The sequence below is a fragment of the Sebastes fasciatus genome, chromosome 12 (assembly GCF_043250625.1).
Source record: "Sebastes fasciatus isolate fSebFas1 chromosome 12, fSebFas1.pri, whole genome shotgun sequence".
Classification (NCBI taxonomy): domain Eukaryota; kingdom Metazoa; phylum Chordata; class Actinopteri; order Perciformes; family Sebastidae; genus Sebastes; species Sebastes fasciatus.
Window position 1 is genome coordinate 15238454 of NC_133806.1, and position 71219 is coordinate 15309672.

At 42.8% G+C, this 71219-nt stretch overlaps 5 protein-coding genes across 15 annotated transcripts in view; all 5 read right to left on the minus strand.

Moving 5' to 3' along the window:
- Positions 1-6278: 6278 nt before the first annotated feature.
- On the minus strand, positions 6279-22301 carry LOC141778900 (uncharacterized). 3 transcript variants are annotated; one of them, XM_074653441.1, is made up of 16 exons: positions 22165-22301; positions 18994-19141; positions 16211-16264; positions 15078-15133; positions 13939-14005; positions 13098-13223; positions 12778-12974; positions 11954-12094; positions 11174-11339; positions 10915-11083; positions 10661-10805; positions 9970-10554; positions 9762-9860; positions 9485-9622; positions 9343-9397; positions 6279-9263 (listed from the first exon to the last, which is right to left on the minus strand). In XM_074653441.1, the coding sequence occupies exons 1-16, from the start codon at positions 22210-22212 to the stop codon at positions 8836-8838; spliced, it is 2622 nt and encodes an 873-aa protein (XP_074509542.1). In that variant the 5' UTR covers positions 22213-22301; the 3' UTR covers positions 6279-8835. The 3 variants fall into 3 exon arrangements, with proteins under 3 accessions (XP_074509542.1, XP_074509543.1, XP_074509544.1); XM_074653442.1 differs by lacking the exon at positions 22165-22301 and adding an exon at positions 19976-20308; XM_074653443.1 differs by lacking the exon at positions 11954-12094.
- Positions 22302-26678: 4377 nt separating this feature from the next.
- Positions 26679-33382, minus strand: LOC141778902 (uncharacterized). 3 transcript variants are annotated; one of them, XM_074653447.1, is made up of 3 exons: positions 32839-33382; positions 29312-31708; positions 26679-27782 (listed from the first exon to the last, which is right to left on the minus strand). In XM_074653447.1, the coding sequence occupies exons 2-3, from the start codon at positions 31682-31684 to the stop codon at positions 27438-27440; spliced, it is 2718 nt and encodes a 905-aa protein (XP_074509548.1). In that variant the 5' UTR covers positions 31685-31708; positions 32839-33382; the 3' UTR covers positions 26679-27437. The 3 variants fall into 3 exon arrangements, with proteins under 3 accessions (XP_074509548.1, XP_074509546.1, XP_074509547.1); XM_074653445.1 differs by lacking the exon at positions 32839-33382 and adding an exon at positions 32451-32829; XM_074653446.1 differs by lacking the exon at positions 32839-33382 and adding an exon at positions 32121-32829.
- A 407-nt stretch (positions 33383-33789) lies between these two features.
- Positions 33790-45330, minus strand: ntd5 (ntl-dependent gene 5). Its single transcript, XM_074653448.1, has 8 exons — positions 45172-45330; positions 44050-44187; positions 43476-43667; positions 38403-38529; positions 36179-36255; positions 35482-35664; positions 34459-34656; positions 33790-34375 (listed from the first exon to the last, which is right to left on the minus strand). The coding sequence occupies exons 1-8, from the start codon at positions 45236-45238 to the stop codon at positions 34293-34295; spliced, it is 1065 nt and encodes a 354-aa protein (XP_074509549.1). The 5' UTR covers positions 45239-45330; the 3' UTR covers positions 33790-34292.
- Positions 45331-47015: 1685 nt separating this feature from the next.
- Positions 47016-56696, minus strand: dbpb (D site albumin promoter binding protein b). The gene is made up of 5 exons (XM_074653456.1): positions 55197-56696; positions 54731-55035; positions 53119-53595; positions 49780-50030; positions 47016-49382 (listed from the first exon to the last, which is right to left on the minus strand). Exons 2-5 carry the CDS (start codon positions 54918-54920, stop codon positions 49167-49169), a joined length of 1134 nt encoding a protein of 377 aa, XP_074509557.1. The 5' UTR covers positions 54921-55035; positions 55197-56696; the 3' UTR covers positions 47016-49166.
- A 5365-nt stretch (positions 56697-62061) lies between these two features.
- Positions 62062-71219, minus strand: part of LOC141778905 (uncharacterized) — an 11196-nt gene continuing 2038 nt past the window's right edge. For 2 of the 7 annotated variants that reach the window (XM_074653453.1, XM_074653454.1), the window contains exons 3-4: positions 67784-68458; positions 62062-65704 (exon numbers count right to left, since the gene is read on the minus strand). In XM_074653453.1, the coding sequence (XP_074509554.1) occupies positions 63342-65704; positions 67784-68000 (2580 nt within the window). In that variant the 5' untranslated portion in view covers positions 68001-68458 and the 3' untranslated portion in view covers positions 62062-63341. Of the gene's footprint in view, positions 68459-69110; positions 69188-71219 lie in introns of all 7 variants that reach the window. The other 5 variants (XM_074653449.1, XM_074653451.1, XM_074653455.1 and 2 more) reach the window with 4 other exon arrangements.

Consider the following 71219-nt stretch of genomic DNA (forward strand, 5'->3'; position numbering starts at 1 on the left):
CGTCTAGAAGCCACAGAGGCTAACAATTTATCAAGGTAGCAAGTGGGTAACATAATGCAGGAAATGCAAAGGCATAATGACAGAGGAAAAAGATGAGGCCGTTGGGAATATCAACATTTTCCTCAGACATATTATACAATTACAAAGAATTACAATATACGACTAAATTTACAATATATTCACTTATTATGTACCGAACAATGAACTTCCATTGCCTCCGCCATTTCTGACAACGTCAACAAACACGTCACAACTCATGAACTCAGAGCTTTCAGAAACTTTCCACCTACGAGGTTATGAATACCACAAAAGGGGGGCGTTCATATGGACTCTTCTCGTAATGATGGTAAACACAACCCCATTTGAAGGCACCAATAGTTACCATCATATGAACAGAAAGCAGCAGGCCTGGAGGCAAATTAGTGCAGTACTTGAGATTTCAGGTAAGTTGTTTTCATTCATTTAAACTGTACTATTAACCATTACAGTTCATGGTTTGTGTTAAACTAACCTCAGCACTCATTCGGTGGTTGCCTAGCAACAATACAGAAATAAAGACGCAGCAAACTGCAAAACATGCTCTGTCTGATCAGTGCCTGAGGGTCCATATCACAGTACAACACTGTATTATAAAGATACATCTAAAACCAAGACTGTTCTGCTTTTGTTCTTTTTTTTTAGTTTTAATGGTTGATAAATTGAGTGAGGGAATCTGTCAGTTGTCTTAGAGATTGACAGCTTTCCCGCGTCACAGTGGCCCCCGCGCATAGTAAGTCAGTTCCCTCTGACGTTTTTACAGCTTTTCTCAACGCTTCAAGTGAGTGACACAACACTCACACACACAAAACAAACCGGCACACACATACATATTAAGTGACTCGCGCAAGAGGAGATTTCACTAGGCAACAATGCAGGAATCAGGACACCATAGATATCGTAGCTTCTACAGTTCTTTCAGTTATGAAACTGTGACATTGTGTAACCACAGTTATAGCAAACACTGAATTATTAGGGCTGCGTATTGGCAAGAATCTGCCGATACGATATATATCATGATACAGGGGTAACAATTCAATATATTGAGATATTGTAAGCAAGGCTATAAAAATCCGTTATTGCAGGTTTAAGTAAGTACTTTATGGTATCTACAGTATGTATGAGGCTGTGGATGGGGAGCCAGCAGAAGTTCAAGGCATCGTACTTTTGCAGTCCTTCATTCAGTCTCTTATAACCACACAGCTCACATAGTAAAGAGATTATTAAATGGATTTTACATCCCATGTACTGGCTGCTGTGGTACCAAATGCCTTTTTTCTGCCTCATACTGTAAACGTGATTCATGTTCGCTGTTGGCTAACTGACACACGGACTACAGTAGCTGCTGAGAAATTAACATCCCTCTGCCTTCTCTCACATGGTTTATAATTGCAGAGCAAACCTCTCAGAGGAGCGCCACAGAAATCGAACCATAGCGACCTTCTGCCAGTGATCAAAGCCTACCTCAACCAGCCCCCCCCCCCCACCACCACCACCAACCCGGACCCAAGAGAGAGTGAGGAAGAGAGAGGGAAAGATGGAGGGAGGGAGGAAATCCACACAAACCATCTCACGTCTCAGCCAGAGCTACCTGCTTTACATATGAAACACACCTTTCTCCCTTTAATTCCCATGAAATCGCACAGGAAGCGGTTATTGCAAAGGGGGAGGAAGTGATGTGGAACGGCTAGAGGGGCCATTACAGAGAATCCCTCATTACATCCTGGTCACAGCTTTGGAGTATTACCCCTGTGAAAACACACTCTCACCCCCGGGTGGATAAGTCAAAGAGAGTAAATTGTCTCATCTTATTTCTTCCCTTTGTGCCTGGTCTCTAGACAGGTATCGTAGGGTTAAACTTGTCAACATGTGCAGCTTTGGCTCACTGTAGAACCAACAGACAGGCTGGTTTAGATCTCTCTGAGCTGTACGCAAATCCAAAGAATTGTCTGTTGTATCTTTATATTCCTGTCTTTGATAGGAATGGAGATGGATCCTCACAGCACATCTTGGTCTGTGATCAATCAATCAATTAATTAATCAACCCACCTGCTTTTATAGGGGTAGCTCATTTGCACCAACAGCGCCTTTCCCACTACAGAAGACTATGAAGCCAGATGAGGAAAAAGGAGACTTCCTTTAGGCATCTTTTTGCATTGCAGAGTAATAGGAGTTGTTTGGCAAGACATCAGAGAGGAAAAACATCCTGACTCATCCGTCAGATGCATGTGGCTCTATTAAGCCAAGTTTCTCCATTCATTAGGAGACGCAGTTTACAGTAGAGCAGTTTGCAGCAGGAATATATTGAGAAATGTAAAAAAAAAACATGGATTATAAAATACACTGGCAACACAACAAGTAAGAAAAACAGCTATCACATTTAATAATGACATATTAACTATTTTTTTAGCCATGGCTCTGTGGATGGCAATGAACGTCCATCGGTCAGTCCACCATGTTATTCAAGACTGAAATATCTCAACAGCTGTTTGATGGATTGTTATGGAATTTTGTACAGACGTCCTAGAGGATGAATCATCTAACTTTTCCTCTAGAGCCACAATGAGGTTGATTTTTATGGTTCTGAGTAAAATGTCTCAACAAATTGGTCCGTTGGTCAGAGGGAGGTGACGGGTTACAAAAACTTTACCAGAGGGATTTTTGGATCCATCGATTGGATGCCTTAAAGTATTCTGGTCTTAAGGAGGATATAGATTTTACATGTTTTCTGTAAATAAGTAAAGTGTATATATTTTTTATTCTCTCTGTATAAGTTCCGAAGTTTGTTTTACAGCCTATGTTAAAAACTAGGGAGTACTTTTTTATTTGATGATGTACATAAATTACTTGTTTCTGTGATATTTCTTCATGGTATTTTGTAATATTTTCTAGTATTATGGTGATCATGTGATTGCCTCCCATCGGTTGCCAATACCATATAGGTGAGGCCACAACAATTTGGCTTTTTTAATGATTAAGCCACTACAATAAAAGCTTTTTAATATATTTCCTCCCTCGTTGCGTCTTGTTTTAGTACTTTGGAGTGCCTGGATTGCCTTCCTGCCTGTCTCAACAAATATTGAATGGATTGCCATGACATTTGGTAGAGATACTTAGCAGCAGCAACAGATAATTGTGGGTGGGGGAGCTTAATTAGTAATAGCAGGTGCTAAATACTTTGCCCTGAAAAACAAATTACTGATTAAGATTACAATAAATAATAATAACAAGTGTGTTTTTATTATGATGCCCCTTTTACTGCCATAAAATGAGGATCTGGGGAAGTCTGTTTGATTAAATATGCATGCACATGTGAGCAGAAGATTGTATTAATACCTCATTATGACTGTACAGACATAACTACAACAACACAACACTATATGACCATGCACAGTTGCCGATATCTCATTTCATAGTCCGAAGTCACACAAAATATTTTCAGATGCATTACAGAACACAAAACAATAACCTAGGCTCACAACATTAACCCTCTGAGACCCACAATAGACACGTTTGTCTTTTTTAAGGAGGTACAGGGGGTCTTTCATGGGAGATCGCAGGTCAACAGTAGATGTCACATAGAAGTGGTGTACATCATCTGAACGCTGAGAACCAATTAATTTGAGATGCAGCTCAGCACTGTGTGCCAAGTTGTTTCATAAATCAGAAATAAACATTAATTAATTGATCAATTAATTATTTAAAATAAATTGTAAAATGAAGAAGAAGAAGCATATAATATAGGAACACTATTGGACATAACACCTGGTCACACTCAAACTGCACTAACCGTCCATCACCAACGGTCAAAAAGAAAAAATACTGTATGGGACATGAGCTGGAACTAATTTTAACAATGACACAATACACAAACTGACCAAAAACAATAAGACAAAAGTATATTAATGCAGTTTAATGTTAACTCACCAGTCACAGAAGAACACTGCCAGCGCTTTACCGTTAGTTGTCATGGAGATGACTGCCCGTTAGTTGTCATGGAGCTAACTGCCAGCAGAGCCAGGTTTTATGGTTCTCAGGTATCTTTAGCCGATGTAGGCAGGAAACCTCCCGTTAGCACGCAGCTGAGGTGGCCTACGATGTCTAAGAGATCCGCACCAGCTTGAATAAGTCTGGGAAAGCGTCGTGATGTGGCCTTAATAACACAAATGGCGTTAAATCCCCTTCTGTTTCTCTCTTCTTCTTCTTCTTCTTCTTCTTCTTATTCTTCTCTGGTGTTTTTTGGCGGTTGGCTTCTGATTCTTTCAACATGGCGCTTCAGCAGGTGAAGTTCAGCAGACACATTAATATCATCACATTTTCCTGCGTCACAGATAACTTCCACCCTCGCTCGCTTTAACTGACCAGCAAATAAAGCGCAAAAGGTTATTTTTATTACCTCTCGGCTGACGTGTAGCTTATTTTACAGCTAACTAGTTCATCCAATTTGACGTTAGTGACGTCACGTCAAAAACAAACCTCTGACACGTGACCTCTGAGCAACCAATCAGAAGACGGGGTCAACTGAGGTCGATGGGAGAAATTACTACAATTATTTAGGTTTTAATATGAATTAATCTCCTTAGATTCACTCTCATATATACGACGGAGTATTAGGGCCACATTGAGGGGAAAAAAAATCTGAGATTTTATTACGAGAATAAAGTCATAACTTTACGAGAGAAAAAGTCGTAATATTAGTAAAACATATTAACATCAACCAACAAAACAGGCGAGAGGACATAGCAGCCTGAGCCTGCTTCTGGACAGGTAGCAGCAGTTTATCTCGGTTTATTTCTTCGGAATAAACACAGTTTCTTGCACAATCTTTTCAAGGTCCTGATACTGATGATAATGTGGTGCTGATGTACCAAAAGATTAGGTATTCCTTATTTGTGAAACCTTTACTAAAGTATAACTTCACAAGATGCTCCACGTTCCTCATTTTCACACGCTGCTTTATTTCCCCTCTAAAATAACACGTAAAATGTATGACTTTTTTTCTGGTAAAATTACGATTTTATTCTCGTAATATTACGACTTTTTTTCTCGTAAAAATTACAACTTTATTCTCGTAATATTACGACTTTTTTCTCATAAAATTACGACTTCATTCTCGGAATATTACGACTTTTTTCTCATAAAATTACGGCTTTATTCTCGTAAAATTACGAATTTTTTCTCGTAAAATTACGACTTTATTCTTGTAACATTACGACTTTTTTCCTGTAAAATTACAACTTTATACTTGTAATATTATGACTTTTTTCTTGTAAATTTATGACTTTATTCTCGTAATTTTACAACTTTTTTTCTCGTAAAGTTATGACTTTATTCTCGTAATATTATGACTTCATTCTCTAAATCTCAGATTTTTTTCTCTCAATGTGGCCCTAACACTCCGTTGTACATATAAGCGCTAAGTTAAAAAAAAAAAAAAAAAGAAACTTTTTAAAAATTAGAAGAAATTTTCAGAAGGTGCTTCGGGGGTACTCAGGTCTTTTTCCATTTTTTTTACATTATTATGCAGACTGACAGCACCTAATAATGTGTCCTAATATGCCCTTGGCCTCCAGAACAACCAGCATTTTCAGGGCAAGGATTATACGTGGTGTTGAAGATGTCTCTTAGGGATGTTGGTTTATGCTTATGCATGTTATTTGCACATTTTGGTGTGTATTTTAGCTTCCATGATTCTCCCATTTCCCCTCAACTTCACTGGATGGTTTTCATTCGTTGCACTCTTCCTGGTTATCACCAGATATTGTTGTGTGTGAAAAGCCCAGGAGGTCAGCTGATTCTGAGATACTGTACGACCTAATACACTGTCTACTGAGTGCATATAATAGTAATATGGTATTGTTGATGGGATGTAGGTTTTAATATGAAGTATTTCAAGGAAAAATAAAATATATTTTTAGTTTCATTTGGTGGTCCTTTGCCTTATGATGATCATTGACTGGAGTAGATTATCCTCGTTCTCTCCACATTACAATACTGTGTCATTATGAAGATTAACCATCAAGCCATGTGGATTTTAGTTCTGCTTCATGGATATTTAAGCAGCATATTGGTGCAGATTAATATTTAATTTTACTTTATGATCATCAATATTTGATAAGACATCATTTAGGACAGTTTCTTGTGAAATGTATCAGTTATTTTCTTGATGAAGCAATCCACTTGTTAATCCTTTCAATGTACCATATTACAGCAATGAAGAAAAACAACAAAGAGGAACCAAATAGAAAATCTATTAAGACTTTAATTTTCTTAATGCTTTTAAATAAATTTTTGGACAGTGGTTGATATCTTTTGCATTAATAAGTTACATAATAAATAAAAGCAAACATGTTATTTTCACAATAAGGCATTTATAGCAGCAGAAGTGGCCGACAGAGTCTCGGTTACCTGAAACTCCCGAGTGTTTCCAGTTGACGTCCATCCTAACCAGCTTCAAATCTAGTTCAGGACACTTTTAAACCCAGTTTAAAACAGAAGTAGTAAACCTGGGGTTTAGTCAAACCTGTGAAACTGTCTCAGGGGCTTTCCAGGAACCTCTGCACCAGTGTTTGGAAATTAAATAAGAAACAAGAATAACACTGGTGTCGGCCCTAAAGCACTGGAAGTCACAAGAGGTAGCATCTTACTCTCCTGCCAATCAATTTTCTTTTTTTTATTCATGCAGCAGGCAATGTTTATTGATCGCTGTGATTATCATAGCCATCCGTCCACATTCAGCTGCATTTTTCATAGTCTCTGTAGTGAAAGCTGTACAAGAATTGCTTCAACATAAAGCTGTGTGTTGAAGGTTTGCCTATGCACAGATATCTTCTTCCGATAATTTACCAAGGCTGTCTTGCTTAGTAAGACACCGGTTTATCATCAGAACAAGGAACTGGCCGGCAGCAACACGTTTGCGTACAAAAAAAACATGACATGATGACCTCAGATCTGCCAGTTTATGTGCCCTTTACACGAATCATATTGCACTCAGCACTTAACCTTTATCTTAACACAATACTTTGGAGACTGAGGACATTTTTTCAAAATATACTGGTCTTACAGAAGGACGTCCAGTTAGATATCAAATACTACAAGTGTTCCAGATAGGAATGAGCCAATCAGAGCTCTCCAAAATGATTGATGGGACACACAGCCAATTAAGGGCAGAATATAACCTCATGTAGATGAGATCTTGTATCTAAATTACATTTATCAGAGGTTAATGGCAGCTAACCTCTGTCAGATTTTTTTACATTAATGTCATTATGTTAAGTGGGGTTGAGAATGAACATAACTCACTGAAAGTATATTATGCAAACAAATAATGTGCTCATTTTTGTAGGACCAGTAAATCATGTAGAATATAAAAGTCACTATTAAGAAAATGGGCAGTTTTTACTGCATCAGCTTCAACTGACGAGCTCACCTCCGCTCATGCTACATATCCTCCAAACATTTTGTGCTAATTCTACAGTGCATTTTCTTTTTAATATAAATGGTCGTTTTGTGTATTAAAATGTACAGCAAAGATTTGACAATGTCAAATAATACATGTGTGGAATTAATTCAGACTAAGTGAACAGGTGTGGCTTTGGAGTTGGGTTATAAATTGTGCTAAATCTGGCTTTGCTAGTAGCAGGGTAAGCACCGTGTGGCGGGCCAGACACGGTTGGGGGTTAATCAGGGAACAAAATGACCACCTGTTTTTGCAAAGCGATGAGGAAACTCTCAGTTGTCTGATTGGCACATTTGTACAGGGGACTATTTTTGGGGCAGTTGCCTGATTGCTCTCCTGGAGAACGGTGACTTGAACAAGGTAATGTGGCTGTTCTGATGATTACACTTGGATAACTACACTGGAGTTATTGCCCGCTGGCAATGAGCCTACAATGAAATGTCTGGTCTGAAATGTGGACACAGAAATCCACAGCTTTTTTTTTTTTCTCTGTGTCTTTCGTATCCTGTTACAGTTCAATCATACCACACACACGCACACTTAATTATAAGCAAATAACTACAAGTGCATTTGGCATTAATGCTAATAAATGTACATGGAAGCAGTTGGGTGTTGACACATACAAAACAGAAGCAGCCTTGTGTGCTCAGTCACACACAGTCAGACATACTGAACACACACATACTTAACACACAAGCTTTCACACACACACACACCGCTTGTTTGCAGCTTCTGCCAGCTTTCTCCCTCTGCATGCCGACTGTGTGTCTGGCACCGGGGTTAAAGTCTGGAGCCACACACAAGCTGCGTGCTCTGTCTGGCTTTTACACTCTCTAAATGGGCTTTATGAATGGCTAGGACTCAATGACTGAGTCAACACCAGGGGCCACACTCGACCCAATCCGACAACGGGTTTTGGAGATAAGTCAGAAACAACATTTTCCCAGCGCAGCCAGGAAGCATGTTTAAATTAATATGCCACCAGGTTTTCTTTTATTTTGCACTGCAAACATTGTGCTGCGGAGTGTGTCAATCCACAGATGTGTTGCTTGTTTGCCGTTTCTGGCTGAGCCCAATTGCTTTTAAACCGTGTCTACGTGTGCGTGTGTGTTTGTGCTCTCGTTGCCTCGTTGAAGTCATGTTTAATCTGTTCGCTGCAATGAATCCAGCTCTCGACATTGCGTGGAGCCAAGGACTCTGACAGCCTTTCAATGATGGATGGACGGACAGATGTAGGCCATTATTCACAATCTTGTGCCCTCAGTGGGATGCATGTTTGCCCCATTCATGACCATCAACACACCTACTGTACATACAAACAGATATGTGCACACAAACCCTCACCACTGCTCTATCATTAGATCCAACACTCGACTGACATTCAGGTCTGAATCCAGACTGAAGTCTGACTCAACAAAAGGCGCTGTCGGTGGAGTAAGCGGGCGGAGACCAGAGGTCAGCGTTTCAAGCCAGTCAGCGGCGTCGAACGACGTCGGGGCCCGACGTTTCCGTGACTTCCCGGTGGAAGGCGGAGGGGAAGTGCAGATGAGGGGTGGGGGAGGAGCTGGGATCACCTGGCTGGGGTTTATTACAGCGGGAGATGGAGGGAGCTCCAGCAAGAGGGAGGAGCAAAGAGGCGAGGGCAGGAAGCTGTCGTCCTTGTGCTGCTGGGAGGCCTGGGGCTGATCGGCTTGAGGAGGAGGAGGCGGCGGCGAAGGGCCGGGGACTGAGTGGGCAGGGGATTTATGATCGCAGACACTGACAGAGCCTGGAAGAGAGATAGTAAAGATTGACACAGGACACTGAGAGAAATATGAGTGCCATTTAAGTTGTTAACTATTACTCACCAACACATGTCATGGGCTCATCCAGGATGTCATCTATGGACTGCCGAGGGTCCATCTGTGGCCAAAAGAAACACTTAAATGATCCCACTGTGCAAAAAAGAAACTCTTGGTCATCTCTTCCTGTTCATCTACTGACTCTAACCTGTGCTTTCTGGATAGCCTCCTGCAGTTCCTCCTCCAAGCTACGAACACCGGGCAAGGTCTGAACTGGACTTGCTGTAATCTGCACCGGCAGCTCAAAATCCTGGCCAATCATATCACACGGCTGGCAGCAAAACACCTGATTAGAAAGCAGGGGTAAATGAGTTGACAGGTGGGTGATGCTCACATGTTTCACCAGTTTTCTAGATTGAAGGCCATGCAGCGTGCCCTTGAAAAGCGATTATCCACGATACGTGTGTATTGATTTGTGTGTTTACCTGCGTAAACAACACCTCTGTCTGTGCGTCCGTTTCTGGCTTCCCTCTGGAGCATCCAGGATCCTGTTGCAGGAACGGATGAAGGGATCCTCCACAAGACTGGAGGAATAATAAAAAAAAAACATGAATGATTGTAATTCTGGAAAGCAGTCATCCTGTTAATCTCCAACTCATCATAGACCAAAGACCCAAGCCTGTCTTTGCTCACCTCGTTGCCGGCATTGGTGGAGCGGTCCCTGGGCCTGCTCCGTAACCTCTCCCTCATCTCCAGCTCCACACTCAGCTCCTGCTGCTGCTGCTGCTGCTGCTCGTTCTCCGTTCTCCAGGGAGTCCCACACTGCAGGGGCGAGGAGGACGACATGGGTAGACTGGGACTTGGAGTTCCTGAGGCGGTGCTGGCAGGAGCCAGGAACACGGCGTTGGAAAGACACTGTTCGCCCGCCAAACTGACTGAGGCGGCATTCGAGAAACCACTCGGCACGTTGTTCAAAATTCCGTTTTGCGCGTCACTGAGAATCCCGTTAGGAACTCCCCTGTCCGGGATGTACACCTGTTGGTTCGGGCTGCTGCTGGGCGAGTCTCGTCCAGAGCTCGAGCTGGAGCCGGGGCTCTGGCTGGGCGGCAGCGGGGGGCAGGAGGCGAGGGGCTCCAGGCTGGTACCCAGCTGGCAGAGGGGAGCAGGGGCGAGGCAAAGGTGGGGAAGCTGGAACGGGCGGAGACGCTGCAACAGAGCAGGCTTGGTGCCGGAGACGGGGAGGCCTCGCTTACGCAGCTGCTGCCGCAACTCTGACACCTGAAGAAACGGAAGAGGTGAAGGTGGAGGGGCAAAGGACGCTTAAGAGTTTGTCTTCACCATGAATTGTAAATAATAGTTATCATTCTTTCAGTGCTTTTCTTACCGTTAGATCAACAAGATTTGCAGGGAGAGGCTCAGGCTTGGACGCGGGGTTTGTGTCTGTAGGGGTGTGGTTTGTTGTGGCGGGAACAGGTTGGGGATTCAGGGGCATGGCTCCGGAGGACTTCACAAGATCATTGTGATCTCCGCTGGAGGATTTACAGAAATATTAACTCACCCAAACTATCTGAGGAATAACATCTCATTGATAAAGCAGATATCTGCCTAGTTTACTCGTTGGCTCATCTGTTTGCATACCTGGGCACAACAGTGAGCTGTTGTTGTGGCTGTAGCTGTTGCTGCTGTTGCTGTTGCTGCTGGTTCTGGAGGATTTGCAGCTGGAGGAAGACCTGCTGCTGCTTCAAGATATGGGAGTAGGCTGGGTCTAAAGACTGGGTCGGAGTAGGGCTCTTCTGTTTGGCTCCTCCTGGAAATAAACAGTTGTTTAGGCTAAATTCAAACACATCACAGGAATTTTTTGAATAAATGTAGGAAAGTAAAAGCATTATATTGGTACCTCCAGTCCCAGACCCTCCTCTCTGGTCTGGAGGAATGTACTGGTGATATTTGAGTTTCCTCATTTTGGGTTTGGTGTCCCGCGGTTTCCGTGGGCGGGGGAGATGGTTGAAGTTGAGGGAGGGGGGCAGGGTGGAGGAGCAGGTGGGACTGGGAGGCCGAGCTGTCTGTAAAGACACACATTACTCACATTTTAACTGTAACCAGGTTCGAGTGAGTAATTCCAAGAGTGGCGTATAAAATATCGCAGAGAAAATGCCAAGTCGTTTCACGCCGTTTGACAGTATTTGCCCCGTGTCAAGGTTAAACTCTAACATGAAATGTACAAATGCCTCACAAATCTCCAGATGACAGCATGTGCTGGTTCTGACATACAGCCATGCTGCCTGTGTGTGAATGTGTTAACCTACAGGGCAAATACTGAGCTCCCCCAGAAGTGCAAATTGACAGTAATGAATGCAGAGCAGCTTAGAGCGGAGCATTGTGTTTGACAAAACAGACGAGTGACCACCCTGTTAGGTTGAAGACCTCTGCAGTGCTCTTTAATTTTTATGCTGTAGCAAGCACATCCACAATCTAAATGTTGCTTTTCTTGCTGAAAATGTCGTATTGCCACATGTAATTTGTTTGCATTTTTGACATTATAATGTTATTTTGAGGAGTCATGAAAATATTCCAAACAATAGAGACCCTTCTGAAATTTAAATGAGCCACAAAATGAAAAGTCAAAGCAATGGGGATTTGTATGTGACGGCATTAGTAGGCACTAACCCCACATTACCTTTGGCAGCAGGGGTGTGGTCTGAGAGGTCAGATACATCCCATTTGGTCTCCCAGTTGATGCCATGGAGTTTGATTCACTCAGTGTTACACTCATAGGTTGCCTGATGCCCTCGGTTGCCGGGAGCAACGCCAAACCAGACTGAAGAATGCAGAATATCAGATTATCAGAGTTGACATATAAGGCTATTTATAAACTCATGGGTCTGTTAATATTCACTTTAATGTGTTTTTCTGAGCTTATTGGTGGGAATTACTTCCTTGTTGCTCCCAAAAAACAAGAGTCTTAAAGAGGACCTATTATGCTCATTTTCAGGTACATACTTGTATTTTGGGTTTCTACTAGAATATGTTTACACGCTTTAATGTTAAAAAAACACTTCATTTTTCTCATACCGGCTGTGGTGCAGCACCTCTTTTATCCCTGTGTCTGAAACGCTCTGTTTGACCCCCCCTGAAAAGCCCAGTCTGCTCTGATTGGTCAGCTAGCCCACTCTGTTGTGATAGGTCAACCAAATCAAACTGTTCAGACTCCACTCCAGCTCCGCTCTAACTAGCTTTGTTTGAGGGCGTGCCAAACTAGCCGCTAGACAGGTATTATGCAAATGTGTTACTTGGTGACATCACCACAGTACGGAAAAAAAGGCAGGAGCAGTGTTTCTGTAGGGGAGAGTAATTCCCTTTGGCGTGGACTTTGGGCTTTGTAACTTTGCAGACCTTTTACATGCACATAAAATGATATAAAACACGAAAGGAAAGGGAAAAAGCACAAAAGCATAATAGGTCCTTTTTAATCAAAACTAAATCTCAGTGCCGTTTCCTCACCTGAGCATGACCAGGGCTGTGGTTAAGGGGCGGGCCCAAAGCTGAGAAGTCGCTCAGTAGTTGGTCACCCGAGAGCCCTGGCAATGAAGAAAAGGCTGGTGATTGGTGAACGCCATGTTGCTCAGCAGGCGAGGAGGAGTGGCAGGAGGAAATGTCATCTTCGAAGACATCAGCGGACAGAGGGAAAGAGGCAGGGCCTGAGGAAATGAGAAGTGAAAGGAGGTAAGGTCAAAAGAGGAGGAGGCGAGATTGGATGGGAAATAGAATGTGTGTGACTTTGTTCTGTGTGTGCCGGTGCATGCAGATGCGTGTTGACTCACGGTTCTCCAGGGGCAGCGTGCGTTCGTGCTGTTGCTCCGAGGGCCCGGGCGGACGTTGGATCCTCTCAGTGAGGTCCTGCGTCTGGCGAGCCTTCTTCTGCCTCTGGGCGCCACACACAGTCCTCTCTGCAGGGGGAGAAGGAGAAGGACGGACGAATGGCGCAGATAAGTGGAGAGATGGGGGGACAGATGGGAGATCAGCAGAGAGAGAGAGAGGAGAGGAGATTGGAAAGAGAGAGAAGCAACAGGATTTCAGAACATATGTGATGTGAGCATGCACAACAGTGTTGCCACAGGCAGTCAGTCCCAATTCAAACCAGCAGAAGCAACAACAAATATTAAACACTCCTGTCCACAGGGAGATGTGCTCCCTTGAATATGAACACACGTACAAACACATTCACACAACATTTTTTAAAGGGCAGAAAGGAAAATCAGATAGTTTGAAAGGCCTGATATTATAATAATAATCTTTTCAAATTAAAAGGAAGGTTAAGGGAGAGAGATAAAGAGAGAAAGATGTCAGTAGGCTAAATGATGACTCTGATCGCTGGAGGGGCAGGTTTATCATGCGCTGTCAATCACTGATATGTTTGCAGGCTGCTTAAAATGCAGAGTTAGAGTGCTAGCAATATATATTTAACTGACAGCTGATGAAACACCGAGCCCATTGCCAGATTTACACACTTCATTTCCTCGCACTGTACTGTACAGGGAGCGGAGAGCAGATAAAATACAGACACAAAGAAAGAGAGAGAGGCAGGGAGATGTGCCACTTTGCTGGCAGCAAACAGGGTAAAGCAGGAAGGGGACAACAACATTACTGTAGGCAGGGCATCACCTTGTGCAGTTTCAGTATTCAGACCACAAGGGGGCAACTTCTGAGCGGGACCGTCAACAGTTAGACGCTGCAACAGGAAACAGCAGGTCAAACCAACAGCCAGGGCCCACAGATTACAATGCAGTTCATTCAGGGGAAAGCTACATAAAACTTCTGTATAGTCTGATGAAATACTAATGTACAGCAGTGTTTCCCCCAGAACATTTCCAAGGTCTTTGAAGATTCACCACTGAAACCACCCTTACCAAAAATAAGTTTATTCAAGTGTGCTATTAGTATACTTCTTTTAGACTTAAAGAGCTTTCAGTTTACCTTTTATGTACCTGTCTGAGATATACTTAACAAAATTATACTTAAGTATACTCGGCTTATACTGACGAGTATACAGAAAAGTACGTAAACTTGGCTCATACTGATAAAGTATATACATAATATAAGTTAAAGAAAACGTACAAGTTTACTTGCAGTAAAAACTATTAATCTAGTAGTTTACTGAGAGTATACTTTAAAGTGTACTTTCATAAACTAAAAAGTGGGCTACAAGTATATAACTAGTAAACTAACAGTATACCTATAAGTTCACTCGTAGTATAGTTCACTTCATAGTATAGTTGCAGTACAAAATACAACTTAGATGTAAACTAGTTGTGTTCTTAAAGTTTAATATTCTTACACTTAAAGTACACTTAAAAGAAAAACAAAAGTGGGCCACTTTAGTCCCAAGACGTATTGAAGTAGTACACTTACAAGTATACTACTAGTACATTGATATTAGTATACATTATATAAAGTATACTTGGGAAATATACTTGAACTTTACTTCAGTTTACTTGATAAAATAAACTTCAAGTATACAGTTTTTTCGTAAGGGCAGTACAAATGGGTCCACACATAAGACCATTAACCCATTTAATGGTGGATGAAACACTGACCTATACTTAATCATTTCTCACAATTCCAAAATGTGGTCTCATCCTGTTCTATCAAATATAATCAACTATACAAATGAATATACATTTTTTTTAAAAACATTTGTGTTGGGAAAAATGTCTTTATATGGCAGCTATACAGCATCAAAATCAGTATTTGATCTAAATGTCATGCTGCTGTATATCTTTGAGAAACTGGATGCTACTCACCAGAGCTTCACTCTGGTTTTTCTCTGCTTTTTTAGGGGGACAAGCCGATTTCAACCCTGCGAAAAACAGACAAGAAGTGGTTAGATGATGAAATGACAATGCAGCAGAGGATGCTAGCATAGTAGAGGAACAACTCAGGTGAACCAGTGCATCAACAAAGCCCTTTCAGACTTCAGCTCATCTCTCCAAGTTACAGCATGGAGCATCTGAGGCGCTCTTTTGTGTTGGCAGGCATCCGAATGTGCAGCGCTTCTTGTGCAACCTGCTTCAACCTCAGACAGCGAGGAGGGAACTGAACCAAGGTGCACAGCCTGTCTACAAAGATAGTTTTTTTTTGTATGTCTACACTCTAGACTAGACTTTATCACAATTGCAGCACAGATCTGGATAAATTCATGTGTATTTTATGTGTATAGCACAATTTGTTATCTGCTTAATATTCAGAACATATTGTTAGTTTTGTTGAAAGGCCAGACGAAGACCTACAGTGGTCAAAACATGTTTTTTTTTTTAATGATTTAGTCACTATAATAACGGCTTTTTAATATATTTCCTTCTTCGTTTGCCACTTGTTTTAATATTTTTGAGTGCCTGAATTGCCTTCCTGTCTTTCCTGTTTTTTCCTCCGTTTTCCAAGAGCACCCAACACGTTTTTGCTTTACGGTTGAGCAACCATTATACTCTCTTTCCAAGTTTTGGACATAAATTATCTTGGCAAAATCAATGCATGTTATCTGCAATTCAAAACTCATGATAATAATAATAATGAAAGGATGCATTCATTTACATCTCTGATACCTGCTGTATGTGTGCAGACTTATTAATGTGAATATAATGAGAATTTTGCATCATGTTCGTGGCATAAATGTTCAAGTTTAATAATGTTGTTTGGTTATTGCTGGAATTATGGAATTAGATATGCAGTAATAAGTCAAAATGTAATTAAAGACAACATTTAGACACCCAAACAGTGAAATCAAGGGAAAGTAAAAGCTGGTCAATATAGAAAAACCTTTTACAAATCATGTGCCAGTGGAAAGAAGTGACCTGAAGATGATTAATATGAAATCCTCCCTGCAGTCATAGTGTACATGGATCAATCTCACTGTAAATGATACACATCATAGACTAACCAGAGTCTGCATTGATTTCACTCTGCCTCCGGTTCTGAATCCTCAGCTGCAGGACTGAAAGACAAGAGTACAGATTCAAAAAATGATGAAATATTAAAGTTACACTGATGTTTGATTTGAAGGACAAATGATCCGGGAAAAAGAAGTGGCGGACACAGAAAGGTAAGAGTTGAGCATTGCACGGTCACTGATAAATGATATGGCTGTGTAACTCATATCACCCCATGACTTTGCAAGGCTTATAGATTATATATCTCCCAGCATGCCTGCACACATCTACACACCGCACACATTAGCATTCAGTACATACACAGACAGGTGAAGCAGGGTAGGGCATGATACATTTCAGTGAGTTTTGAGACCTGAGAGACCTGATGAGGGAAGGGGAGGGCTGAGGGAGGTGGGAGGGGGGGCAGTAACTATTTATCTCTCAGTATGTCTATTTCTGTTGGTCCCATCCCCCCTTCAGCTGTCCCGCTCTCTCCACAAGCCTCTCACATCCCGTCTTCCTCACGTCATCCTCATTTGTGCTGCTAACTATACTACCCTCTCTGACGACCCAAAACAAAAGTTCAACGTTGTTAAAATCTGGATTTAAAGCAGATTAACGCTCCGTGCTCTGTCGTCTTAACAGGTTAGGGAAGCAGTGATTATCACAGTTTGATTTTAGTGTGTGTAGATTGTTTTGTATTTGAACTGGAGGCCCGATACAAGTCATTAATATTTCATGTTTTATGAATTTTTCACCTCCTCAGGCTTCTTAAAACTCAGATGTGATGAGGTGTTGCAAGTAGATTTTTCTTTAAGGGTTGGGAAGGACTGCAACTGACGATTATTTTCATTATTGATTAATCTGATGATTGTTTTCTCGATTAATCGATTAGTTGTTTGGTTTATAAAATGTCAGAAAATGGTGAAAAATGTCCATCAGTATTTCCCAAAGCCCAAGATGACCTCGTCAAATGTCTTATTTTGTCCACAACTAAAAAGATATTCAGTTTACTGTCATAGAGGAGTAAAGATACCAGAAAAAAATCACATTTAAGAAGCTGAAATGGAAGAGTTTTGACTTTTTTCTTTAAAAAAATTACTCGAGTCGATTAATCGTTGCAGCTGTACGTTATTTTAACATAAGGATTACCACATTTTCATAAGATTGACACATCTTCACATCTAGCATGTGTCTACTCTGTGACATTGGAAACACTTCATGTCAATGGTCAACAAAAACAGATATAATTGTTAAAAATTAAACAATGAATAAGAACTCATATCATACAATGGCTGCTGGTTTTTCCATAAAGGATCAGGATCAGTTTGATGTAGCGGCAGACTTTATAGCCGAGCAGAGACTCTCAGCTATGTACATACATGATGTCAAACAGAGCAGCTGCCCTGAGGAATCACGTTTTCCAGCAGGTGTTTGCACACCTAGGGGACTGCGTCTGTGTCATTTCCCCGCCTCTCTATTTTACCAGCCGTTAACGACAGCTGCCTGGGAACACAACAGCAGCCGCTACAACTTGTAGGGAAACTTGAATTATGCAGTTAAATAGGAAGGTTGTTCAATGCTGTTTGTCACAAAATGCCAGTTGTCTCCTGAAAGGTGTAATCAGTACAAATAATACAGCAGATTATTAAGATCTGTGATATCATTTAGAATTATTTTCAGCTATTCTTTGTCTATTTTTGCCCTCGACATCTTAAGACTGTGAGAGGATATCATCATCAATAACTCAGGATCTTTTTTCCAAACTTTAACTTTGATTGTTGCTTCTTTAGACATGCTTATTTAATGCTATAGAAATTTAAGAAGGGCTTTAAAGGGGACATATCATGCTCAATTCCAAGTTTATACTTGTAGTTTAGGTTTCTACTAGAACTTCTTCACTATGGAGGACGGAACCAAAAATAAATAAACAAATGAATAAATAAATGACTCGATAAATAAATAAATATGTCCTTAAATGCAGCAAAATAACATTTAAAATAAATGTAGCCATTAATTAATTAATAAAATGTGACATAAATTGATATTTCTGTTTTAATTTGCTTCTTTATTTATTTATCTCTCTATTAATTCCCTTATTTATTTACCTTTCTGTTTAATTTGACCTTTTATTTATGCATTTATTTGTATCCATTTTTAAATTTATTTTTAATTTTTTTTAATTTATTTTATATTTACTTATACATTTTTGCATTTGTTTTTTATTTATTTTATATTTATTTTTAAATGTATTTATTTATTTATTTCTGCAGGATTTTTCCTTAGCATTTCTTATTCCTTATTCCTTATTTATTCCCCAAACTTATTTATTTTTGTATTCTTTCCTTTATACATTTCTTTTTACATTTCTCTATGCATTTCTGCTTCATTATGCAAATGAGGGGGCTGTCACTCACTCGGGCGGCATGATATTTAGAAGGGTTTCAATAAAAAGGAGCTTCCTGATAAAGGCCCACTGTCTGTTTTCCCATGCATATCAACAAACACGTCATGGTTGAAGTGTCACACAGCAACATGCAGAGATCTTTAGCCTCTATTCAAGACATCTCTGAGTATCAATCACTAAATCCATTCACCATGATCGATACCTTCACTCTATTGATCACATGATAGACAACGTGACTGACCAGCCAATAAGCCTCATAAACACTTCGCCTCTACATATCGATGCTAATGTTGCCAATTATGCCCCGAGATGTAAAGCCATTGTTGTGGGGAGAGTAAATCTTTCTCTCCTTTAATTGGAGCTGAGACTCCTGCAGGATTTCCTCACCTGAGCGGAACTTGTTCCGGATGAGAAGCGACCTCTCGGAGGCCAGTAGTGTCATGGTGGAGGGGGAGGGTGACGGGGGGAAGTAGAGAGAGGAAATGCCTGGTGTCACTCGACCAGGAGGAATGGACCCCTCTCCTTGTGTCTCTCGCTGGTGCAGGGGAGCAGAGGAAGCAGGGGAGCAAGAGAGACAGATGCTTGTTAATCCATTGATAGACACAAACCGATATTGATAGAGGCACGCAAAGCACAGAGGAGATAGATGGAGAGGGGAAATAGAGACGCAAAGCCTCTCAGACCTACAGGCGGACTGAGCACTGCGGTGAGCTGCTCTGGCATCGGCAGGCCTCCCTATAGACGGCCTGTCATAATCACACAGAGAGTCACAGAGGCCCACCCACAGAGACACAACTAACGACACAGAGAATTAAACAGACAAGGAGGCTTTTAGAGAGACAGAGCGAGGAGGAAGAGGAGGAGAGCGACGGAGACAGGAGCCCCAGCAGATACTCTTAGACGTCAGGGCTGGAGGACGCTGATTGTGACGGACAAACATGAACTTGCAACACCTACAGTACAGCACACACACTTACTCTATGACAGCAAATGTGTCATGCACTAAAAGAAGAGAGAGCTTGGGATCTACATAAGCTGCGTTGGTACACACACACATACAACCTATTAACAATATTGATTTGAACTGCTACAGAAGACCCAAAGGAGGCCTGTTTGAAGGGACACAAACAAACACACACACACATGCTGTATAGCTGAGGTTATGCATACTAAATCACCACAGTGCTCTTTCTATTCCCAAAATGCACACACACCTCACTTATTTACAGTCAAAAAAAGAAGGCCACTCACTCATTAGTGCAAGCAAATAACAAGCAATTGATTGAGATGTCTGGCTGACACAGGTATTATTTCACACAAGAAGGCACTGCGAGAGAATAAAAGCAAGAGAATGAAAGAGAATACTTACAGGAAGAGAGAGAATTGAGTCCCTTGGGGGGAAATTGGAGTGGATTTAAGATTAAATTGAGAGAGGAGCAAGATGGAGGAAGAGAGGAAAAAGAGAGGACTTCGTGGTGCGTTTAATGACGATTTCTTTCTTTCATGTTCTTTTCATATCCTTCTACACTTCCCCTAAAGGTGAAATGCTAAGAGAAAGAGGATCAGTGGTTCCCTCGTCCCCTTGCGATAGAAACTCACCCTCTCTACCTCTGCCTCGCTCTCTCTGCCCCCCTCTCTCTCCATCCGCCCCAAAGCATCCTGGATCCTTGGTGCCAACTGTGAGCGACTGTCAAACTTTACCCCTTCCCCCCTCCATGGCCTCGTCTCCCCCCTCCCTCCCTTTTAGCAGTCATCCACTCCCCCCCCCCCCCCCTGACATCTGCTGACTGATTGACTAAAGAGCAGATTCAAAGACAATAAGCACTTTTGTGCTTGTTTGACTTTGGCGAAAAAAAGTCGACTCACTGATGACGCTAGTGCAGTTCCTTAATGTGAGGAAGCTGAATTGCCACATAATGTGATGGATATAGAAAAGTGAAGGCAGGATAAAGAGACGGTTTATTACACGGCAGCGAGGAAAAGCCCCGGAGTGTTTTGGACTGGCATCAAATCATGTACTGCAGCAGAACTGCAGGCTCATATGCTCCTGTCAAGACACCTTTGGGTCAGCCTCTTAAAGTGATTTAGCACTGTTTGCGTGTGTGTGTGTATTGCGTGTGCGTGTGTGTGTGACGCCACTGAGAGTCACAGGTCAGTAAGTCAGTGTCTGTCAGCATATACTTTACAGTATGTATCAGCGCCGGACGGTGCCAGGCTAATTCACCCGGGTTTCACCTCAAGCTTCCAGCTTGGGTGAACATGAGAGAGAGTGTGTGTGCATGCGCTCTACATGTGTGTGTGTGTGTGTGTGTGTGTGTGTGTGTGTGTGTGTGTGTGTGTGTGTGTGCCTTTAGGGCTGCAGAAGGGGGGGGAAAGTGGGGGAAGTGAGGTTGTAGCTGGAGCACCTGTTCAGTCGATTTGACGGACAGGCTGGCGTGTGCTGGTTCAGCAGGTCGTAGAGAGTGGGAGACGGAGAGGGGAGGTAGAGAGGGGGAGGCAGAGGAGAAAAGTTGGAGAGGAAGGGGAGGGCTCAACACTTGGGGAAGTCTTTACTACGGGGACAGGAAGAGAGCCGATACAGGGGAAACTAGATGGGGGGAGGGGGTTGCTGCCATTTTATCTGATGTGGAAAGAAAGACTTCTAATCGGAGAGCAGAGAGATAGCACTGCACGGGCCAATTACTGTTGCCATGGAACAACTAATGGAAAACAAAATGAATGGGAACCTTAATTTAATACATGGTTATGGACCACGGGCGGCTCTTTCAGGCGCCATTTGCACAGTGCGCCTGTGTTTTTTGCGTCATTATAGAAGCTCACCTTTGACAGCTTTTTCTCTCATGCCCTGTAAATGCATTTCACACAAACACACACGTAACACACACCTACAAACACTGGCACATTATTGAGGGAAAGGTGATGTAATTGCTTATTCCTCCACAGCTACACCCTCTCCTCTACAGCCTGGGCTCCCTCTCTGATTAACACCTGTTACCCTCCCTCTCTCCCACTCTCACTCACACACACACATATACTCCATAGTGTTAATCCTGCACTGTGTCTGGTGAGCGAGGAGGCTTGCACGCTGTAACCCTTTCCCTTGTGAAATATCATATGTCTCTGTTTAATTCTGGATCTTTTTGTGCAACACACACGCTAAGAAGCATCAGGAGTACAAGTATATTCATGGGCGATTTCATATTTATGTCAAAGCTGCCTCCTTCGCTGCTGAAACTGCAGAGTTTCAATGTAGATCCAGCTCTCCCCCAGGCTGTCTTCTGCCTTTCACCCTGGCGTGAGTATCCCTCCACCATTTGAGAGAGCTGAGAGACAGCAGCATAGGGAATGAGCCAGCACATGCAACACATCATAAGTGAGAGTGTGCCCTCACATGGGTAAACTGTGCAATGACAAAGAAAAATAAATCCATCCATGGTTAGTTTAACTTTCCATCATTTTGGCTCCCAGTGGCAATAATGGGACGTCTGTGATGCACCAGAGCGGATGTACAGCAAACGTATCAAAGTGGCGAATGTATCAAAGAGAGTAAAAACGTACCAGCCGAACACACTTCATTACATCTGCTGCCTCTCCCTGCTCGTTCATCACCGGCTCTATTCTCGTCCCTCTCTGCTCCCCTCCTCTACCTTTATCACTTCAATCACTTGGCCATGAGCCTCGTGCCACTCTGAAGCCCTGCTGCCCGTTCCACTTCACGCAACACAAACACACACACGGGCCGATTTCAAACACACACAGACCACACAGATATCTGTCCGCCCTCTGTCCATCATCCATCTGTCTGTCAGTCACTGCACTTTGAAGCTGTGTGCAATTTGGATAGCTACCAACACACACACACACACACACACACACACACACACACTATACTGTACTGTACACGCACGTCTGCAGCTGGACTGCTGATCTCACACACTCGGCCCGGTTGAATATTCATCATCATCATGCACTGAGGAGCTTGTGGGCTCAGCGATGCAACAGCCCAGTGGTGTCAATTAGGGGACCAGAATCTGTTGTGCGTTACTGACAGAGCAGCATTGATTTAAGGGCCGAAGCCTCAGAGTGACCTTAACAACATGGACGCAGCACTTCAATGAGCTTCCACAACAAGACGGCGAGGAGCGATTGTTAGTTAGGGCGCCATCTTTGATGGAATAGAGGAGGAGGAGACTACTGTAAGTGTAAGAAAGTTAGAAATTAATGAGTGTAATGGGTGCGAAAATATGGATAAAATCTCCTATTGAGGTACATGTCATTTTTAGGGCTGTCAAAGTTAAGGTGATAGTAACGCGTGAACGCAAATTTGTTTTCACGCCATTAATTTCTTTAACGCACTTGGTCTTTTGGAGGTTGTAGCAGGCTCAGTTTTAAAGCTAGAGTGAAGATACTGGCGTCATGTGAAACTAGAAAACCTAAAGAATCCATTGGTACCAACCATGTCTACTAGCTCGTCGATTAGGAGGAGGTTAAATAACGCTCCAAACTTAAGCTAAATTCTGGCGAGGAAAATCTGGCATGGCCATTTTCAAAGAGGTCCCATGACCTTTGACCTCAACATATGGGTACCCACGAGTCTCCCCTTCAATCACATGCAGTTTGGGGTTGAGTCATAGTCAAGTCAGCACACTGACACACTGACAGCTGTTGTTGCCTGTTGGGCTTGAGTTTGCCATGTTATGTTTGGAGCATATTTTTTATGCTAAAGGCAGTACCTGTGAGGGTTTCTGGACAATATCTGTCATTGTTTTGTGTTGTTAATTGATTTCCAATAATAAATATATACCTACATTTGCATAAAGCAAGCCTATTTGTCCACTCCCGTGTTGATAAGAGGATTAAATACTTTCAAAATCTCCCTCTAAGGTCGCGATTAATCATGCACAATCATGCAATTAATCGTGATTAAATATTTTAAACGATTGACAGCCCTACTAATTTTATAACATAGCAACATACAGAATATAGTGATACAGTAATTTATTTATTGGCAAAATTACCACATGTGAATGTACTCCTTCTGGAGTATTTCTATTCATCAGTAAATACAGAGTATGTTTTAATTATAGCTGCATAACTTTATTTATACATCGTGTAGAGACAAGCTGAGAAAACCAATGAAAAAGTGCCGATGTTGGGTTTTCACGCTCTCATTTATGTCTGTAGATCATAAATGTTTTATAGAACGAAAATTTTTTAACTTTGAATTATTCATATTTTCAGTGATTTACGATGGCATACAGTTGGGATAAACTCACTTTACATGTAAATAGATTGTAATGTAGTTTTGCTTCTTACATTTTTCTGCTCTATTTGTATGTATACATAGTGAAACCATATTTTTATGCCTCCGCGCCGCTGACAACCGTGGCCGGAGGCATTATGTTTTCAGGTTGTCTGTACACTTTTCGTGAATGAGATATCTCAGGAACGCCTGGAGCGAATTTCTTCAAATTTGGCACAAACCTCCACTTGGACTCAAAGATGAACTTATTAGATTCTAATAGTCAAAGGTCAAAGATCAAGGTCAATGTGACCTTACGTCCGTGTCATTCTCGTGATATCTCCAAAACAACTTGAGCAAAATTCTTCAAATTCTGCGCAAACCTCCACTTGGAATCAAGGATGAACTGATTCGATTTTCTTGGTCAAAGGTCAAGGTCACTGTGACCTTACAGTACATCCATCCCTTTCTCGTGAAAGCGATATCTCAGGAACACCTGGAGGGAATTTCGTTTTATCTGGCACAAAAATCCACTTTGACTCAAGGATGAACTGATTACAATTTGGTGGTCAAAGGTCACTGTGACTTCACAAAACATGCTTTTGGCCATAACTGAAGAATTCATTTGCTAATTATGACAATTTCGCACAAATGTTTAATAGGATGAAATGATGAGGTCATGACATTTTGGACAGACATGGACGTAAACTGGAACTTGACTGGTTGGCAGCAAATCTAGTTTATAGTCTTGAACTCATCCTACCGACTGGGGTCTCTGCCGACCCCAGAGGTCTACTTTTTGTCATATCTCACTGTTGCTTTATTGTATCATTCCAATTTGTCATGACTTTATCAATCAATTTGTTCCTATTGACTTCATATCATTATTTTCTGTTTTAATTAGTGCTTTTTAAAAAGACCAATGTATTGTGGTCCTGGGTGACCCCAGTCAGTAGCACCCAATTGCAGTCAATGGAGTTAAAATATTTAAAATATAATAAATAGATAACATGTTTTCCATGAGCCCTAATTTAAAGTATGGGGTAGGGGCACTCTGTCTATTTTCATAGCCTAACTAATAACGTTTTTAGAAGAAATAAGTTAATATTTTGTTATAATGGTTGTTTCTGACAGTAGTTTATTATGGGGTCCCCAGGGGCCCCAGTCGGTAGTCCTTGTATGTTAAATAGGTTGGTAGGATGAAGGTTAAGGTGATTATCACAAAAAATTGCAAATTTTTATAGCCGTGCATTATTTTTCTTGTACTTTAGGTTCCTGGCAGCTTTATACGTTGTTAAATTGACTATATGATATGTTAGACTGATAGTTGAGTTTGTGCTGAAAATAAGGATACCATGAATGTGGGGTGAGGACAGTTTGAAAGTGATAAACAAAGACAAAAATGTATCATAGAAAGTCAGCAAAAAAAATAACCAAAATGAACCTGGTCTCTGGTATTTCATCAAATTGATGCCACGATCCGGTAAATCCAATGTCACCATAAAGCAGACCTGCTCATTTATTTGCAACTTTGCCCACAAGTACATCCAAAATATGACTCACTGAAAAAGTAATGAAAAGATCCCTTCTTAGCACATCTCCAGTGGGATAGATGGGGCATAAAACACAGTCCCTTTTTTGTGCAAAAATGATGTCTACAGTTCAGCTGAAGCTAATATGAGGTTCAACCGTCTGATTTAAGCCAAATCAAGTGGGAATTTGTTACAGTTACAGTCCTTTTGTACAAAAATCCCCTTTTTTTGTTCAAACAGTGTTTCCTTGTTGAGTTGTGGTGTAATGATATAAAACAACGAGGGGATTTTGTGCTGCAAGAGAGTGCAACTTTAAAAGAGAAACTCAAGATTCATAATAGCTTCAGCTGAACTGGACCATGATTGTTCCTTCATCTCGTACATTAAAATTGCATTAGGAAGGGATCCTGTTACAGCCAGAGTTGATAAGAGGAACAATTACATTGACCAGTAACTCAGAACTATACATTAGTGTAATTACATGTAAGTATTGTTTTAAGACGGACTTGAAAAAAATGTAAACAAGCTACCTTCCTTTAAATGGCTGTGACAGCTGAAAATGTTAATTGTATTCAACTGTGTTACTTATAATTTGTCTGAGTCCTTTGTGGACCAAATGTCTTGTTTGTAACTAACAAGACTCCCTCTATGAGTTACAAGTCATACATTCAGTTAAAGGTAAAATACTGAAAGTAAAATATGCATTAAACATTACAGTTTTGTCAGAGCAAAAACTCTCCACTATCTCCGAGAGCAGACGGTTTCTCTGCAGCATATTCTTCATTCTCTGCTTGGTTAACCTTTGCCCTCCACACCTCTCTCCTTCCACTGACCCTCTATGAAAGTGAGTTTGCCAAAAACTGAAATACTACGGAGCTTAGCGCAGGCCTTTCAGCGTGCCAGCGCATCTCTATTCGCACAATGGCCAGCGTAGAAATAAGGAATGGCTCTGCCACGAGGACCCAGTCAGGTCATTTGAGCAATACGGTGTTTAATAACTTATCTTGAGCTGAGCTCCGTTAGGCTCCGTGGCTTAAATGGAGCGGAAAATTGGGAGTGTGCAAAAAAAAAGAGGACTGTCTTACAAACTCAATTACTCCCTGGAGGCAGTCCAGCAGATATATATCAGGTATCCTCGTTTTTTTTTCTTCACAAAGATCCAACGTCTGGTCTCATCTTCGGTGATTAATAGAGAAGAGAATCAACTGAGGATCAAGTTAAATTAGAGCAGAGATAGATATGGACACTGGCCCAAGTGTTCATTATCAAGGAAAAGCCACATCAAATATACTTCAATTCAAAGACACAGACGGGGAAGAGAAAAATGGGACAAAGATTCAGTTACAGTTGAGAAATTTTATTCAAATAAATTAACATAATTCACATTAAACAAAAACAATCTGAATATAGTGTTTGTGTTAGAATAACTCCAAAAACATTTGGTCAAACTCTCACATGATATGAATTAAATACATAAAATCGACAGCTGCAGTAAAAGATAAAGTAAGCATATTCCGTCACAATGTAAAAAAAAAAAAAGTGAATATTGAAATAAAACAAGTGCAAATGACTCACAGTGTCTCTGACGGTAGGAAAGATAGATTACATCTTTCACATAAGATAGTGCAGAAGTGCAGCTCTTACAAATAGTATTTTTTATATACACAACTAGAGCATTTAGAGCTAATAAGTTATCCTTTTCTGAGCACTTGAGGGTTTTATATTGGATTGTATGAGAATGCAATTTAGCAGTCGAATTAATAATCTGAATAAAAAACATGATTTTGAAGCTTTACCTTTCATACATATAAAAATGTATGCACCTTTTTTTCATACAGGAAAGCTAACGTCAAAATCATGTATGACTTCGAAGGCTGAAGTTTTGCCCACTAAATGGAATGGGAATAATAATACACATTCATATAAATAAATTAGCTTAAAAACATTGAAATAAATATTGCAAGTGCTCCCTTTTTTTTAAACGTTAATTAACGAGGAAAGTTTAGTGTCTCACCAGAGTTACATCCTCCTTTCCTTCACTTTGGAGTCTATCTCTTTTAAGTTTCCATCTCAGACTCGGAGTTATCCAAATGAGACACGGTGGAGCTGTACCACTCAGCACTCTCTTCTTCCTCCTGTACTCCGGATCCGCCTCCTCCTCCTCCTCTATCTTTTCTCTCGTTCAACATTTCCATGGCTACTTGGTGGTAAGGGTGTTTGCGTTTGGTGTGTCGGCGTAGCGTGTTGCGCTCCGCGAAGCGCGTGTGGCAAAGTTGGCACTGGTAGGGTTTCTCTCCGGTGTGGACCCGCTGGTGGCGCTGGAGCTCACCGGCCTCCCTGAAGCGTTTGGCGCAGATGGGGCACACAAAGTTCCTCTGGCCTGTGTGGATGTGCTTGTGTCTCTGTTGAGGAAAATAGAACATTTAAAAAAACAAAGAATCTGTGAAACTATCACTCAACACTTTTATTAATACACCTATAATCAATATTTTTATATTAAAAGGGATAGTTTGGGTGGTTTGAAGTGGGGTTGTATGAGGTACTTATCCATAGTCAGTGTATTACAGTAGATGATGGTCGGCACGCCCCCAGTTTGGAGAAACAGACAGGAGTCACCACACAGTATCAAAACTGCTGTGGACGGAGCCGGCAACAAAACGTATGTTAGCCGCCTAAAAGAAAGGTTCCACCTTAAAAAGTCAATATCAGTTGAATTGTAAGCTATATTTAGAATATTTCTGTTGGTTTACCTTGTCCTGAGACGGCTATGCAGTCTATGTTTCTGACGGGGAACTGAAGCCTATGCTTATCTATGCTCTCGCAAACAGACTCCATTGAAAAAAGCTGTAATTTCACCTCACAAAACATGGGAGTTGCTGGTCTACCGCTGCCTCGATCAGTTAGTTTGTTTGTGTCATTTTGTGACTTTGGTTAGTTCGGATTCACCAAAGTCACACAATAACGCAAACAAACTAACCGATCGAGGCAGCGGTAGACCATCGAACCCCGTGTTCTGTAAAGGAAATTTACATTTTTTTTTTCAATGGAGTCTGGTGGCTTTGGCGAGAGCATAGACGGCTTCAGTTCCTCGTCGGAACAGGCTGTCTGATGGCAAGGTAAATCTGTGAAAATATTCTAAGTATAACGTACACTTAAACGGATATTGATTTTTTTTAAGTGGGTCTTTTTTAGGTGGCCAAAATCTGTTTTGCTGTCGGCCCCCGTCCAAAGCAGTACATTACTTTCCTCCTGTGCTGGTACTGCTGTCTGCTTCTCCAAACTGGGGACGTGTCGACCGTCATCTACTGTAGGTAATACACTGACTATGGATAAGTAGCTCATACAACCCCACTTCAAAACACCCAAACTATCCCTTTAACAATGGATCACATGACTACTTGTATGTGAAAGGGGTCACTTGTAGTGATGAGCTTTGTGGCATCTTTCAGCTCGTTCTGCTGATTCACCAGTAACTTTACTGTTTTGGTTCAATCTCACAGCAGCGTGCTCGGCCGCAACGGGCAGCTGTTTTCAGCTAAAAAGCTCTAAAAACCCACAGTACAATAACCAAACGACAGACAGACAAAGCTAGCGACTAGCTGGTGAACATAGTGGAGCATTTAGCAGCTAAAGAGACAGATATTTCCCTCAGGGGTTATTGAACTTATTCATCAGGTGGCCACAAACATGACTCCAAATCAATGCGAATGTTTCTCCATGTCTGCTGGATGTGTAAATAAGCAACTGTTTGCTAACAGATCAACTTAAAAAGTGATAGAATTGTGTTTGCAGCTTGTTTCTGCTGCACCCAAGTGGCCTAAAAATCATTTATTGCTGGTTTAACAGTCACTGCACTAACAATTTGTGACATCTGTTCATTACTTGTAGTGATGATGAAATGATAGTATAATTAGTGTAATTTGCAACTGACCTGCAGATGGCTGGAGCGTTTGAAGGCTTTGCCGCACTGCTGGCAGACGTGAGGCTTCTTCTGCGAGTGTGTGATGGCGTGGCGCTCAAGGTCGGAGAGGTAAAAGAAGACACGCGGGCACAGCTGGCAATACAGCACCCTGCGGGCGGCCATGGCGTCGGGCGATTCCTCCGGAGAGAGAGAATCCAGTGGGTCGAGGGGGTCGAGCTTATCGGAGGCGAGGATGGCTCCGATGGGAGGGGAGGGAGGAGCGGCAGCGCTGGAGAAGTAAAGATGGTCGTCCAGAGGTAAATGTTCCGAGTGCAGGTCAGACGGGTCAAATCTGGACTCCGAGGCCGGCGACTGGGACTCCGAGCTGGGCTGAGCTGAGGGGTCAAAGGTCAAGCTAGCGGACTGTGGGTGCGGAGAGGACGCTGTTAAAGTTGATGGCTTGTTGTTTTCACTTGAGACTTCTTCAGCAGATATGGCTTCGCTTCCAGGGTTTGAATTGGAAGAGCTGGTTTGAGAATGGAGGTTTGTGCTGTGGCGGTCGTTTTGAAGAGCGGGAGAGGAGGAGGTGAGAACAGAGACGGAGTTTACACCGGTCACTCGTGACAGGACTTCAGGGGGGTTGTTGGGGCTCAGCCTGATGACGGGGTGGGACAGCGTGGGCAGAGGTGATCCTAACGCGGTGACCTGACCGGAGGACAAAGGGAGGGAGATGGGGGCGGAGGCCGCGGTGATCTGGGACAACTGACCGGTGGAAGGGTCGAGGACAGCGATAGGGGTGGAGGTAGAGTCGCCAGAGGAAGAAAGTACAGATGAGAGGAGGAGGAACATTTGGGTGGAAGCACCAGGGCAGGCCTGAGTAACTGAGAGGGGAAGCGAGGAGAGCTGAGGAGAGGAAGAGGAGGACGACAGGAGGAGAATAGGAACGTTAGTAGACGGGTTTGTGAGGATCTGAATGGGCTGGCTGGGGATTGATATAACAGCATTAGCCTCCTGAACCAATTTAACACTCGGCTCTGTGGTCTTAGAGGGATCTGAGTTTGTAATCGAACTCGTGACGACTTCTGGAGTCTTTGTCTGATCGACACTTAGTGATGGAGAATCAGCAGCAGGAGCTGGTAAGTTGTAAAGATGATCAGAAGGTGCTTTTAGTGCATTATCTAAACTTTGGCTGAGGCTAAGATCTGCTGACGCGGACAACTGCGGCGACCCCGTTCCTTCTACCTGATCCTCTGACGTGGAAGCATCGACCTGCGGCACTTTTAATCCATCTGGACTGAGCGTGTACGGTATTCCCTGGTCGTCTATGAGGAGAAGGTTTTCGGTGTCTATCGAGGGGAGGGAGGTGAAGACAGAGCTGGAGAAGAAAGAGGGAGACAGGAGAGAGTCTTCAAGTGTATCTGTGGCGTCCGTACGCAGCACAGAGTCCTCTCCTTCACCGCCATCGTCCTCTTCTACTACATCCCTGTCTCCTTCTCCCTCGTATTCGTCGACCTCCATAATCAGCGAGCTTTCGCAGCCGCAGTCGTCCAGAAGGCGTTCACACCTCCTCTCTCGACTCTCTCTCTTCTTGGGCAAACTCAAGTCCAGCGGTTCTGTCTGCTCCTCCGTTCCCTGCTCGGCAAACGTCCTGCAAGACTTTAAGTCCATTTCTTGCAAAAATAGAGGACTATTTTCCTGAATGTCTCTCTCTGTAGTTTCCTCTTTAATCCCTTTCAGACTCAAAATTGTAATTGTATGAGTGCTTGAAATGAAAGGAGTTTGTGACCCATCAGTGTGAATGATTTTAACACCTGAAACACGTCTCTCTTTGCACATTGTGTCCCCCCTCGCTGCCTCTGCTTGGTGGAATGATTCTGGCTTAGCTTCCTCAGTAACTTCCTTGATTCCTCCTTCCTTTTTAACAGCAGATATTAGGATTTTATTTTTGTTTTTTCCTGCTCCAGCTGAGACCGAAACAGATCTCCTAAAATGCGAGAGAGCAAAGTCTTTGGTCAGGCTGATGGCAGAGTTTGTGATTGGCCTCTTGCACCGTGGGGGAACGACAATTTTGAGTCTGATTGGCCGGCTGCGTAACACAGGCACCCCAGTCTTTACCGTGATTGGCTGCCTGAGCACACCGATCTTACTTGTTTCCTGAGAGGCCGGCTCACAAGTCCCGCCCACCTCTGGCTTATTCCCATTGATTGATGGAGCAGCCTGGCTGCTGGTCAGTGCTGCTCTGACAGGGCACGGCTGGAGGTTACCTGGTACAGTACTGGGTGAGATTTCTTCCTTTGGGTCCAAAAAAGCCTCTGTCACTGGCCCTGATCCCTCTGCACATCGGCTGCCATTTTGGACATCCAGGCTGCCACTGGTCAGGACTGAAGCCAACTGAGAATCCATTTTGGGGCAGACCCATTTATATTTCTATAAAAATTGGAATAAAATAATAAATTAGAAACTCAAGAGAAGCACATTAGAATATAGAAAAGCACAATTCATGGTAGTAAATGAAGGGAATTAAAGAAACATCATGGATGGCTGAAAGTGAAGGTGATTACTGGGGTCAAGTTCAGTGCAAATAAAATCACAGATTATTCTGTGATATTACTATAATAATAATAATAATAATAATAATAATAATAATAATAATAAATTGGATTTATATAGCGCCTTTCAGAAACCCAAGGACGCTTTACAAAGGGGGCACACAAAATCATACTAATAAATAACACAGAGGAGAAACTATAGCCAAGTCATTAAAAGAGTGATGTGTATAATAATAATAATAATAATAATAATAATAATAATAATAATAACAGGCTGGATGAGACTCAACTCCTCAGTCCGAAATGATGATGCCTTCCTCCTCCTCCTCATCATCATCATCATCATCACACCGTCCTGGTATAATTGTGATGGTTACCTTGCATGATCCGAATTTATTATATCTCATAGCCCATTCAGAGAAACGCACCGGATCACAGCAGAGAAACAACATCTCTCTCTCTCTCATACTTCTATCATGCACATGCAGCATACATAATAAAACACATTTCGCTTTGGAGCAATATTCATATCCCGCTTTGGTTTTAAATGCAAAAAGCCTGTTTTAAATGTGTCTTTAAGCCGAGAGGAGTCGGTGGAGGTGGAGGACGCCATTACGCACACAGTCCCCGGTCCGAAACACCAACATGATCATGGTGACAGCTCTGACAGCTCTCGGACCTGGGACTCCGCTAGCGCTCAACGGAGGAGAGAGAAGCGTGTATATTTACAGCACAGGACAGGACAGTCGCGGTGTGGATGAGAGCGGATCCTCTCCCTGTGTGTGCCCCGGTAGCTTCCTCGGACCTACAGCCAGCCATTTTAAGAGCCGAGGGTCCGAGCCTCCGAGAGCAGCTCAGAGCTCAGAGCTCAGAGCAACGCAGCTTTTACAGGACTAACTTTCCCAGCGCGCTGTCATGTCCTCTCCAGCCCTGTCCACACATTTAAACACTATATGTTAAACTCTACTCCACCCAGACAGACTCTCTCTGCATAGGGGACTGGCTTACCCGAGCTGTGGAGACTTCCGGAGGACCAAATATGACTGTGCAGTGTAAAGAGGGTGATGCTGCGAATGCCGAGGGAGGGAGGGGTCAAGGGGAGTTGCTATGGTGTCGCAGCCTACCGGGTCCTACCGGGTCCGTTGCTATGGTGTAGCAGCCTACCGGGTTCTACCGGGTCCGTTGCTATGGTGTCGCATCCTACCGGGTTCGTTGCCATGGTGTCGCATCCTACTGGGTTCGTTGCTATGGTGTCCCCTTCTACCAGGGTCCGACTAGTAGCCATGTTCAGCCTATGAGTACTGTTGAACCTGCAGCACTGCTCTGAAAGGCTCTCTCTCTCCGTGCTGCCTGAGAGTCACAGAGACGGGAGGCAGAGCAACAGAGTGATGAAGAGGAGGGAGAACTTGAACTGAAGAGGTGTCACATGTATAAAAGGAAGCCATGAGAGCAAACAGTTCAGTTGCAAATATTACTCCACATAATTACCAGCTACTTTGCAGACTAAGACTGTAAATACAAAACAGCAATGTTATGTCATTTTGTCAGCAGGTAAAGTTGCATTTCCAAACAGCAGTGGTGGAATGTGCATAAGTACATTTAGTCAAGTGCTGTACTAAAAGGGACTATTTGTAACTTTCAGAAATGCTTGTTAACAGCGACACCTGTGGCGGTTAAGTCAACGAAAGTCAGCGTCGGGCTCGCGCTTGCTCGCTCTAAATAGACATGAACGAGCATCCCTCAACACAGTGAGGCGACACACGTCAGCTAAAACCACAATATCACTCTATATTTCAGCTGGTTGGCAGATATATTAGCAGATATAAGGACATTTTAAAGGTGCAGTGTGTTGGATCTAGCGACATCTAGCGTTGAGGTTGCAGATTGCAACCAACTGAAGCTTCTTCCGTGTGCCGAGCGTGTTAGAGAACTACGGCACATATAAAGGAAACCAGAGAGCAAATTTCACATTACTTTATTTCACATCATCAAAAAACTTACAAGCCTCAAGACTTGATGCGTCAACAGAGGAAAAGAAATATCACACAGTGAAATATATCACAGAGTCAAGCCATTATGAGTTATTATAGCATGTATCCATGCATTATATATATATATATATACTGTACACCCTCATATGGATTGCATCGACAGTACGCGTTGGCTCAAGCTGGAGGAGAATCTAAATAATGCTTGAGGGGCTTTGCAGATTATAATTGCAGCCGCAGTTTGATAGTATGCATGAGATAGAGGGTACTAAAGGTCACGAGCACTGTTCGAACCCGTGATGCCACAAACACAGGAGCCACAAGAGCTGTGGAAAATGTTTCAGACAGACCACAATCGGATAGCATGGATAGTTTAAGCAAAGCTGCGGAGTGGAGAAGGAGGTGATGCTGTGTGTGAGGAGTGTGTGTGTGTCATATTGTGACACGGTGTCGTGAGTGTCGTCGAGGAGGTCATCACTCCACGTCATCGGGCTCACATGCTTCAATCTCTGACACCAGCCGGTGAGGGAAGAGCTTATACTGGAACCATGTGGGCTCTGCAGCACAAAGAGACAACAGCTGTCAATAATCATGTTATTACGACTGACGTGAAAAGATACAGTGGTGGTCCGAGGTTTACCGAGGTAGCAGGCCGGTGGCTGCAGCTCTCCATCGAAGCAGGTTTGGGTTGCAGTGAAGCTGCACTGCTTACGAGGGTGTTTGCAGTAGAACGTCACATTTTCCCCGTGAGGAACCACGGCGTCCGTGACGTCGAACGGCCAGCGCTTCACTCCACCGATCACCACGCGGCTTCTCTCGGCAGGGATGAGACAGCGAGCTGTGGAAAAAGATTTGTTTCGCAATTGACGTGTTCCCTTCTAGACACGACCCTGAACATACGGGTTGTAGCTAACAGTGAAAACAAAGGCAACAGTGCTGACAGAGCTAACAGTGTTAACCTGGGGAGGGTGGGGGACCGGAGGGGGGGGGGGCGGCACGGTGGTGCAGTGGTTAGCAAACCCAACTTGGGGCCCTTCTGTGTGGAGTGTGCATGTTCTCCCCATGTTAGCTTGGGTTTTTTCTGGTTTCTCGAGTCTCCCACAGTTCAGAGAGGTTGGCAGGTTAGGTGTATTGTTGACTGAAGGTCACCTATAGGTGTGAATGTGAGCGTGACTAGCTGTCTGTCTCTATGTGTCAGTCCTCTGATAGTCTGGCGACCTGTCCAAGGTGTACCCCGCCTTCGCCAAATGTCAGCTTGGATCAGCTCCAGCCCCCCCACGACCCTGAATAGAATAAGCGGTTACAGATAATGGATGGATGGAACTGGAGGATGGGTGCTACGCTTCCGCGACAGTTGCCGTATGAAACTAGTGCAGAACAGTGGCCGTGAGCTAGCCAGTGGGGCACGCTCACATGCATGAACATGCGCTAAAAGCATGCACAGCCCAGCTACGTAAACAAAGCATGGAGAAATTACAACACACACATAGGGAAAGTTACTTCATTCTCTGCTCAGGTAGACATTATACTCCTCTTAAAGATATTTACAAGACAAATAGTTGTTTGCTGCTATATTAATGCTCTGGATATCATATAGAGCATCTTTAAACTCATCAAATGCATACATTTTGTTTGTGGCGTGGCCGTTTAAAACATCACTCACCTCTGCAGTATGGGGGCGATGCACTCCAGCTGCTGTTGGACAGGCAGGTGACCTTCTGGGGTCCGTCCAGCAGGAAGTTCTTTTTACAGAGGTAGTGGATGTCGAAGCCAACTTCATATTCAGTTTTCTGGACAGCCACCACGTAGCCCTGCTCCACCTCTCGAGGAGGCTGGCAGTACACTTCTAGAGAGAGAGAGAGAGAGAGAGAGAGAGAGAGAGAGAGAGAGAGAGAGAGAGAGAGAGAGAGAGAGAGCAGATTATCAGCCTGTTTATTCAGGAGATCCACTAATCTTTAAAACATATAATAGAGTGCTCCTGGTGACGGCTTCTGGTGGTGGCCTCTGTCCTTCTTTTCTGCTCTTATCTTTACTTTCTTTCAACAACAGGCCATGCAATACCAGGTTTGGCCACTAGATGGCAAAAAAGCACTGTGTACCAGAGCAGTAGATCTTAAAATGTGAATACTTGAAGGGGTTTGTGTGTCTCCTTCTTTGATTCACTCTTTCTTTTACATAACCTACACACATGCACACAACAAACAAAAGAACATCTCTACTAAATAAAATGTGTTTCTTCAGTCCATTCAATCACACATGCACCACCGTTCTCCTGCTAACCTTGACAGATGCACGAGGACACACTGACTGTAAAGACGAAGCAATACTCACACAGCCAGTGCAATGCCCAGTGCACTTACTTTTACAGATGGGGTGAGGGTACTGCCAGGTCTGATTATCCTGGCAGAAGTTTTCACTGCTCCCCACTATATCCGCTCTGGAGGAGAGAGAAGGGAGAGAGTGTTGGAGGCAGATGGCAGCGTGTCATGTACAGTACTGACAGCTAAAGGAGCTTCGTCTAAACAAAAGTGATGAAAAAAGGTGTAAATGATTTCCTTTTTACACTCTGTCTCTCCCTTTCAGAGTGTCTGAATTTTGTGAGCACAGTTCTGGCTGACACATCCACTCGGGCTCATCTTATCCTGCCGATGAGTCAGTGTGTAAAAGGGGAGTCAATACAAGATTAGACTGTAATGACCTAGTTAGCTCAATGGAGAGATCGTCAGCTGGGAGATCAAAATGAATTTCCTGCCATTCATCGCTCATCGCCCGCCGTTCCACAACACCTCTCCCACAGCGGTGGAGAGTAACTAAGTACATTTACTGAAGTACTGTACTTAAATACAAGTTTGAGGTGCTTTAGTTGAGTATTTCCATTTTATGCTACTTTATACTTCTACTCCACCACTATTCAGAAGGGTATATTGTACTTCTTACTTCACTACATTTATCTGACAGCTACAGTTATTAGTTACTTTTCAGATTTTACATTAAAAAACGTATCATATGTTTATAAAATACAACACGGTGTTAAAGATTAAACCAGAGCTTCTGAGCCTTTTGACCTCTTACCAGAGATGTGGACTTGAGTCATATGAATTGTACTTGAGTCAGACTCGAGCCACTAATTTGCTGACTTTCGACTCGACTTGACAAATCAAAAAAGACTTGCAACACGACGTGGACTTTAACACCAGTGACTTGTGACTTCACTTGGACTTGAGCCTTTTGACTTGAGAATAGTCTACTTGATACCTTCCCCCTAGCCCAAAGATTAAAAAGTATGTTATTTAAAAAGTGTGCCACAAATCAATTCATTTTCTGAATCAACTAACGTTAACGCTGTCCATTCCCAGCAAGTCAACACTAAATTCCAACCTAAGACCCAACCGACAGCATCCAATCAAGTTGCAGGAGACAACCATGAGGAACTAACGTTGCGTTACTGAGCACCAGTTGGAAAAAATGATACCAAAGATAATTTAGTTTGCGCACAAAAACTACATGGTAGTCAACAAAACTAATTGCAGTACGCAAAACGTGTGGGTTGAAAATAACATGACACAAATGTTATTAAATTTGGTGAAAAGCGCATTATGACTTGTTTGGGACCCGAAACTCAAAGTTTAGGACTTGACTCAGGACTTGCTTGCTTTGATTTGGGCCTTGTATGCAAAGACTTGAGACTTACTTGTGACTTGCAAAACAATGACTTGGTCCCACCTCTGCCTCTTACAGTAAAGCAGTCTCTAGTTGGGGCTCCTGGTCACGATTCAGATGTCTATGAAATGTTAGTTCCACTAAAGAGACATGGCTTTGTTTTAATAACTGTTTAAGGCCCAAATAAGTAAAAAGCTAAAATTAGAGAATAGTTACAAAAAGAGTTCAGATTTGTGTTGCAGAACTTTGTTTGTTCTTCTTTCCTACAACGAGGTTCATCTCATGACTCCTCAGATTTATCTTGTGACTCTTTGAATGGGGTCGACCAACAGGTTGTGAATCACAGGACTAAAGTCTTAAACAACGTGAGCCGATGAGTGCAAAACCATGGTAACGCCATTCGCCTCTCTCAGAGGCCATCCTTACCATAATAACACTACTTTAGAAGCAACGGAAGTCAGACGGCGGCTGGCGGTACCACGGTTTTGCACTCTGCGGCTCACGTTACTGCAGTTTCACAAGCGAAAGGCTCCCTATTTAGATATGAAGGGCTCATTCTAAGCTAATGAAAACACAATGATTCTTAGTTTCAGGTGATTATACACTAATGAGAACATAGTTAAGAATATTATATTACATTTCTGCTAATAGATCCCCCAAAATGTTACACACTGTTCCTTTAAGTAGGATTTAAAATGCAAGTATACCTGTTGAACTGGTACTTTTACTTGAGTAAAGGATGTGAGTACTTCTTCTATCACAGCTCTCCTGTAATCAAGCCATCCCTCCACTCCCTCCCTCTTCTTCACACTCCATCCCCGTCTTCTCACTTCCTCCATTTCTACCTTTCGTATCATTTCAGGTTTTCATAGCCACTGCCTACGCACTCACAGCCATAACCTCCCATCGCTCCCCATCTCTCACCCAGACAGGCAGCTGTAGCGGATGGAGGTTCCTGCTGTAGCGTCGCCCTGGATGCTGAAGGTGTTGATGATCTCTTCAGTCAGAGGGCAGGTTTGGGCGGCAGCAGGTACATCAGGTGAGCGAGTCTCTGGAGGTCAAAGAGGAACAGACATTTGAAGACTTTATTGGCAGACCTTTTACTTAAGTAAAAGTAACAATACCATACAGTAAAAGTACTCCACTGCATGTACAGGTCATGCATTGAAGGAGAAAATGCCCAAGAAAAACAGTCATGTTATGTAATTCTTTCATCAGAAAAGTTGCATTTCCCACAGCAGTGGTGGAATGTGCCTAAGTACATTTACTCAAGTGCTGTACTTAAGTACAATTTTGATGTACTTGTACTTTACTTATATATATATACAGTATATCCAAATTATGCATCTTAATACTTTCCCTCACTGCTCCTACAGTTCAGTTGCAAATATTGTACATTTTTACTCCACATAATTACCAGCTACTTTGCAGATTAAGACTGTAAATACAAAACCTATGAACTTCTAACATGTTGTGCATTGTTATAGATTTACTACCCAACGGTGTAAAGTGATTAAAGCTCCTCCTCCACCAGCTACTTTACTAAAATGCTGCTTACACACTAATCCACCAGTCATACTTTTTGCAATAATAAAATCTAGGCACACTTTACTTTAAATCTCCCTATTTAGCATTCAACATTTGATAAAATTGTTTATAACACCTTTTAATGGAGTTATTAGCAGATATAAGGACATTTTAAAGGTGCAGTGTGTTGGATCTGGTGACATCTATTGGTGAGGTTGCAGATTGCAACCAACTGAAGCTTCTTCCGTGTGCCAAGCGTGTTGGAGAACTACGGCGGCCGGCGCGAAAACGCAAATGGCCCTCTCTAGAGCCAGTGTTTGGTTTGTCCGTTCTGGGCTACTGTAGAAACATGGCAGCGCGCTCTGTATGTAAATATAAATGGCTCATTCTAAGGTAACGAAAACACAACAATTCTTATTTTCAGGTGATTATACACTAAAGAAAACATACTTATTAATATTATATTCCATTTCTGCCGATAGATCCCCTTAAATGCTACACACTGTTCCTTTAAGTGTTTCTTAATGATGCATGTTTTATATAATCACAACTGTGTTTTACTATATTATATCATTCATTATCTATTTATGCACCAGCCTCCACTTATTGTCACCCACAGGGGGAGTTTTAGCTGTTAACACTTATATCTTACTCGTAGTGGAGTGCTTTTACCTTGTACTATTACTACTTTTACTACTTAAAGTATCTGAATACTTGTTCCACCGCTACCCTGTAGTGACAGTGATGTGTTTAAAGCTCCTCAGAGAGAAATGCAGCAAGACTCAGTATGCATCTAATGTGCATTTGTGATTCAAAGGCGTAAATACGACCCAATATAGGTCAAACGATTACCAGCACAAACACAGAAAACACATTAATCAGCATGCAACTGATGGATGTGGACGTGATTTTGCAGGTGACAACCTTTAGCAAGTAAAGACGGAAGGAAGCATCCTCATTTGACTCGTATTAACCAGGGGTTCTATTTATTTTGTGACCCACAGAGGCGTTTCACTCAATGTCTTGTTCTATTTAAGTTGAAATAACCCCTCTTAGGTAATAAATCAAAGTTCGACGAGCAGGTGAAACACCTCTCCGAGCTCACAGCTATATATCTGCGATTGTATAACACCTGGCACCGCTCATCCCTGGAAGTTTGAGTGCCTCACGCTTTTTGGAAATATAAATATCAAGAGTGGTGCTTGGAGAGAGGCTGCAGCGACCCGGGCTCCATCAAGCGCGGGGTTTTCGGTGCTGAGCGCGGCTTTGAAAGGCAGAGACAGCTCTTGCCTGAGGGCTGTCTTAGGTATCTGAAACCGAGAAGCGTTAATATAAGAATGTAAAGGGACCTATGGGAGAGGGAGAGTTACGAGTGTGTTTGGCTGCGGATGAGAGCCCGAAGCTGAGTTTCTGTTTTCACATATCGCCCTCCTCCTGCCTCCTCTACTGCTGCCACCCACACAGGCTGCTGCACCAAACTGCTACGAAGCAGGTATATATCAAATTCATCTTTTTAAATATCACAAAACTGTGATTTTGAATGAACCACAACGTTAAATACACAGCAATCTGATTGAGAGCAAAAGATGTATGTTTGTACTCTTGTTTTTCTCCCACAAACACACACACACACACACAGATGCATGCAAGCAGCACAAACTAAATAGCCTCAAGCTGCATGCTTGTCCTTGGCTCCCATTGTAGAGAGAGACCTTATCAGAGGCCTCAGATGGAAGAGGATGAGAGGAGAAAAGAGATGAGAGCAAAAGAGGATGAGAGAGGAGAGCAGAGGAGAGGAGAGCAGGGAACAGAAAGGCCTGGAGCAGCGTGAGCAAGAGAGCTCTCTGACTCTCCTGACTGTGATCTGTCGCCCACACACACACACACACACACACACACACACACACACACAGACACACACACATAGAAACTCTAACACATGTGCAATCCGCCCCCCCACACATACACATCTAATGTATACAGAAAAAATCTCTACCTCTCTCCCATAAACACTCACACAGTAGATGCACATTCACACCCGCTCTGTGCCACTTTGACAGTGATCTGCCGCCCACCGCCTCTCAACAGGCATGAAGGAGCTCGACTCACACTCTAACACACATGCAAAGGGACACACACACAATACAAACGCTCTCACACGTTCAAAACCCACCTACCTTCTGCCTGTCTCTCAGCAGGAGGATATACTCTACGAGAGCTGAGAATCGTATCCTCATTTCACATCTTTGAAAAAGATGAAAAATCTTGAGGGTGAGACCAGGACCCAGCTGGGTTGAGGATTCCTAAGACAGCGTGTTTACTGTAGCTCCGTGGTGTCTGTGATTAATGCAGAGCTTTAAAGCTGAAATTGTGCCGTTTTTATCAGAGCTGTCAGAAGCAATAAGCAAAAAGCATATTTCCAGGTGCTGCATGTTGATGAGATGTGTGGAGATACTAAGAAGTATTGATGGCTTTACTTCATGTACCGCTGTGCAGCCTCATGACACAGCGGTGGTGGTAATAAGGCTGCACAGCGGTAGAACAAATATTGCTTTTTGTGAGCCACTTATTCAGATTTATCTCTCTTTTTTTTGGCTCTATATTTAGCCCGACATAAAGTTGAAACTACATGATTATCTCAGGGCTCGGCGGTACTTTGCTTGTAAATGAACCTGTAAACACTGGGAAGTCCTTTCGGTCCTTCATCAGCTACTCATGCTTTTGTCTCTGCTCTGGCGCCTGTGGCTATACCTCGGTGCATCTTTAAAGCAAACCTGCTCACATGTCAGTTTTAGGTCAATTAAAAGGTTGTTTCTAGCAAGCACAAGGCTAGACATGTTCTCATCCAAACTCGTCACATACTGACACTTTGTCAGACCCTTCGGCTTCACTTTATCCGTCGCACTAAAAACGTGCTTAATGTTGTGAAATAAACAAAACACTTGCTTAGGTTTAGGCTACAAAACCACTTAGTTAGGTTTAGGGGGAAAAAAACGTGGTTGGGCTTAAAATTACTACATTTTTTTACAGTGCAAATGACTGGAGTTGTAAACACGGGCGTTGTAAACATGCACAGGACGCGAACAGCGATCTCCTGGATGAAAGCCTTGTGTTTGACCCATCCACCTCCCCTTCCCAGCACCTGGTGTGTCTCTTTCACTCATAATACGTCACCACAGCACTTTCCCTGAGCGTTTACTGGTGCTGCAGATGGGTTAATAGAAAGCACGGTGCATACCGGCGTGAAAGGGTACCTTGTGCGGTGGTATCAAACGCAGACGGCTATTACAATTTGTCAGTATTTGACGCCCTGGGAATGAGAACGGGCTGGTTAGACACAACATTGGTGAAGCTTATTATGAATTTATAATGCTAGATTTTTATTGAAACTGTGTTCAAAAAGTTCATCTTGATTCCATTTTTAGGCTGTAATTTAGGTTTTTGTTGTATTATCTTTCTTAATCCTGTATTATACAGTATATTTAGGGTAGTTTACTGTGTCCACTCTTGAATAACAAAACAGAAACACTATACAGTCTAATTTGGTCTATGTGTAGACTAGATAATATAACATGGCCCACAAAATGAACCGATGTAGTTTCATACCATTGGTGTTGCAATAGACCGTGATATTTAAAATTGAAATATTGATATTATGTTAATAATACATCTATAATAACCATTGTTTAAATAATCCTCTTAAATCATTTTATATATACAGTTTTGGTCACGGACTCTCTCTCCACCTCCCTACACTCATGTTTTGAATGGTATTGATTTGCTAAAAAAGAGACAAAACGCACAATAAACAAAGTACAGATTAATTTGACTGAAAGCATTATTCTTTTTTAAATTTTCTATAGATATTGTGATAACATCGTGATTGTGACTTCTTTTGGCCACGATAATCGTGTAGTGAAAATCCGATATCGTGACAGCCCTATTTCATACATATGTATAACAGAAGATATAGACATCTGTGCTGTTGTGGTGCACACACATACACACACACACACACACATATATACATGTGCATCCATATGATCTTCACACACACACACACACACACACACACACACAGCGTTTCTTTCCTCTTTGAACTTATCAACAGTTCAACAGTAAAAATCTTCCGACAGTCATTATGAACAACTAAAGCTCTGGTTGCTATGGTGATGAGGAGAATAGGTCCCAGTTGTGCAATGTCTCAATCGACTAAACCACAGACGGGTTTCATTCCTGAATATCTCTCTCTGTCTGTCTGTTTTGCATGAAGACAAAATCATACCCAAACACATCAACTGTACACACGCACGCAAAATCTGCTGCTTCTGTTAAATAACAGACAATATTACATTTGAGAAAGTAATAAATACCACAGTAACATTCCTCCACATGTTCATTACCTGTGTATGAATTCCTTGTATTATGAAGGAACCTGAAAGAACATTTTTCTGTTGAACTCAAACCCACCTGTGCAGATGGGCTCATCCCCACTCCACTGTCGGTCACCTTGACAACGGCGAATAGTGGCATCCAAGCCATTGGGCAGCGTGAATCCTGGCTTGCAGCGCACTTCAAGCAGGGCGGAGAAGGAGTGAGTGGGAGAGAGGAGGCTAGCCTCTGAGTTGTCGCTGGCGGGCAGAGGCCAGGGACAAGTTCGACCTGAGGAGAGGAGAGACGGTCCAGAGGGAGGAGAGAGACAATCTCAGAGTGTGCTGGATTGTTAAAATGGCACTAATGAGGTTGTATAACTAGACTGGATGCATTCACACAATGCCCACTTTTACAATGCACAAGCATAATAAAAAGCTTGTGTTCAGCTCTGACATGGGGCGCAGTTTGAGCCCAGATTTTGTGCATAAAGGCTTCAAGGAAAACACCCACCCACACACAGATGTACTGTATGTTGGCACAGCTGCATATACACACGCACACACACACACACACACACACACACACACACACACAAACGCTTTTAATGAGTGAGCCCACAACAGTGTATACACAGTGACAACTGAGGGCACACATGCATACAAATAGTTACCTGGAACCACACAGCTGAGACCACACTGGCCGTCACACAGACACTGGCGCTTGTTGCCACAGTCTTTGTCAACCTTGCAGGGCCGAGGACACGTCGTCCTCCTCCGCTCCTCTCCAAGAAGTCTCTCCGGACACGACCCTGTGGTGACACCACACACACTATCACACACCATCACAGTCTCTTTGTTTGCTTCGACTCCATTCATGGCCCCCGTCGTAAAAAAAAAAAAGGGCCGCAATGAGATTTTGTTTGCCAATTCTGCTTTGTTTTTGAAGGAAAGTAAATTCAGTGTGGGTGGCCGGGCAAACATTTGCCACCCAGGTTGCCAGATGAGTCAGTATTTAGATGGCAGGCTTTATTACTCTTTGCCATTCAGCTATCAATCTTCTTTCTGTGAATAGTGTTCAGTGTTTTCTCATTGAAGAGTGTCTAAAATGTAATTCATACTTGAACAGGATCAGTCCATATAGGAGTTAATCTTAAACCCCTCCTCATTTCCCTCACTTCTCCAGATGTATCCCATCATAAAACCAAACTCTCGACCTATACATTGCAACATTTCCAACATCGACACACCCTCAATGTCCAGAACATTTGAGGGGGAGAGAAGGGGAGTGGGGGGGCTCCCCATTTTTTCATTTCTTAGAATGAAAACATGTGTGCTACTGTTAAGCCATGTGACCACAAACACACATGTCCCAGAACAGCATGGAGACACAGTGTACAGTACACACACACACAGGTCTCCTATGACACTAGAAGCCCCCCACTCCATCACTCCATCCAACACAGATCAGGCATCCCATAATTAATTACCAACTAAAACAAAAACAGAAGTAAACTTACTTTAAATTACATTGACTTACCGATTTACTGTACGTTAGTGGCAATCCAAACTAGCACACTTTTCTAATTCATCGTAACATTACAGATTCAATTAACGCACTATAAGTCCGTTGCATTTTTAACTGTTAAACAGATTAATTGCACAGACCCAAGCCATGCTTACATGGTTATCTTTATATTACAACACAATGTACAGAGCGACAAAGCATGCAGGGGAAAGTGCAGAGTATATGCAGGGCTCAGCGCTCTCCCAGGTGTGAGTGATGGAGGGCTTACCTTGCGCCTGCGGGGACACCGTTCCAGACAGAGCCCACAGGGACAGCAGCAGCAGTGCACAGTCCATCCTTGTAGCCGGGCCTCAGACGATATGAGGGAGGGACGCACAGACACAGCATTTTTAAGGAAGGGGGAACAAAGGGTGGGAGGTGGGGTGACGGGTGGGAGGTGGGGAGAGGGTACAGCCCAGGAGCACACATCTGGTTCGTGTTGAGGAGGAGAGAATTGGGGGAAATTCCAGTCTGAAGAACCTTTCACCCATTTCTGTTGAGATGGCAGATAAAGGCGACGACTGTTGCCCCCCCCACACACAACAAACAAACAGGGAATGCTAACAACAGAGGAAACTGGACTTTACTTGATGTCATCAATGCAGCATTTGCTCTCCTATATGCATCCAACCATGCAGTCCAGTGTGAATTCAATTATTTAATTGATGTGTAGGCCATTTTGTAATCACAATTCGTATTTAGAAGTATTCTAACTCAGCTGTATTAGAGAATTAATCTTATTTGTGATCCCCATAAACATTGAGTGCATTTAATTTAGAAATGTGTAAAATACTCCTTAAATGTCCAAGGGAAGTAGCATTGCCTTTGTTGGGCAAGAAAGCGTATTTGGACTGTTTTGCCTATCAAAGGAATGTACACTATGTGAACAAACAGGGAGGATATCGAAACAAGCAGTCTGCAGACATTTCACCACATATTATAGTCTGGTTATCGGGCTTAAGTTGATAAAGGAAGTAGTCATCCTCCTGAAATGTGACCTCTGTTGCCTTCTGGGCAACACTTGGCTTTATTTCAAGATGCAAGCACACAAAGCTTTAAGGTTAAATCTAGGGGTGTGGTTGCAGATTGCAACCAACTGAATACTCCTCCGCTCACTCCTCCCTTTCCAAGGCTGCAGTAACGTGAGCCGCCGAGCGCAAAACCGTGGTAACGCCTTTGGCCTCATTAAGAGGCCATCCTTACCATAATTACACTACTTCAGGAGCAACGGAAGTCAGACGGCGGCTGGCGGTACCCAGACGGCAACCTCTGGTGCTGAGAAATGAAGCCAACGCGGAAGTGGCTCCAAAAGCAGGTCAATCCTCTACAAAACACAGTTTTGGTCTCTATAGCTAATATCCCCATTCATGACAAGTGTTCAGTTGGTTGCAATCTGCAACCTTACCTCTAGATACCGCCAGATCCTACACACTGCCCCCTCTAAGGCTTAAAGTTCGGCATAATTGAGGCCGTGGCCGCTTTGAGTGACAGGTGGGTGCGGTACCAGGACGTTAGCTGCTAGCTGTCTGCTCTGCTGCGTCACCAGGGCCCGCCTCAGTTCCACCGACAATCCACCTCTTTGCCCATTTTTGGATTTGCTGCGAGTTAGGCTGTGTTGTCACTGCCAAGATGGCGACGGCCGGAGCCACCCACTTTGAGCTTCACAACGGCTCTTCAGACACCTATGGGTGACGTCACGGAGACTACGTTCATAATTATAAACAGTCTATGGTGACACCACGGTTTTTGCACTCTGCAGCTCACGTTACCGCAGTTTCACAAGCATGTCGGAGAACTACGATGGCCTTCAAGTAACCTAAAAACGTGAAAGGCTCTCTCTGGAGCCACTGTTTTGGTTTGTCTGTTCTGGGCTACTGTAGAAACATGGCGGAGCAACATGAAGGACATAGCCAACATATGAAAACACGATTCTTAGTTTCAGGTGATTATACACTAATGAAAACATTCCGCTAATAGACCCCTAAATCAGACACACTGCCCCTTTAAGAGAAGCATTGAGAACCAGTAAAAACAATACAAATTGTGATGAAACACTGAAGCCAAGCAAAGCAGTAGTGAATGAGAACAATCTTTTATTGGTGTTGTTGGAAAAATCTCGACTACATCCAAATAACCAGCACCAAACAGAGTCGGCTGGACACCACTGATGCAGCAGGGAAATTGTAGTTCAATTGAGAGTCACTAAAAGATTTCATCAACCACATCTGTGAGGATATTAGAGACTAAATCCTGTTGGGAGAGCAAACAATCACTGATTGAGGTGATAGAGGCTGAAAGAAACCAACAAGGAGCATACTGATAGTGTGCATAGTCCGTACACCGCTGGGAAACAGAGGAGGTCGTCACAAAACGGTAAATTAAGTCTGCATGAATATCATGTTCAAGTTATAGAGCCACGCTTGTGAAATCCAAAGAAACCAAGGTGGCGGTAGTGTCCGTAGTAGAAGTGAGTAACGTCTGGAGGTCTGAGACAGGATGCAAATAGCAGAGTGAGGGTTGTTTTTTCCATTTGAATAGTCTTTCTGAGGAACACTGAAGATCAAAGATGTTTCAAGGTGCAACAGATAATGTTCGTCCAAAGAAAGAAAATCATTCAATAATATAGAACAGCAACAACAAGAGGGATAATCATCATAATCATAATAACAATAATAATAGCAGTAATGGTAACTATTCATCATGGTCATTAAGGGGATTAAAATCACACTCTATTACTAGTCATCCCTCCCCCAGGAACATAATAACATAGTGTACCATGCCCTGTGTGTAGGTGTTGTGGGTACACAGAGAAGCTTATAGATACAGTAAAAAGTAAAGAGTAATAACAGGAGTAAACAGTAAGGAAGAAAAAAGCACTAAATAGCAACAAGCTTTGTGGATCAACGTAGGATATTTTGGCTTTTATTTCTCCCAGAAATCTGAGAAATTAACACCATTCCACTCAACGGGGGTATTCAACCCATCTCCTGGAATACATCAAATACACAAAATAGTATCCAATATACAACATTTCTACCCCCCGTAATAATGCTAATTAAAATGTGTTCATAAAGTACAGTAAAGTAACGATGTGCGTTTTACAGGGAAGATTGATTACGTTTTTTAGAATACGTTTACAACACTGAGATTTCTGTGTACCGCCGAGGTACGAGAGAGATGCGGGTACAGAGTGTTATGGGAAGAGTTTGCACATAACTGTGAGGGGATTGGCTGTTAAGTGAGAGCGGACAGAAATAGAGCGGATGGATATAGAAACAGAGGAAGAGAAATGTCCCGACAATTCAAAAGAGAGGATCAAGAGGGAGCAGAGTTACCCGACCCGGGGCATCACGACAGGCTTAGGTGAGATACGACGAGACACCAGAGTAGATTAAAAGCACTCAACTGGGATAGAGATTAAAGATTAAAAGGTATGGACTAGGGAAAGATGTACCAATCGCATAAACTCAAAGTACAAACAAACTAATATTGTTGGGGAATTAATTAAAAAAAGGAAGAGGTTGTTCTATTAAAAACAAGCGCACAAGACAAGTGCTGAAGATAGTGCTGGACTGTTTACATGGTGTCTCCTCTTGTATCTCTCTCTAGCATGCCCATTCCCAGTGACAGAAACATAACAGGAAGAAAATTAAGTGCTTGATTAAAATCCACAAAAATGTTGAACTATACGATTATAAGATCATTTTTTGCTCTCTATATTACAATTGTTACACGCGTCCTCGCCCCCGCTGCTGCATCCTGACTATAAGTCGAAAAATACCCATCGATGGCTGACCACCTGTTAAACATCTCCTGACTCGTCTATAATAAAAAGATATTTACCATAGCTTTCCCCCCGTCTCTATGTAGAAAATATACAAAATTATTCTCCAAATTTGCTCTCCCTCTAATTTTTCTTAAGTATTATAAAAATATACAATTCTCCAATAACAAAACTCTTAAAAGTCACATCTTCTCATCTGTTAAATTATTCTCTCCGTCTTTCACTTTTAAGAGCTTTTTGAGAGACACCTCAACAAAACAAGACACCTGAGCTTCAATACACAAACCTTCCCCTTGTCTTTTACATTCATCATCATCATAATCATCATCATCATTTTTCTTGACCCCATTCTGTCCATCGTGCCACTGCAAGAATTCAGAGTCTTAAAAATTTAATCCAGCTTATATTCCTCCACTTCCTGATTCTGATCCACGCCTTCATCACTGGTCAGCGAGGCGGTTCTCGTATTTACTAAGGATGTTACGACAGCGACCCAGCTCCTTCCGGATCTCGGCCACTTCCTGTCGGAGGGCGGCGTTTTCTCTCTCCAGGTAGGCGGCGCGCACAGATATTTGGTTCTCTTTGAGACGGCGAGCATCTCGAGAACGCTTTGCTGCTTCATTGTTTTTATACCGCCTGGTCCAGTACTTCTCATCCTAACAGAGGACAGAAAACAAAGTAGGCTTTATTATAATATTTACCTTGGTTAATCAGAGAATGAAGGTATTATTAGGTAGAAGTACTTCAATAAAACAATCAATGAATGGTCAGACTTCAGATTTGTGTAGTACTGACTGCTACCCTGCTATTGGTAATGTGGGTGTTTGGCCATGAATGAGCGTGGGACATGTTCCTTTTGGTCAGTACTCACTTTATTGATATTATTTCAGTTTTGTAAATTCAATTTCTTGTATGAAATGTGCTATACAAAAAGTTTATTATTATTATTGTTGCTTTTTTTTTGGAATGATTTAATTTATGATGTGTGCCCCCTCTCAAAGTGCAAAACTGACCACCACTGACCTGAATTTGCAACATAGAATTCAGTCTCACCTTCATGCCATCGGGCACCAGGATCTTGCGAGCTTTCTTGATCATCGGCTGCGGTTTGAGCTCCTCTTCGCTGAAGGAGTGCCTCCTGGGGTCGAAGTTCGGCTGGTTAGACATATCCATGTCTGAGGAATCCATGTCAAACATCCCGCCGCCATCCGGCCCGCTGTCCGTGGGCGTCATCAGAGGTGGACAGGAGGACGAGGAGGAAGAGGAGGGCGATTCACAGGAGTCGTTCATACTCGACTGACTCCCTGTAATCAAAGGGAAGAACGAAAAAAAAAAGTTTTAGATGATGTTCACTGAACTACATTAACCCTGAAATTGATAAAGTTGTCAAACTTCAAAATAGAGCAACTGATGACAGCCGTCCACTACGACAGCAACACAAACACATGCAGCTATACATGATGAAGACCAGCAGGTGGAAGCAGAGAGCTACTCTCCTCCTGTTATAAACAACAAACAACATTCCTTCGCTCGTAACTGATTCCAAAGAACTGAGGACGCTTTTCAAACAGCTTTCATAGACAGAGAGGTTTTTTTCCGGGACAAGGTCATTTTTAGAGAATACTCCAGTGGTAATACATACAATCATTACATTATATACTACATATCATTTGTAGCATGCAGATAAAGACTTATAATGGAGTTGTTGTAGTGAGAAAAGCTCTGGCTTTTCCATTATATACTTTTATATCATTTTGTCTCGACCTCAAGCTCTTTTATATAAAGTACTGCATACTAGATTAGAAAGAATCATTCATATATAGGATTTATTACACACATCTGTCAATAACAATCAAAATGGTTATCTCTCATTGTGTGTACCACTGCTAAAACAAAAGTGTAACTATAGTCCTCTAGATGTTCCCTGGGGATCCCATAGGAATCTCCTGTCCTAGTCTATACTGTGGAAACCAGGGCTTTAACAAACTAACACAAGAACTCTATTAATTCAAATGGAGCATGATATTACCATTATTAATGAAAACCACAAATGCTGGTAGACCATCCCCGAACATCCAGAGCTAAATACCAATACCAACAGAGAAATCTAAAAGTGGAAATGTCGTGTCACGTTATACCCCACCCCTCAAAACCAGTTTCTTTAAGTGGGGCCAGTATAGGGCTATACCTAACCCCACCCCCTTTAAGGCCCAATGCAGCGCGCTCAAACTGACTCTTCTTCCCTATGCGAGCACAGAACTCCCTTTGACAGTCACATTATATGACAAACACAGAGAACTTAAGTCAGGATAGACATTTAACACCACAGTACAGCAGCCTTACAAACGACCACAGTCTTATTATTATGTGGAAACACTATCCAAGAACAATGTAAAAAGTACACAATCTGGTGTAAAACTCTACACGAACAGGCAGGAGAAAAACAAAACCATCCCCTCTATATCTACAGTACGGTATGTGTTGCCACCTGTTAGACTTGTTATCTGTGGATGGATCTGTAATATATGAGCACATATCTATCACATGACTAATTGCCAGGTAGTACGAGAGGACATATTTCCACTCCTTCATGATGTTCCCATGTTCCACACTGACAGCAAAACAAAATAAAGAGTGCTTCCACAGGCACCAAGATGATGTCAAGCATGCCCCATTATACAAAACCAGTGGGTCTAAACAAACACTGAATCCTTAAGTGTGGATACTGTCTCCAAACCAAGTGCCACAGAGGCCAGAGAATATACACGTTTTCCACTGACTGAAGCAGATTTTAATGATTTATGCTGCTTGCACCGACCCGACAGCAGGAACTAGTCAGTGCAACCACCTGGCGTGGTGTTTTGTTGGAATGAAAACCCTCAGCCCTCCTGTGGTACACGGTTGCCTCTCCCTGCCTTCAGGAAAAGCTCTGGAACGCGACCTCGCAAAGTTGAGTCGGTGCATTTTCTGTCCACGTGTTTCAACCTCGAGAGAACAGGAGGATTTCGCTTTTTAAAGAAACGGTCCAATACGTGACGGCACACATTTTCAGCACTTGTGAAGCAGTATTCCTGAGGCTGAAGGCCTGGAGGCTGTTGAGAAGGCAAACAGAAGCCCTACTCCTGCTTTTAGGTACCTAATATATAATTAAAGGTTATAAGTTGTTGCTCCCTCCGTTTTAAGGTCTTATTGCTAACATTTTTATGTAGACAAATATTTTTTTCAAAATAATAAATTCACAGAGCTTTTAGAAAGGTGCCGGATAAAAGTATAAATAAACTTTTATACTAAACAATTATGATCATTTTCTATGTAATGTTTTATAAATAGAATCTCAAGTTCTTTTAAGATTTTGTATAGAAGGATTGCAATCCAAATGACTTTATCATGCAATATAAATGCATTATCAGAGTCTATAAACATGCACTTTGTCACTGACATGTCCCGCGTTGACATCCCACACAGTATAAAATTCTCCTCTGGATATCAGCGCACCTAATGTCATTCATCTGTAATCAAATGGTCCCGTTTGAAGTCCAGCAGCAGCAGCAGAGGGAAACTCTTCCTGTTGCTGTGCGTGTCCCTCCTCCTGTGGGCTCCTCCTCCTCCATATCGACTGGCCCTGCCTCTAGTTCTCTCACTCCAGTTCTCTCAGCCTCGGCACGTGTACCGACGCATGTGGCGTGTGAAGTGGGGAGAGATTTAAAGACACGCAACCGCAACCGCAAACACTCCACACACTCCCCTCTCCCTCTCTCTCTCTCTCTTAGTACTGTTTTGACCCTGCTGCACATTTATAATGGGCTGGGACTGAATGCTGATTGTGTACACTGCAGTACACAGATCACATGCTAAAAAACAATGTCAATGCTACGAGGTTGACTCATCAAATCTGTCAAATCTTCCACCTTTTCTTTCCTCCCTGCTTCCTCAAACAACTTTTACCCTGCACTACTATAATGAAACATTGTTAAGCAGCCATTTCTAGACTCTTGTTTTCCCTCTCAAGTTGACTTTGCGTGAGGAGTCATGTGACTGTATCTCCTGCCTTCAGTTTGACCCCCACGGGACAGAAAAATGCTTGGTCACCACGGTGTTTGTTATAAACTCAAAGGAGAGTTAAAGTGCTGAATCACAAGCCTGTGGGAACATTAGAAGCACGCCATGTAACCTTGATCACATATCAACCGTTATTAATTGTGGGGTCTACTGGTTCTCATATCAGTGGCAGCAGGGGACTATTTGTCTCTTTCAGCTTGTCAACTCTGCAGAAACCTCTTCCATGATATTGCTGTTTTGAGCTGATATGGACAAACCTTGAGGAGGGAGCTGTCCTTGGTGACTTTTTACTCTCAGCTAAGAACAAAATGGCCCATGGGTAAGTGAACTCACCATGCAAACAGTCATTTCCTCCTCCGAGACTCTGCGGCTGAGCCACCTCCAGACCAATGAGCGATGGGGAGGATGAAGGCGATGAACATGCAGACGAGTCATGTGGGGATGAGGGTGGTAGGCACTGGGAGCTCTGGTTGGGCACGGCTGACTGGGAGCTCTGCGAGGGGATCTGGGCCGAACTGGAGCTGTTCTGGTTGTGCATGCTGCCCATCCCGTTTTCGGTTAAAAACTCCTCCAAGTCCATGTACTGAAGCTGGAAGAGCCCCCCGTCCGCAGGTAGGGTGCGATCCCACAACAGGGGCCCCAAGAACTGGTTGAAAGGTCCTGTTCCTGTTCCTGTTCCTGTTCCTGTTCCTGTACCTGTACCACCACCACCACTTCCTGCTCCACAGCCATTAGTGTTGCCTACTCCACCGCCATTCCTCATGGGACACACTCCCTGGGAGTCCTCATCAACGTCCGGCCTCTCTTTGTCTATCAGAGATAAATAAGGGAGCATTATTAGCACAGAACGAAGATGATGAAGATTTTTGTGGATGCATCAACTCCCCATACTTGTGCAGAACTAAATAGTTTGGCAGGTGTATCCATGAGACGCACTTCTTGCAAAATCTCCCTTCTATCCCGTGTCTCACACACAGATGGACCAGATGGCAGCTGAATTGCAGCATTAAGCAAGAGCCGAAACCAATTTGTTGTCATAACACATCCATAAGCTCCCGAACAAATCTCACAATAGTCGAAGGCACGTTTTGGAAAACTGCACAAGCATTACAGCTAAACCCAAACGTGTTACCGCTCATTGTAATCTGCATCCTAATTTGAAGTCGCAGCAGGGACGGATTATAATCCAGGTGAATACTCAACGGGGTCACGGAGGAGACATTGTGAATGTGTGTGTGTGTGATGGTGAATCTGAGTTTTTAGTGCCATAAAAATCAGATAATAATGTTAGATATTTGTATTATGATAACAGCATCAGTGGGTGTAACAGTATGGTATGATTTATTCATGCTCTGTCATTGCACATGTTGAAGATTGGCAGGTGATTGTGCTCTGCATTCAACACAATGTCAACACTGTGGAAGTGACTGTTCTTTTATGTGGAAGGCAACAACAGGCTTGACTTAAACATTGTTTTCTTAACTTTGTAAAACAAAATTTAACAAATAAATACAATTTGTTATTTTATTTATAATAATAATTTATTATTAAAATAATAAATTGTACACCAGCAACTTGGTAAAAAAATCTTTAAAATTAACAGAATTTTTATTTATTATTAGATTAATAAATCATACACCACTAACTTGGTAACAAATCTTTAAAAAATTGACAGGAATTACAATTCCAAGTGTAATCCTTTTGAAGGCAGCAAAAAAATAGATAAATATAAATTCCAGTATATAATGTATACATGGAATTGTATTGAATAGATTGGCCTTGTTGTCACCGATACACGATCCAGAGTCTATATTGGCCTCGATATCCAATCAGGTATTGGTATCGGTATCAGTACATCCCTAATGATAATGTGTGTAATATGTCAGGTGCTTGTGCTGTGCATACATAGTTCACATAGTTCATCACATGAGAGGGGTTTTCTCACCTTTTACGTCACATGGGGCTTTTAGACGCTGGTCTGCCTTCATGGGGTGCTGCAGGAGGGACTTGAGACCCGCCATAGAGTTGAGATGCCCCCCTGTGAGGGAGCCTGCAGGCTGGGTACAACTTCCAAACTGTGGGCTTGCACCAGCTGGGAGGTCGGGGTTAGGAAGCTGGGAGAGCTGCCTGGACATCCTGGGCCAGATGGGGTCGTAGAAAAACAGGCCTATAGAGAGGGATGTTGGGGGGGGGCACTGGAAGGGGCGTGGCAATCTGACCGGAGAGAGCCTACCAATAGGACGTGGATGACTGCACGTGTGTGTGCAGGAGGAGGGAGGAGGAGGGGGGTGGAGAGGGGAGGAAGAGGGAGATAGTTTTGAGAAGTGTCCATGCAGAATAAAAGCAACCATTGTAATGCATATATACAAGTATGACAGTTTATTAAATATACTTTAAAAAAGTTTAGTTACCTTTCACTGGAGGGTTGTGTGCAGAGAGAGCTCCTTCTTATTGCCTTGCAGAAATATTCACATCGAAATACTCCATTGCAGTTGAATGTTGTTTAAAAAAAGAAGCTGTTGTTATCTCAAAGAGCTGGCTGTGTAGGAGGCAACACTCAGACCATCTGATAACAATAATAATAAAATGCAAAAGGCGTCACACAGCAAAAGGACGATGGAAAAATGTCACAAAAACTTGCAGAATAATATATCCTGAGTCCGACAATATAGTTGCAAAGCAGCAGCAAGACCTCCGTTAAAAAACAAAAGAGATGAAACCGTGCAAAAGAAAAACACACTCGAGAGAGAGCAGTGACTGTGTTGGTCAGATGACAAGTTGTATTGGTTGTTTCTCTCTCTGTGCTGTCGCGCTCTGCTGTCCGTCGGGAGGAGGAGGAGGAGGAGGAGGAGGAGGAAGAAGAGGAGGAGGAGGAGGTCGTTTCCTCTTTCTCTAGTCTGTACTTTTTTTTGCATCCGGTGGATCCAAGTCACGGGCGCACGAGCTCTGTGTTTGGGGCCGCGCGACGTCCAGATCTCTCTCTCTCTTTCTCTCTCAGCTGGAACGGACACGGGCAGTTCACGTGACGTCACACCGTGCATGAACAAGCGAGTGAGGCGTGAGGAGGAGAGGATAAGGGGCGGGGTGCGCCTTTAAGCAGATCTCTCAATTCCTGCTTATTATTTATGTTTGACACACCTACCCTCGTGCCACACCTCGACGACAGCAGGCTGTTTGTTTTGTCTGAGGGGTCCAAAAACATGGGGACTTTAACTGGGGTTGTTTATGCTGCAGCAATACATTTATATATATACATGCATAAGTGTTATTCTGCAGCAATATATGCATTAGTGTTTATATATGTTGACACAAAGTTGCACCTTTAACCTTAATAATGTGTTGTCTTCATGCTCAGGTTGAACCTTTGCACGTTTCTATTAAAGCATGTCTGTGTGTAATGAGCAGGTATAGTTAGTGCAGCGTGGCTTTTCCAGTTCCCTTGTTGTAATCCACAGAAAACGTGACCGTGCTGTTTTTTTCAGGCGCGAGAGCAGAGGAGAGAACGCTTCAGCACGTTGCCTCGCGGCGTACAATAGCTGTTCCAGCTCACGTGTACTAGGCACGCGAGAGAGAGAACGCTGCCTGTCCTCTCGCACAGCTCTCTGGCTCTCTGATTGGCTGCCCACGGCTCGAGGCTCCGCCCACGACGAGCGCTGATTGGACAGAAATAGGTCGACTATAAACCTGCCCGCTCGGATTCTCCCCTGGTGCATGCCACTGCCGCGTGAGACCAGTTGGAAACACAGAATAAGCGCGAGGGCTGTCTAGTCTACTGTACAGTGAGCAGAGCACATGCACAATAACCGCGCGCCACAGGAGTGCAGCCTCTTTTGTTTTTTTCCACACTTTGGACATGTAGACAGACTCAAGTCACCCTGCAGCTCCACATCCATATGAATATATTGTGCACTATAAATGTGAATATTATGCACTCTACATGTGAATATTAGTGTGTGTGTGTGTGTGTGTGTGTGGTTCTGGCCCCTCCATTCTGCCCTTGTTTTTATTTTAACCCTCTGAGACCCACTATAGACTCAAGTCACCCTGCAGCTCCACATCCATATGAATATATTGTGCACTATACATGTGAATATTGTGCACCATAAATGTGAATATTAGTGTGTGTGTGTGTGGTTCTGGCCCCTCCATTTAACACTGTCCTGAGACTGCCCTTGTTTTTATTTTAAACCTCTGAGACCCACTATAGACTCAAGTCACCCTGCAGCTCCATATCCATATGAATATGTTGTGCACTATAAGAGTGAATATTAAATGTAACAGTGTGTGTGGTTCTGGTCCCTCCATTTAACACTGTCCTGAGACTGCCCTTGTTTTTATTTTAACCCTCTGAGACCCACTATGTGGTCTTTTTCAGGGGGGGACAGGGGGTCTTTTATTTTTTAATTACCTCTCTTTACATAACATCTATTTTTATATTTTATACCTCTAGTGTAACACTTCTGTTTATATTTATTTATTACATCTACTTTACCTGTTTTATTTGCTTTATAACTGTGTGTGTTTTTACCTGTTATATGTTTTATCTGCCTCGTTTAGTCTTGTTAAGTATTTGTTTTAAAGCACTGAACAGAAGTGGCAACTGTGAATCTCGTATTTAATACGATGTCAATAAAGCTTTCTATTCTATTCTAGGGGGAGATAGCTGGTCAACAGTAGATGACACATAGAAGTTGTGCACACTGGGGTGGATTAATGCACAGGCTGGCCCATATCAATTTTGTTAATAATCTGTTTATTGTCAATACTGTATATACTGCTCCTATTTTCATACTTCACTCTATTTAAATGGTTCATATTTTGTTTAGCTCTTTTTGACTGTGTTAGCTGATGCTTCTTGTTTTTTGCACTATCCCCTTTGCTGCTGTACACTGCAATTTTCCCCACTGATAAAGGAATATCTTATCTTATCTTATCTTATCTTATACTTGCCGAACATTTGAGTTTCAAAGACTTTGTTTCTTGCATTATGGTGACTTTTAAAGAATAAAAATGACAGCATTTGTTATGTTAAACTTACTATATGTAACAATTTACATGCATTAATCGCTTTGTATTGCCATTGTGTGAACAGATTGTAATGTAACTTAAAGGTCCCATATTAGATTTTCATGTTTTTTTTATTATAAAGCACGCTTAAGTCCTATATAAATACTGTGAATCGAAACACTCAACCCACAGGGAAATACAGACAGCCCGTATTCAGAAACTCTGCATTTGAAACAAGCTGTTAGGATTTCTGCCCATTCGTGATGTCATGAATATACAATATTTAGACTCTTGACACAATTTTAAAACGTAAACATTCTAAATGTGTCCCAGTTTATTCCTGGTTGCAGTGTATGTGAATGTCATCAGCTGACAGGAAGTAAACATGGACCCAAGCTGTTGCCAGGCAACGCAATTCTGTTGCAATTCCATCAAAATGCGCTAAAACAGAGCGTTTCAGACAGAGGGTGAATACAGGCATATTCAAACAGACAGTATAAGGAAAATAAAGTTTTTTTTGAACATTACGGCATTTAAACATGTTCTAATAGAAACACAAAAAACAAGTATGAACCTGAAAATGAGCATAATATGGGACCTTTAAAAACTGAGACCTGCCCCAATTTTCTCGGTTGCCTATAACAGCCTGTGGACTGATTTCTATGTAAAGGACCCGGGACGGTTTTGCTTCGTAATGTTAGCTGATGAAGTAATTTGCAAATGGCAAGCTATTTGTATCGGAGACTGTGCAATGACAATAAAGGGTATTCTATTCTAGTTAGTATCATGGAGATTGGACATTAACGGTGATATATGATTGTAATGTAATGTAGTGTCACGTCACTGTTTTGGCCCATGCCCAGGATGATCGCTCGCACCTATGGAGTGCGTGCACGAGCAACAGGATGCTGACTGCAGTTCACTTAACGGCATTAATAACTTGAATGAATTTCTAAAAGTTATATATAGTCCTTTTAAATAGGCCTACTTTTAATTTAAATTTTGATTCTCAGGAAAGAAAACTGACTAACTTGCTCCTCTGGCTTGAACTTGTGTGAATAACTAATATTCACCCGTTTTTATTCATTCTTTCTTTTTTTTTGCCTCTCTATTTCTTTCTCCGTCTCTCACTGAAAGCCCTTTGAAACACAACACGACAACAGCACCACTGCGCTCTGAAGAACATTATTTTCAATGGTTTGCGCCACGCATATATATGTGATTATCATAAAGTGCGCATGTCTGTAAAGAGGAACCTTGTGGGTAAGCTCTGAGCCCCTCAGATCATAACCACCTGGGACCCAGTGTGAATCATTATGTTTGAAAGCAAGACCGATATCATCAATCTGAATGCAAACACTTTAAGGTCATTTTACTATATCAACTCTTATCACTTCAAGGTCGAACTGTAACTAAATCACAACATTGTGGCTGATGTTACTCATTAAAGTATCAAAGACTTTACAGTTTCAGATTTTTCTACCATGAAATCATTAATTCGGAGTTGCAGAAAGGGCTACTGTAACAACTATATCATTTTCAGTATAGTGGAAAACTTTAAATACCATGAGTATGTTTTCAAGAGATGCTCACAGCGACTTTATTTTCTAAGGACACTTAGTGGCCTCTGTGTCAGTCAGCAGATTTTAGAATTAGTGTACAAAACTATTGTTGATTGTTTTAACCTTTCACCTTCCTGCCTGGTACGGTTACCTGAACTGTAGATATAAGAATAAACTCTCTAGGATTGTGTCAATGGCGAGCAAAACAGTTGGTAAACCCCAAAAGTCCTTAACTCAACTTTTTACAGAAAGGACGAGGAAGAAAGCGAGGCGCATCCTGGCAGATAGCTCCCATCCTCTCTTCAGCCATTTTGAGTTCTTGAGCTCCGGGAGGCGCTATAGAGTCCCTCTGGCAAATAAAAATGTGTTTTTAAAGTCCTTTATCATAAGTGCCATCAATATTATTAACTCAACAAAGTGACTGAGCAGATCTAAGCCACAGAATGAACTGTTTTAATTTGTAACATAACCCGTCTCTGTATCTGTTTCTTACCAACTCGTCTGTTTTTTAATGTTGTTTTCTGTGTTTGGTGAGCCAAAGACAAATTTCCACCCTGATGGACAATAAAGATTTATTGTATCGTATAGTTCACACAAATGCAAAATTGCATTTAATTTCACCCTTAAACCACATTATTTCTCGAAACATTCAGTGAGATTACCGAGCGATACTGCATAAGCATTTTGTTTACTTTGTGGCATTAATCTTGTAGTAAACAGCCGACAGGAGGCACATAATTCACACAGTCACACAACACTCAGCCTCTCCAGTCCACCCCCCTATCAGTGCAAAATCCATGTGACTGCCGCACTCATCCACACCAGGCCAAGAGTACAGTATAAATGAGTTGCTTACTGCCATCTTGTGGAGCCATGAGTGAGAAGTTTTACACAGCCGTTTATTGCGAGTATAGTGATAATAAACTGTAAATTTTAATTATTCAAAACAATTACTTTACTACGTTTCTGGGATCCACCATCTCCCAGGACCTAATGTGGACATCCAACATGGACACTATCAGGAAAAAGGCCCAGCAGAGGATGTACTTCCTTCAACCGGCCTGATACATGTCTACACTGCAATAATCCAGCCTGTTTTTGCACATCTATCACTGTGTGGTTTGGATCAGCCACCAAACAGGACAATAACAGACTACAACTGACAGTCAGGACTGCAGAGAAAATCACTGGTGCCAGCCTTCCCTCCATTCAGGATTTATACTACTCCAGAGTCAGGAAGCATCACTGCAGACCCTTCACACCCTGGAAATCACCTGTTCAAACTTCTCCCCTCCGGTAGGCGCTACAGAACACTGCATGCCAAAACAACCAGACACAAAAATAATTTCTTCCTGCTAGCCGTCACTCTGATGAACACTTAATACACCGTCAATAACCCTGTAACACCAAAACATCCACTGCTCCCATTATAGATTATAATCTTAGTTTTTAATGCACCATCTTTTATATGTACATATCATCCGTCACTGTAATTCCTACCAGCTGTATATACTAGGGCTGTCAAAGTTAACACGATAACACAAATTAGTTTTAACGACACAAATTTATTTAACGTATTAAGGCAACTTGCAACTTTTAGGTTGTAGCAAGCTTAAAGCTATAGTGAAGATACTGGCATCATATGAGACTAGAAAACCTAAGGAATCCATTGGCACCAACCGTGTCATATTAGCTTGTCGTGCAGGAGGCTAAATAACGCTATAAAGTTACTCTAAATTTTGTCGAGGAAAATCTGTCATAGCCATTTTCTAAGGGGTCCCTTGACCTCCGACCTCCAGATATGTGAATGAAAATAAAGTCTCCCTTTTACAGACATGCCCACTTTATGATAATCACATGTAGTTTTGGGAAAGTCATAGTCAAGTCAGCACACTGACAGCTGTTGTTAACTGTCGGGCTTGAGTTTGCCATGTTATGATTTGAGCATTTTTTTTAATGCTAAATGCAGTACCTGTGAGGGTTTCTGGACAATATCTTTCATTGTTTTGTTGTGGTTCATATATACATACATTTGCATAAGCAGCATATTTGCCCACTCCCATGTTGATTAATCTCCATTTAAGAAACATTTTAAACGGATAAACAATGTGTGATTAATTTGATTAATCGCAATTAACTATGGACAATCATGCAATACTTAATCAATTGACAGCCCTAGTATATAGACATGTATACATGCACATACTGTACACAATCATCCAAAACATGTATATCCGTTCAGTATTTATTTCTTTGCACTATTTGTATTGTTTACAACTTACAGAGAACTTGCCTTGTTTTATTTTTATTGTTGGTCATTTGTGCTTTTTATATATATTTATTTAAACACCTTTTTCCCCCACATATTTGTATACATAATAGTCCTGTCTATTCTTTACCTTTACGTGTCCAGCTTGGTTGTCCTTGTTCCTAGCTGTCTATTTCTGCGTACATTGAGAGCAAAAAAACATTGTCAAATTCCTTGTTTGTGTACACATACTTGGCCAATAAAAGGTGATTCGGATACACCCTGAAACCCATTTAATCCACAGTGATATGAAATTCACACAGGACATAAAGCGTAATATAATGGCACAACTTCAATACGGATTTTGGTTAACAGTTACGACTTACTCGTGTCTAGCAGTTAGTACCATCGTCTGGATATTGCAGTGCTTTGAATGAGAAATGAAAGGAAAACAAATGATTACACTTAAGGTTTATTCATTGCTGAAATATAATCAACTACTGACTTCTCAGTAAATAATGTGATAGAAATCTACTAAAACTATCATTTTTCTTCAGAAGAAAAAAAAAAGCAAGGCTTGACAGGGGTGTGAACAATTCATATGTGAGTAAAGTGACAGGATGTACTTAAAACTTATTTTTCTTTAGAAGAAAAAAAACAAACAAGGCTTGACAGTAAGATTATGATTGCAAACTCAGCAACAAAGTAAAAAGGTAGAAGGGGTTAAGTATAAGATTGGCATGAAGACTGATTGGGTTACACACATAAATACATGGAATATTACATTTGTTTCTAGTATGATAGGTCCTTGTCTTTAACACACCGTGAAGTACTGTAGAAATAATCACTGCTAAAAAGAGCATACAAATAACATGAGATAAACATGTGTTACAGTCCACTTGTTTAACCTGTTTTCAATCTCTTGGTATAAAAGCTAGGAATATCTCAAATAAATGAAGTCAAGTGAACATATTAAGCAAGGCTTTTTGTAAGTTTCTTCATTTTGGCAGGAGAGGGATCCTTGAAATGTTAATTACCAGCCACTTTGACATTTTATCTATATGTGATTCAATCACTAGGGAATATAGAGCAACTTTCAAATCAAGTTTAACACTACAAACTTCTGGGGATTATACTGAATAAACCATCACATACTGTAGGAGTATTTTCACAACCTCAGCAAAAAACTTGACCAGAGAACAAACATGCACTGACAAACTATCAACAAAAGGTCTTTGTCCTCATGTCCCTACTCTCTAATAAATGCACTTTACATCATTAAAAAAATCCTCAGAGCCTCTAAGTGAACAACAACAAGACAAAGTACACAGCAGAGACGTTTATCATACAGCAAGAGGTGTAGCGGGGAGTCTAGTTATGGGGAAGAGAGAGATACATTAGCAGGTCATTTCACCTAAACTTGTCTAGTAACTGCACAGTGTCAGCCAAGCATAGTGTCAATGCACTTAAGGGGTTAATGAACCTATGGAAACAGTCACGTCTTTGAAAACACCTTCCAATATAACCTGGAAGAAGTTCTGGTGATATTTTATAGGATGCTCTACAGTAGTTGTTAACACACTCATTCTAATAGTCAGCAGAGTATATGTCAACAGAGACATGAAGAAAATTATTCTAAAAAGGCAGCGTTTGCCTTTTCAAGTCCCTTTTTTTCTCACCTTCCCATTTTAGAACTGAAATATATTCTGGTATGCCACTCTTTTCAGATACCAGGATGCTCAGTATCTATATGGTCCCTGTAGGTATGGCATCTCCTCCTGACCCTCTCGGGTCGGTTTCTCTCCCGGTCTCTTTGAAAGCTTCAGCCTGTTAGCATCTCCTCGCTGCAGTCCTTTGGCCCTGCGGCGGCAGGACACCTTGTGCCTGTAGAGCAGCTTAGCATTCCAGAAGCGAGTGGAGCAGCGGCGGCAGGAGAAAGTCCCTCTGGCACGATGGGAGGCCCGATGGATGAAGGCTGCCAGAGGCCTGTGAGACTGCTTCCCACATACACTGCACCTTAGTCGCTCCTGAGTGGTTGAGGCTTTCTGTGGGTGTTTAACTGCCATGTGGACTAGCAGTCCCGCTTTACGGGAAAACACAGAATTGGGGCACATAGGACAGCCAAAACGTTTCACAGGGACTTTGAGAGACGAGAGGATCTGCACCTTCATCCCCCCAGTGTTGACAAGCTTATACCCACTGCCGCCTGATCCTTCTCCTCGCCTAATTGTCAAACGGAGAGAGCCTTGTTTTTTATTTGGCTGCCCTCGTATTGAACAACTTATCTTTCTCTTCTTTTTGCTTCCATCCAATCTGACTAAATCTTGTTGGGAATCCCATTTATTTTCTCTCCTGCTGGACTTTTTTTTTTTCTTCTTCTGTCGTCTCATGTCATCGTGTGATAACTGGATGCTGCAGTCAAGGTGTTGGTGGGACTGGGTACCTGACTGATGATGGAGATGATGGTGGGAGAGATGATGATGATGATGCAGATGATGATGTTCGGTGGAGGGCAGTTCCGTGAGGGGCTGGAACGGGGCTGTGGTGTGGAGCGTACGGCTACGGGATCCAGCTGGATATATGTGCTCTCCTTTCACCCCGGCTGGGGAATGCGGGTGCTGGGGGGCCATGATTGTAGAATTTGGAGGCAGAGGCTGCGAGTAAATTGGAGCATTAGAGGCTGAAGATTGGGCTGCATTATCATAAAAGAGGGGGGAGTAACCAGTTGGTGGCTGCGGGGGTGGCTGTTGGTGGCTATGAGTGACGACACTAAGACTCTGCCCTCCATGGCCTTCTGTGGAAGGCGCCATCTGCAGCAGGGCATTGGTGGCAGCCTCGCTCTCTGATGTTGACTGATTAACATCACTCCCACCTCTGTTGTCTCCAGACCCGCTGTTGCCTTCCTGCGGGTTAGGCGGGTCAGTGCGGGTCATCCCATGCTGCGATTGCTTGTGTCGAGTGAGGCTGTTGGAGTAAGCAAATGCTTTACCACACACCTCACAGCAGAAGAGCTTTTCACCCCCACCTTCGTGAACCGTCTGGTGATGGGCGGTCAGGTGGAAGTGGTGGCGGAACGACTTCCAGCATATAGCACAGGTGTAGAGTCGAGGCGGAGGTGGGGGCTGAGGATGGGGTGGGGGTGGAGGCTGTGGCTGGGTGTTGGTGTCTTGAGGCTTGACGTCTTGAGGGTAGGAGTAATAGGAGGAGGTGCTTGGTGCTTGGTTCTGGCTCCTGTCTTGGGCCACGCTACATTGAGGGTTGGGGTTAAAGCTGTTAAGGTTCTCCGTAGCTGGTGTTGTGGGCACCTCTTCCAGCTCCCCTTTCTGGTGGAGTTTGCTGTGTCTCCTGAGGCTCTGAGAGTAGCCAAACTCTTTCCCACAGATGGTGCATTTGTAATTCTTCGCCCCAGAGTGGACTGTTTGATGCTTGCTGAGGTGAAAAGCCTCTCTGAAATACTTTCCGCAAACAGTGCAGTGATGGGGCTTCTCTCCAGTATGGATGCGGTCATGCCTGCGTAGGGTCTCGCGGCGTGCAAATCCCTTACCGCAGACGCTGCAGAGGTGAGTGCGTGGGAGGCCACTGGGCCCCATTCTGGGGGTGTATTGCCTGCGTTTGGGGGGCTGTCCACCAGCTGCAGGATCTTTCTTAGCTCTGGGTTTGCGGGGACGTTTTGGTTTGGCGGTAGGATTCTGTGGATTGCTGCTCATAGCCTCCTGGCTCCCACCACCTCTGAAATTCTTATCCATACCGGATGTTGATGAAGGTGAGCCCAGAGGACCTAAACCAAGACCACCTAGTAGACCTCCTATGATGTCTCCCCTATCATCCCCTCTATTTCCACTACTAGCTGCCGTTATAGCAGAGATTGCATTATTGACAGAGCTAGTGACATCATCCTCTGAGTCATCCAGTAGAGAAGAAAGGGGCAGGTGGGGCTGTTGCTGCGGATGGTGGTGCTGGTTGTGGCTCTGTGAGTGTGGATGCAGTGTTGGAGCCAAGGGTGCCTTTCTCAGAGCTGGGCCCGCCATCCCACTTCCACAGGGGGAGGCGCCAGAGTAGCATGGAGATGGATTACCTTGAGAACGATGGTCATCATGGTAGCCTGTGTAACGATTCCGAGAGTAGTCAGTGGGGTATTTAGCATCTGTTCTGTCCCTGTCATTTGAATTCCCTCCCCTTCCAGACTGAAACAGACCATCACATCCTAAACCTGATTTTGGCTCTCCTTCCCCCACAATGATTACACCATCTTCTTCCTCAGTTTTCCCATAAATAACCCCTCTATTGCTCTGATAAGTTCCCCCTCCTCCATTACCTCCTCCACTCCCTCCCCCAACTCTGTCCTCACTCTCAGATCCTGTCTTGCTGCCCCTTTGCTTGGGTCCCCTACCTGGCTTGCCGCAGGTGCCTGAGGCAGCATGGTTGAGTAGAGAGGTGCTCTCACGGAAGGCACGACCACAGGCGGGACATCGGAATGGCTTTTCCTCATGTATCTTCTCATGGCGTGTGAGTGACTCTCTACGATTAAACGCCCGAGAGCAGGTGGAGCAGCCATATGGGCGGGCTGAAGAGTGTATAACACCATGTTGCAGGAGGTGCCCTTTTTTCTTAAAGCCTTTGCCACAATCGGGGCAATGAAATATTTTGTCTGGGCTAGGACAAGAATTGATGATTTGGGGAGTTTCTTGGGTCGAATGGGGAAGGGTTGGGTCAGCCTGTGGTTTAATGTGAATGGGGTTCAGGCCAGTAGAGGAAGAATTGCTAGTACCTGCAGTGGTTGGCTCATGCATGCGCAAATGCCTGCGAAGGCTTGAAAGGTGAGGGAAGCTTTTGCCACACTCTCCACAGCTATAAACGGGCTCTGAATCAGACTCTGGGTTGTTGGGTTGCATTGAGTTCTGGTTATCAGATTTAGAAATGTGAGAATCATTAGTAACGAGTACTGAGGCAGCAGTGGAAGAGGGAGCAGAGGAGGAGGAAGAAACTACTGATGAGGATGAAGATGATGAGGCAAGAAGGGATGATGGGTCACCCATATTTGACATACCAACCCCACTCCCAATTAAAGCTGGGGGCTGACCATTACTACTAGTGGTGGGATTACCATTGTGGCTGCCATGACCATGGCCACTACTGCTATTACCATTGCTCTCAGATTTTCTCTGCGGCAAATAGCCAGCCATAGCTTTCTTCCTCCTACTGCTACTGCCACCACCACTACTACTACTTCCACCTCCACTGCTTTCCCCTTTACCATCATCTTTAGATAAAGATAAATGAAGTGGCAAGGGGAGCGACAAACCTGCTTCCTGTTGCATCAGTGAAGCTATCTGATTTGAGGAGAGTACAGGGATGCCCTGGAAGTCAAAGCCACCCAGTGATGAGGAATGGGAGCCCGGGTGGAGTGGGTGGTGGGGATGGGAATGAGGGTGAGGATGAGAAAGGGCGTGAGGTGGAAGCTGTTGCTGCTGGGGCGGCTGCTGTGAAGCATGCTGTGACTGGGGAGTGGAGTGGCCATGTGAGTGAGAAGAATGCAAAGCAGGAGGCGGAGCGAGACTACTGCTAGGATCGCCTGTCTGACTTAAACCAAGCCCTAAGTGGTTATGGGTTCCCTGTTGAACAAGAAATTGCTCTAAACTAGCATTAGAAGGCACCCCAGAAAGGAAATACTGATTAGCAGCTAACATGCAACTAAATTGTTGGTGAAGGCTTCGTGCATCAGACTGGGCCCCAACCAACTGGTGTCCCAATGAGCTGACTGCACTGCTGCTAGGAGGGTTATTAGAGGTGGCCACAGATGTTGAAGGGGAAGGAGAGGAAGAGGAGGGACCAGATGATGCCTGGGGGACAGAGAGGCTGGGATGCAGAGGAGGGGGGGGTGGAGGTGCTGATGTCACTAATCCTCCTAATCCCCCAGCACTCCCACTACTGCTACTTCCCCCAGCAAAGTGCTCAAATCGGCCTACACCTGGGTGTAACTGCTCCTGTGCTAGTGCTGCCTCAGACGGGTGGAAAGAGCGCAAGAATTGTGGGTAGCCTGACGAATGGCTTGAGCTGCTGCTGCTCATCTTGCTTGACTTTGAACGAGAGCTCTGAGATGAGGAAGGCTGTTGTTGTAAAGGTGGGGGAGGAGGGGCACTCATCTTGGCAAAAATGGAGGCAGAATCAGAAAAGGCGTTACCTCTTGACCCCTGCAGGGGGCCCAAGCCAAGTCCAGACAGAAGAGCTCCAGAAGACTCAGCCTGCTGCTGCTGCTGCTGCTGGAGTTGATGCTGGTGAAGTTGCACTTGCTGTTGATGCTGTAGTTGTCGATCTAAACCAAGGCCTTTAAACTGGTGGGCCTGGTGCCCACTTAACATCTCTATAATGTCCAGATTGTATTTTCCAAATTGGAACATTTCCCACTCACTGGCACATGGGGGTGCAGGTGCCAAACCTCCAGCGCCAGGAGCGGCAACAATGATACCACCACGGACTGGTGATAGACAAACTTTACCCTAAGGGTGAGGTTATGCTACTATTTTTTCCAGAACTACTTGAATGTCTTAAATCTTAAGTTCGTCTCTCCAGATAGGTTACTTCTGGTGCTGCTACTCCCTGTTGATTATCCACTGCCCACACTCTACTTCCAAAAGGAGTGGGGTGGCCGGGAAGATGAGTTTATGATCAAAGGGTAAAGGTGTCTTTTTAGACAGGTAGATGAGTTCCACCTAATATCAAAATTGCTTAAAAATAGTTTTTATTGAGAAGCAGTTCAAAAGACTTCCTTCTTGTTTCCTTTGAGAGTTACTGCGTTGACATTATCCTTCATCTAAGCAAGATTCCTCATCCGAGTTCAGCCAAGACGGTCCTACAGCTGAAAAAACAAAATTCAAAAAGGGATGAAAGTCATAGAGAGGAACTATAGAGGACTATACCTTTGAATAAAATTGAACTTACTGTTCCTTGCTAATAGGCCTTTAACCTATAACAATGTGCCCCATCCATTAAGTTGAATATATATATATATATATATATAGACAGAAACCTATGGTCTGCCTGTAATATTACAAAACATAGAAATGTATCTCCATGGCTGACATTAGGGTGAAATGATGATTTAAATTCATTCAGTATTTTAATTGCAAATCAAAATAATTGACTGTAGAGAATGACATTACGTTTAGTAGAATGCTTTGACATTAGGTTTCATTTGCCCTTTTTCTTCTACATATACATTTGATTTGATACCACAAATTAGTACATATGTTAAGTTTCACTTCTCACTAGTGTCTTATTCATGCTGCAATTTACCTACCAAAGGTTTCTTATTATTGTGGCCCAATTAGCCCCTCAGTTTAAGTGACCAATATACAATTCAATGTCCAGTTACATTATCTGTTTATGTAAGGTGAAGAAATACAAATTTCAACAATTCCGAGGTATCTCTTTCCAGATAGTTCTACTTTTACAGCCACTTCAACATGTTAATAAACATATGCAATCTTTTATGTTTTGTAATAACTTACCATGGTGGGGTTCTGCTGGATTTCAGCACAACTAGAATTGTTGCATGAATGCCAATTCTTTTTATCATTAGGTACATCTTTACAAAGGAGGAAAAAGTTACTTGAAACATTTTTACTGTCTACGCTTCATAATATGCAGACGTTGCTTATTTAAAGGGTAACTTCAGTATTTTTCAACCTGGACTCTATTTTCCCATGTTTTTGTGTCTAATAGCGACAACAATTTCTGACATTTGTCCAGTACTGAGGGAGAGCGCTGTAGATGGAAGCTGCTCACAGGCTGCAATATAGTACTATTGGGGCAAGCTGGCACCGCCATTTACGTCGACTAAAAGTGCTTGTTTTTGCCATGACAAGCTCTGATTGTTAGTATAAGTGTCTGAAATTATGGAAAGAGTCTCGCTCAAGGAGATGTCTCGTTCTGAAATCTGGCGAGGTGACGTGTTACCGGAAGATAACGGTGGAACACATCCATGGTGGAAACGCCGGTCCCAGCCGGGCAGAGTTTGTATTGTTGGTGTACAAAAAGTGTAGCTTAGTGTTATCTAAAAGATTTTCAATGCCATAGCTGAATACTTAGATGATTGCAATGCGATGGCCACCCATATTTATTTGAGCCAGAGTATACGGATATTAAGATTTCAGAAGACATTTCCTTGAGCAGGACTTGGACACACTTGGCCCTTTTCACAGCAGCCATTTTGACATGTCATAGCAGGGTAAACACAGGTGTAATTGATCAAATAAATTATGGTCCCATTCTATTTAGTGGGACAGAGCTATTCCAGTGAGACACCATGCACAATAACAGGGCCCTGGCCCACCTAAATGGTAATTAATATTATTAATTACACATGTGTTTACCCTGCAATGATATGTCAAAATGGCTGCTGTGAAAAGGGCATACAACTAACAGAAAGGATCAAGCGAAAGGTAAGGAAAACATTTTATTTCTCTGTAGAGTCCTTTCCATAATGTTGTCAGACAAACAAGCACTTTTAGTGAACGTAACGTTACACTGTCGCTGCTCTCTTGCCCTCGCAGGTCATTTAGCCGCTGCTGGTTACAGCGTTCTCCCTCAATACTAGACCAACTTCAGAAATTGTTGTCCCCGTTCGTCATTTAGACACAAAAACATAGGAAAAAAGACTCCAGGTTGATAAATACCAAAGTTACTCTTTAGCAAAGCTACTTTGGAGATAGTGAACCAATTTAGGACAATATTATACACTGACTTACCTACCCTTTAACCCTTATATGCTGCAGCAGCTCTGTGATGTACAGTATCTCATACTGTACTTTTAACAGTATAAATAAAAGTACTAAGTGTTTATTGAGGAGCAGGTACTGACAGAATACAGAGAGGTACAGCAGAATTGCATGAAAAAAAACAACACATTAGACATCAGACGCCTTGCTTTTGGTTAAATGCAGGTGTGTGTACAACTGTACATTACTGATTATTTGTATTTTACCCGCACTACTTACACTGGGGGCACCCCAGCTACATTTTACCATCTGTGCTGTCACAATTCTGCAAATCATGACTTTATTATTACCACAAGGAAGTTGACAGTTTTTTCTGGTCTACATTTTGTGCCACATACTCACCACCATACTTTCACCTATACACTTTTTTTTCATTTGTGTTTTAGTTTTTTTATTACCAGATAGTCAGAAACGCATACAAATATTACATTAAACAACTGTCAGTTTCATTCTTAGCCTAAAATCAGTCCACATGATGTCAAAATGCTGTGTATGGGATTTTCATTTATTTATTAGTTTATTAGTTTATTTGACAGGGACAATTCATAGGTATTGTTACACTTAACTAAAGTGCAGCCGATGCAACGTATATTCGACTTCTGGCCACAGCTAATTTGCAGACCGTGTCCCTGGTTAGGCTTTTAAGAAAAATTAAATAAATTTAAAAAATACATTGTTTTTGTTGCATGAATGTCCTCAAAGGAATAATAGTAATCATCTGAGTGGGCATAGTGGGGGTAATTACACAGTATCAGGTGCTGTGTGGCACCTTAAGTTAGGTCAAGAGGATGACTGGCCTGTAGATATCAACTTACATCCATTCATATTGCACATTCTCCC

Coding starts and splice junctions, on each gene's coding strand:
- ntd5 (XM_074653448.1), bottom strand. CDS start 45,238: ATGGACTGTGCACTGCTGCTGCTGTCCCTGTGGGCTCTGTCTGGAACG. Junction 36,256..38,402: donor CGCTACAGCTGCCTGTCTGG/GTGAGAGATGGG, acceptor TCTCTCCTCCAG/AGCGGATATAGTGGGGAGCA. Junction 34,376..34,458: donor GCCACCGGCCTGCTACCTCG/GTAAACCTCGGA, acceptor TTTGTGCTGCAG/AGCCCACATGGTTCCAGTAT.
- LOC141778902 (XM_074653445.1), bottom strand. CDS start 32,483: ATGATCATGTTGGTGTTTCGGACCGGGGACTGT. Junction 31,709..32,450: donor TGTTTCGGACCGGGGACTGT/GTGCGTAATGGC, acceptor CAATTTTTATAG/AAATATAAATGGGTCTGCCC. Junction 27,783..29,311: donor AACGCTCCAGCCATCTGCAG/GTCAGTTGCAAA, acceptor TTTCCTCAACAG/AGACACAAGCACATCCACAC.
- LOC141778900 (XM_074653441.1), bottom strand. CDS start 22,212: ATGAACGAGCAGGGAGAGGCAGCAGATGTAATGAAGTGTGTTCGGCTG. Junction 10,806..10,914: donor CAGCTCACTGTTGTGCCCAG/GTATGCAAACAG, acceptor TAAATCCTCCAG/CGGAGATCACAATGATCTTG. Junction 9,264..9,342: donor TGAGCCCATGACATGTGTTG/GTGAGTAATAGT, acceptor TCTCTCTTCCAG/GCTCTGTCAGTGTCTGCGAT.
- dbpb (XM_074653456.1), bottom strand. CDS start 54,920: ATGTCCAGGCAGCTCTCCCAGCTTCCTAACCCCGACCTCCCAGCTGGT. Junction 53,596..54,730: donor AGCCCCATGTGACGTAAAAG/GTGAGAAAACCC, acceptor TATCTCTGATAG/ACAAAGAGAGGCCGGACGTT. Junction 49,383..49,779: donor TGGTGCCCGATGGCATGAAG/GTGAGACTGAAT, acceptor GTCCTCTGTTAG/GATGAGAAGTACTGGACCAG.